Here is a 72,089-nt window from a genome sequence, read left to right on the forward strand (position 1 = left end):
CACAGTCCCTTTAAGACAGGTCTTCTTCAGTACCATGGCCCAAGAGTCACAGTTCTGTGGGTGAAATGCCCTTAGGACTTTGTTCGCCTGAGAGGATCTACAAGGCACCCCCTTGAGTCTTTCTGAAAACTCAATAGGTGGTTACAGATGCATGCTTAACTCTATTTTCACCCTAACATCACATCAGTGTTACTGGTTACCCTAGATTTGATCTATGCCCAGAAGCCCTTTCTTTTTTTTTTTTCTTCTTTTCTTTTCTTTTTTGAGACGGAGTCTTGCTCTGTCGCCCAGGCTGGCGTGCAGTGGTGCAATCTCGGCTCACTGCAAACTCCACCTCCCAGGATCAAGCAATTCTCCTGCCTCGGTTTTATGAGTAGGTGGGATTACAGGCACCCACCACCATGCCGGGATAATTTTTGTATTTTAGTCGAGACGGGGTTTCACCATGTTAGCTAGGCTGGTCTCGAACTCCTGACCTCAGGTGATCCGCCCACCTCAGCCTCCTGAAGTGTTGGGCTTACGGGCATGAGCCACTGTGCCTGGCCTGCCTTTTCTTGAGAAAATTTTACTCTCTGGAAACGGTTCAAAACTTAACAGTAACAGTACCCTCTCCCTCCCCCCACCTTTTTAAAAGTTCATCTCTCTCTAGCCATTACTTTAGCATATGAGGCTAAAAGAAAGAAGGTGGCACTTTCAGTATTCTATGTGGACCCCTCCTTAGCCAAACCCATTAGTTCATTTCTACTTCCCACATTTCTTCTGGCAACTTTGTTACCAGACTTTCTAACATTGTATAACAAGGATCTGCTTTTCTCCAGCTTCCACTGGTAATTCCTCACTGTCCCTCAGGCTGTCACTAACAGTCTCCTCAAGGCCCTTTTGCCCCTTGCCTGCTGCCTAGTCCCAAAGCCAATGCCACAAGTTTTAAGTCTTTATTACAGCAGCATCCCAGTTTCAATAACAATTTTTGTTGCATGCATCTAACACTGTGTAACCAATCAACCCAAACTTAGATGTTTAAGGCAACAATTTATTATTACCTCTCATAGTCCCAGAGACATCAAGTACAATGGATGGAATGAGGTGCCATATTGAGAAAAAGGCCACTCCAGTCCCTTTTTACCACTTACTCCAACCACTACCCCCGAGAATGATGCCTGCCCAGCAAGAAATTGGAGGCTTTCTGTATGGGGAAACTGGAAATCGATGAGTCTAAGAAAAAAGAGCTCTAGATTAACATTTGGTAATCTCACAATCTTATGCCTAGGTTCCTCTCAAATCCCCCTAGAGTAAAACCCAGCAGCTGATGAGCCCTGCTACTGTTGAAGTGCCTCCAGTCAGCACTCTTAAATATGATTAGCCAGTCACAAATCACAAGACATTTGTACAGTCTCCAGCATGAAAGGAGAGACTAAGTAAATCAAAAGAACTCAAAGAAAGCAGAGTCAACGTATTGCATGATACTGAGAAAAAACAAAGACTGTTAAAAAACCTATAGTTAACAAGCTTGAGGATAAAACAATATTTCAAGCAAGAAAAAAGAAAAAGTTGCTACCAACAAAGAATATCCAGGGGTAGAGTGGCCAACCATCCCCATTTGCCCAGAACTATCTCAATTTTAGCTGAGAGTCCCATATCCCAGGAAAACCCTTAGTCCCAGGCAAACCAGGAGAGCTGGTGACCCTGCTGAAAAGTGGGAATGCTTTAATAAATTAAGGACATGACTTAAGAAGAAATAAGAAGCCATTTGAAGGGTTGACAAATAAAGTTGAGGATAAAATGCAGAAATAGAATGAAAAGACAAAGAAAAAATAAAAGTGAAAAATATTTTTTGAAAACAGAGACTCTAGGAGGTAGATCATCTGGATAATAGGAGTTCTTGAAAGAGGAAATCGAATATAGAAGGGAAGAAGCTATCAAAGAACCAATACAAGGACATTTTCCAAACTGGAAGGACCTAAGTTTTCGGATGAAAAGGGCTCGCTGGAGGTCCAAACAGTGTTTGGGAAAAAGGAATGGCAATGGGGACTTTCCTCAAGAGTGTTAAGAGCTGTAGGAGTGAATAAACAATTATTAAAGTGGAGAAGGAGAGGAGGAGTGTAAATAGAAAGTGAACATATCAAATTCAAAGAATTTGAATGGAATCAGAAATCCAAATGGCATATTTACTCCACAGCAATGCTGCAGCTTTAATCAATAGAAGATCATGCCTTTAAAGTTCTGAAAGAAAATCATGTCCAACAGAGATGTCTATAGCCAGTGCACCATAATAAATGTACAAGGATGGTTTCTGCATCATTGTTTGTACAAGCAAAAACCCATATACAACCTAAATACCTAATGTTAGAGATGAAATTATAGCACATTTTATAACATTCAGATAATTTAAAATAATTTATTTACCAAACTTCATTGGAGAATGAAATCAATGTATATGTACTGACATGGAAAGAACTCCATCATATATTAGGTTTCTAGAAAAACAAGTTTCAAAATAGCAATGTACAGTATTAGATACATTTTATAAAAGAGCATAAACACACACACACACACACAAACAGTATAGATAAAATAAGTGGGAAGAGAAAAATCTCAATTATTAGTGACTATTTTTGGGACACAGAACTTAGAAGCCCAGCTGTTACTTTTTGTTTTATACAGTTCTACAGCAGTTGGATTTTTTTCCTTAGATGGCCAAATTGTTTTTAAAACAATGCACTTTTTATTTCTTTGTGATGACAGCACCATCTAGTGGTCTATGTTAACAACTTTTAGAATATTTCTGACTTCAATGTGATATTTAATAATATTTTCCTATTTAAAACAAAAGCAAGCAACTACAGCACAGAGAAAAACATTTTACTATGGCATTTGAAAGAACAAGCCCTCATAATTATTTATAGGCTTTATGTCTTAGAACGATCTCCAAGATGTATCAAACGCAAAAATCAAATACAAAAAAATGTGATAATCTACTATTTGTGCTAAAAAATATTCGGCTAAAAAAAGCAGAATATTTTCACATATTAGATTATACATGCATAAAGGTAAACACTGGCCACTCTAAGTCTGATATAGACGGAAACCCCCTGCCACAGAACCAGGGAAAAAGGAAGCGGGGCCAATCCCTGGCCCCAGTATCAAACGGGACACCTCAGACTAGGACCAGTGTTGCGTTTCCGCTTCAAGCGGTCCCAACGCAGCCCCCAGCACAAACAAATTTACCTACAGCCAACCCAGATGGGTCCCAGCCTCTTCTTCTCTCTCAGTACAATGCTTGTCCACCTCCACAGTAGGGGGCGGGGCGGTCGACCTCTGTATACCATTCCTCTAAATTTACTACCTAATTATTTGCCTTTAATTGTCCCCACGGGGGTCACTGGCCCTTTACCTCAAGGTTCGGTGGGCCTGATGTTTGGCAGGGCATCCACCTCCGCTAAAGGTATCATAGTTCATACTGGTCTCATTAATTCTGATTCCTCTGATGAGATTAAACTTACGGTGTCTGCCAAGATTCCTGTTTCCATTCCGGCCAGTAAGCTCAATTACTTTTACTACCTAATATTGTTTTAAACAAAGGAGATAAGACATGGGGCCCTGGGCTCCGGTGGCAAAAAAAAAAAGCCACTTATTGGATTAATGTAATTTCTAAACAATTGCCCACCTGCACCATACACATTCAAGGAAAAAAGTATGAGAGTCTAGTAGATACTGGGGCTGATGTTTCTATTATTTCCTCTAATTTATGGCCTTCCTCCTGGCTTAAACATCCCGCTAACATGGGACTAGTAGGGATTGGAAAAACTGATGAAGTTCACCGGAGCACATTTATCTTGCCTTGCACTGGCCCTGATGGTCGAAAGGGTACAATTCAGCCTTATATCACACCAATCCCCATTAATCTTTGGGGTAGAGATTTGCTGGCACAATGGGGGGCTGAAATTAATATTTCACATAACTCTTAAAACTCCCAAACCAATACCTGGGAACCTGGAACAATTATAATGTGGGGAAGAGGGTATGCTTGTGTTTCACCAGGAGATCATCAATCCCCTGTCTGGGTGCCCACTAGAAGACTGAAACTTCGTGTGAATGCTGACAATAAAAACCACAGAGAAAAGATGTCCACGTCAGAGACCACCCTCATACGTGGTGAGATCCTCAGAAACTGGCACGCCAAATCAAAATGGGTCTGGTCCAATCCTCCCTAATGGCAATGGAGACCCCTCTAACTAATCCCACTTCCCCTAATTACCTTTCTTTTTCTCCTTATGAACCTAAAAATCTCACCATTTCTATTAGCCTGAAAATAACATCCCCCTGTTCTTCTCTTCCTCCTTCAGCACTGGATCTCGCTCACAATAGGTTTTATTTAATAATTCTCCTCCTTATACTGTCTCGCCAGTTTCCCCTCAAACTGATTTACCTGCTACACAAAATTTTTCTTATTGGGCTTATGTGCCTTTTCCTCCACTTATTCGACCTCTCACCTGGATGGATGCTCCTGCAGAAATCTACACTAATGATAGTGTGTGGATGCCTGGAGCTACAGATGACTGTTGCCCTCTCATCCAGGAGAAGAAGGCACTGCATTTGATGTTACTATAGGTTATAAATACCCTCCTCTGTGCCTCAGACATGCACCTGGTTGTATCCATCTAGAAACTCAAGTCTAGGCTGCTTATCTTCCAGAGAGATTAGCCACAGGAGAACAGGGACACTTGGTCTCCAGCCTCTCCCTTTCTCCCTTAAGACAAATGAAAAGGGGAGTAATAGGAGATAACCCATACTTTCAATATAAACCTGTAGGAAAACCATGTCCTAAAAATTTTGAGGGCCCATCTAAAACTTTAATTTGGGAAGACTGTGTTAACTCACATGGAGCAGTATTAAAAAATGACTCATATGGTTTAGTAATAGACTGGGCACCAAAGGGCTATTTAAAAAACAATTGCTCCTCTGGCAGAAGCGAATGCCTGGAGGCTACTTATTTTATTTCTTATTGGGAGGACAAGGATCATCATCCTACTTTGCATAGAAGGTTCAGCTTGTTCTTTCACTTAAAATGGGAAGATAAGGGCATTACCCGCCCAAGGCCTCGTATGATATTCCCCATTCTGAGCCCAGAACACCCAGAGCTTCGGAAACTGGCTATTGCCATGTCTGGACTGCGAGTATGGGAAGGGGAAACTTTTCTGTCTGTTGTTCCCACTACCGCCCCTCGCAATCGTGATTCTGAACCCTATGATAAATCCCCTTTGAACCCTTTTCCTCTTTTTGAAGCAGATCCCCCTTTACGGGACTCCAATTGGCATTATGATAATTCTTCTCGACCCAGGTATGCCCCTCTACCTCTTCGGTCTTCCCGGGTACCTCGGATTGTTCCTTTACGGTGGAGAATATCGGGCATTGCCACTGCCGCTCCTCTCCCTCAGTATCAACGTAGATTCAAACATTCTGCTTTGTTAACCTCCAACCTGACTATTCCTATACAGAGTTGTGTTAAGCCTCCTTACATGCTGTTAGTGGGAAATATCAAAATTTGGACAAACAACCAAACTGTCCTATGCATTAATTATCATTTATACACTTGTGTTAACTCCCATTTTGACTTCAGGAAAAGTGTAATGTTGGTTCGAGCTCGAGAAGGAATCTGGATACTGGTAACTTTACCCAGACCTTGGGAATCTTCCCCCTCAGTACATTTAATTAATGAAGTGTTACAATGAATTCTCAGAAGATCTAAGAGATTTGTTTTCACTTTAATCACTGTGATCATGGGCCTAATTACAGTCACTGCACTGGCCACCACTGCCGGAATGCATTACACCAATCTATTCAAATGGCTCATTTTGTTAATGATTGGCAAGCCAATTCCACCCAAATGTGGAATTCTCAACAGGGCATTGATCAAAAATTAGCTAATCAAATTAATGATTTAAGACAGTCTGTTATTTGGCTTGGAGATCAACAAATGAGTCTTAAACTTTGCATGCAAATGCAGTGCGATTGGAATACTTCTGATTTCTGTATCACACCATATTCCTACAACAACACTGATCATTCATGGGAAATGGTCAAAGGACACCTGCTGGGTAGGGAAGATAATTTATCCTTGGACATAACTAAATTAAAGAAACAAATTTTTGAAGCCTCTCAAGCTCATTTATCCACTGTGCCTGGAGCTGAGGCATTAGATCAGGTGGCAGAAAGTCTTTCTGGACTAAACCCCATGACTTGGATTAAGTCTACTGGGGGCTCCACTATAGTAAATTTTGGAATCATGTTTCTCTGTTTAATAGGCTTGTTTTTAGTGTGCGGACCAGTCAAAGAATCCTGTGTCAAAACCGAGAGAACAAACAAGACTTCATCGCCATGGCACATTTATATAAAAAGAAAGGGAGAGATGTGTGAAGTCAGGGACCCCAAATGGAGGGACTGGCTGGACCTGCGGCAGAGGAACATAAATTGTGAAGATTTCATGGACATTTATCAGTTTCGAAATAATACTTTTATAATTTCTTATGCCTGTCTTTAGTTTCTTAATCCTGTTATCTTTGTAAGCTGAGGCTGTACATCACCTCAGGACCACTGTGATAATTATGTTAACTGTACAAATTGATTGTAAAACATCTATGTTTGAACAATATTAAATCAGTGCATCTTGAAAAACAACAGAATAACAGCAATTTTTAGGGAAAAGGGAAGACAACCATAAGGTCTGACTGCCTGCGGGGTTGGGCAAAAAGAGCCATATTTTTCTTCTTGCAGAGAGCCTATAAATGGATGTGCAAGTAGGAGAAATATCACTAAATTCTTTTCCTAGCAAGAAATATTAATATCAATACCCTGGGAAAGGAATGCATTCCTTGGGGGAGGTCTATAAATGGCTGCTCTGGGAATGTCTGTCTTATGCAGTTGAGATAAGGACTGAAACACGCCCTGGTCTCCTGCAGTACCCTCAGGCTTATTAGGGTGGGGAAAAACTCTGCCCTGGTAAATTTATGGTCAGGCCAGTTCTCTGTTCTCGAACCTTGTTTTCTGTTGTCTAAGATGTTTATCAAGACAATAGTGCATCACTGAACATAGACCCTTATCAGTAGTTCTGCTTTTGCCTTTTGTCCTGTTCCCTCAGAAGCATGTGATCTTTGTTCTGCTTTTTGCCCTTTGAAGCATGTGATCTTTTCACCTACTCTCTGTTCTCACATCCCCTCCCCTTTTGAAACCCTTGATAAAAACTTGCTGGTTTGAGGCTCAGGTGGGCATCATGGTCCTACCGATATGTGATGTCACCCCCAGTGGCCCAGCTGTAAAATTCCTCTCTTTGTACTCTTTCTCTTTATTTCTTAGCTGGCCAACACTTATGGAAAATAGAAAGAACCTACGTTGAAATATTGGGGGTGGGTTCCCCTGATACCACTACACTCCAGCCTGGGCAACAGAGTGAGAGTCTGTCTCAAAAAAAAAAAAAAAAGACAAAAGTTGGACATCAGTGCTGCAACAAGTGGTCAAGTGGTCCAAGTGGAATTCATCCTCAGCCTTCATCTTTACCATTACCGATAGTTCACTTCTTCCCTTTTTATTTTTCCCAGCTGAACTAAAAGTAGAAACTAAAAATAAAAATAATGAGTAAAAATAAGCAAAGAAATAAGATCTCCTTACTGTAAACAGCAAAAGGGACACTTAATAGGCAACAATAAAAACCAAGACAAGGCCAGGCACAGTGGCTCACACCTGTAATCCCAGCACTTTGGGAGGCTGAGGCGGGTGGATCATGAGGTCAGGAGGTTGAGACTGTCCTATCATGGTGAAACCCTGTCTCTGCTGAAAATACAAAAAATTAGCCAGGCATGGTGGCAGGCCCCTGTAGTCCCAGCTACTCAGGAGGCTGAGGCAGGAGAATGGTGTGAACCCGGGAGGTGGAGGTTGCAGTGAGCTGAGATCACGCCACTGCACTCCATCCTGGGTGACAGAGCGAGGGTCCATCTCAAAAAAAAAAAACGAAGACAAAAGCTGACAAGTAGCTGTGAAGTCCCAAGATAAACTGTGGTTGAAAAGTTAATTTTTTATCACACTCTCGTGTTCGGCTTGCCTGTTATCATTAAAGACATTAAAGCATACTATAGAAATTGACCTATGTTCAGACACGTCACTCCTATAAACCACCTGTTGAATTTCTTGACTGTCAGCCAAAGCACAATCTTTGTTTGCTCAGAACTGTGTATAGTAGTGGTATTTACAGATGGTTGGGTGACAGAAAAAGTAAATAACTACGTTTCATTACAGTTTCCTGTTTCCTTCTTGATCCTTCACAAGGGAAGATTTTCTTTTTTAGAGGTACAGATTCCTCTTAGTCAAGTCCTGATTAAAACTCCAGCTAAGACATTAGTAAGCCTTGGTTAGTGAAGTGGCATCAGGAAGTGCCTACATTTTCATGGCCTGGTAGCGTTCAGTGAAAATGTTCATTAACAGACACAGGCCATTCAGTCCCGAATCCCAAGACACTGAAGACTGTGTTTGAATCAGACTCACGGGTTCCTTCCTAGCCACTCTCAGGGACAGGAATGCTTCTGGTAAGTTTTTATAAATCACCTATTTTATTTACCTCAAAACTCTCTCTCTCTTTTTTTTTTTTTTTTACTAATTCATATGGACTAGAAATGTAATATTTAACTGCCACAGCTAAGAAATTTTACTTATTGTTCCTTCCTGGAGGTATTTTTTTTTTACGTTAAAAAAATGGCTAAAGAAGGAAGGAAAATTTTCTGTTTTGTAGAACAACTCCCCCTGAGAATATTTTTCTTCTCTTTTGCTATGTTTGGTTTATTTGTCCTAGTTTTGTTTTTTTCCAAAGCCAGAAAATACATATTTTTATTTAATTCAAAGGTAGAATTAACCAAATTAAATTAAATCATACGATTTCACTCAGTTCTTATACTTTTCTACTGCTGAAAATATGGTACCATATTTTGGTGAAAGCAAGAAATAATTTCAAAAGAAATATTTTTAAGGGATGTAGTTAAATAATTATTTATTTTAAGTTTAAGGCTAAAAGCAGATAAATGACAGTATTTCCTCCTGAGTATGATAGAAATATTTTTCTATCATCAGATATATGTTATTAAAAGCCTTTAGAAATACCCAGGAGGAAATACTGTCATTTATCTGCTTTTAGCCTTAAACTTAAAATAAATAATTATTTAACTACATCCCTTAAAAATATTTCCTTTGAAATTATTTCTTGCTTTCACCAAAATATGGTACCACATTTTCAGCAGTAGAAAAGTATAAGAACTGAGTGAAGTCATATGATTTACTTTAATTAGAAATATTTTTCTATCATCCACAGCCACAGCCGGGCGCGGTGGCTCATGCCTGTAATCCCAGTACTTTGGGAGGCCAAGGCAGGCAGATCACTTGAGGTCAGGAGTTTAAGACCAGCCTGGCCAAAACGGTGAAACCCTGTCTCTACTAAAAATGCAAAAATTAGCTGGACACGGTGGTGTGTGCCTGTAATCCCAGCTACTCGGGAGGCTGAGGCAGGAGAATCACTTGAGCCCAGGAGGCGGAGGTTGCCATGAACTGAGACCACGCCACTGCACTCCAGCCTGGGCTACAGAGGGAGACTCTGTCTCAAACAGAAAGGAAAGGAGAGGAAAGGAGAGGGGAGGAGAGGGGAAGGGAGGGAGAGGAGGGGAGGGGAGGGGAGGGGAGGGGAGGGGAGGGGAGGGAAATCTGTGGCCAGCATTGTGTTGTTCTAGATATTCAACCTGCAAATCTGAGCTGAAATATTATGGGATATGCCTTGAAAATTGAAATTGAATGAAACTGATGTTATTGATTTGCCTTTTGTCCCATGTGATAAAATATAAAAAACACACCCAGTCTCACACCAGTCTCTGGTGGGACAGAGACTAGAAATTACATCATCAACAATTTAAAAAATTCTTTGGAATGCAGTAGTAGCAAAGGCTTTTAGTTCCCAACACGTTGTTATGAAAATTGTTCAAACATAGAGAAAAATTGAAATACTTGTATCATGAACATCCAAATGCCTTCCATGTAGATTGTACAATTAGCATTTTTCTATATTGGCTTCTTTACATATTATCATCTCTCTGTACGTCCACTGATTCACCTTCTTTATTTTTATGATACCTTTTAAAGTTGAAGACCTCAGTAAACTTTACCCCCAAACATTTAGGAAAGTATATCACTAACTAGAAGTCAATACTTGTTTAACTATTTTCTTGAGATGAAATTCAATTAGAGTGAAATGCACCAATCGTTAGTGTTATGATTCAATGAATTTTAATGGATATGTACATCTATGTAATCCAAACCCCCGTCAAGATATAGAGAACATCTCTGCACATGTATCCCAGAACTTAAAGTAAAATTTCTTTAAAAAGGAAACTTTAAAAAGTAATAATAGGCCGGGCGCGGTGGCTCACGCCTGTAATCCCAGCACTTTGGGAGGCTGGGGCAGGCAGATCACAAGGTCAGGAGATCGAGACCATCCTGGCTAACATGGTGAAACACCGTCTCTTCTAAAAATACAAAAAAAATTAGCCAGGTGTGGTGGTGGGCGCCTGTAGTCCCAGCTACTCAGGAGGCTGAGGTAGGAGAATGGCATGAACCTGGGAGGCAGAGCTTGCAGTGAGGCGAGATCACGTCACTGCACTCGAGACTGGGGGACAGAGTGAGACTCTGTCTCAAAAAAAAAAAAATAATAATGTAAACAAATAAAAGGATATAGAGAACATCAATATGGCTCCAGATCTAGAATGCTCTTTCCTTCTACCTAATCAAGTTCTACCCCTGCCTCCAGATGTAAACAATCTTCCTCTCTACATAGTATGTATGTTCAATGTTTTCTTCAAATTCATTTGTCTTGTATGTATCACAAAATCGTTCTTTTTAATGTTGAGTAGGATTCCATTATATAAATATGTAATTTGTGTATCCATTCTCTTGTCAATGGACGCCTGAGTTTTGTCCAATTCTTGGCTAGTATGAATAAGCCTGCTATGGGAGATAAGTGTTTCTCTGAACATATGTTTTCAGTCTGTTGTGTAAATACCTAGAAGTGGAACTTCTAGGTCATACTGTAGTTATAGTTTATTTTATAAAAGACTTCCAGAGATTTTTTCAAAGGAATTGTATCATTTTAACACCCTAACATTGTATGAGCATTTCAGTTACTACACATCTTTGCCAATCTTAGGGTTTTGGCTTTGATTTTAGCTATGTTAGTGGTTAGGCAATGCTATCTTATTGTGATTTTATTTGCATGTATCTGATGATGAATGTTGTTAAGCATTTTCTCTTAGGTTTATTGGTCATTTGCATATGTTCCTTTGTGAAATGTCCATTCAAATATTTGGGCCATTTTTTTAAAACTTGGATTGTGTTTTTGTTATTGAGTTGGAGTTTTCGTAAGTATGTATTGCTGATACAAGTTCTTCGTCAAATATGCATTTTGTTAATATTCTCCCCAATCTGAGCCTTGCCTACTCATTTTGTTAATGATGCATTTTGATGAGCACTAGCTTTAAATTATGATGAAAAGTCTAATTACAAATTTTTGTTTGGCTATTAATTTTCATGTCCTATCTTAAAAAGTCTTTTTTTTTACCATTAAGTTGTAAAGACACTCCACTATGCTTTTTTTTAGAAGTCTTACTGTTTTAGCTTTTACATTCAGTTCTAAGACTATGTTGAATTTATTTTTCATATGTTGCTGAAGCAGAAACAGAAGTTCCTTTTTTTTTCTTATAAATGTCTCATTGTTCCACCACTGTTTTCAAAAAAACATTTTCTTTTCATTACTGAATTGCTTTGGAGCTTTGTAGGAAATCAAATGTCATAAAGGGTCGATCTTAACTTTGAACCCTTTATTTAGTGCTACTAATCTATTTGTCACCACTTACACAAATACTACACTCTTTTGATTACTAAAGTTTTATAGTAAGTCTTGAAGTCAGGTAGTATGAGTCCTCCTACTTTGTTCTTTCTCAAAAGTTTAGGTGCAGCCTTTGCATTTCCTTAGAAAATTTAGGATCAGCTTGTCAATTTCTACAAAAAAGCATGATAAGATTATGACTATAATTGCCTTGGATTTATAGGTTAATCTGGGAAGCTTAACAATATTGAGTCTTCCAATCCATAAAATATGGTATATCTCTCAATTTATTTAGATATTTTATTTCTCTCAGCAGTGTTTTGTAGTTTTAAGTGTATATATCTTCTCTATTTTTGTTAATTTATTTTTAAATTATTGAATTCTTTTAAAATATAATTGTTATGTTTTATTTTACAATTATTGAGGCCAATATATAGAAACGCAATTGGTTTTTCAATATTGACTTTGTATTCTAAGATGTTACTAAATTCTAGTAGTTACCTTGTAAAATTCTTAGGGTTTTTTACATAAACAATCATATCATCTAAAAATAGAGTTTGTTTTACTTATTAAGTTGTGATCTTTAGGCTTTTAAATTTTTATTTCTAACTTTATTGCATTGGCTAAAGCCTTCAGTATAAGTTGGATAGAAATGACTGAAGTAAATATTGTTGCTTAGGGGCAAAGGATTCAACAGTCCACCTTTAAGTATGGTGTTAGCTTTAAGTTTTTCATACATGTCCTTTATTAAATTGAGGAAGATCATTCCCAACTTTCTGGGCATTTTTATCATGAAGAGTGTTAATTTTTTTCAAATGCCTTGTCAGTATTTATGGAAATGACCATATATGTAGTTTTTCTATTTTTTTTTTTTTTTTTTTGAGACGGAGTCTCGCTCTGTCCCCCAGGCTAGACTGCAGTGACACGATCTCAGCTGACTGCAAGCTCCGCCTCCTGACACGATCTCAGCTGACTGCAAGCTCCGCCTCCCGGTTTCACGCCATTCTCCTGCCTCGGCCTCCAGCATAGCTGGGACTACAGGCTCCCGCCACCACGCCCAGCTAATTTTTTTTGTTTGTTTGTTTGTATTTTTAGTAGAGACTGGGTTTCACCGTGTTAGCCAGGATGGTCTCGATCTCCTGACCTCGTGATCTGCCCGCCTCAGCCTCCCAAAGTGCTAGGATTACAGGCATGAGCCACCCCGCCCTGCCTCATATATGTAGTTTTTCAGCTTTATTCTGTTAATAGAGAACATGACAGTGATTGAATTCCAAATGTTAAGCCGACCCTGGGATAAACCCTGCTTACTCATTATAGTATCCTTTTATGTACATTGCTGGATTTCATTTGCTATCATCTTATTAGGATTTTTGTGTTTATGAACATTAAGAATATTAGTCCACAATTTACTTTTGTTATTGTTTTTGTAATGCCTGCCAGTTTTGGATATCAGAAGTAATCCAGGCCTCATAAAATGATTAGGAATTATTTCCTCTGCCTCTATTTTCTGATTTTATGTAAACTTTTTTTTCCTTAAGTGTTTGATAGAATGCACTCATCTTGTGAGAGCTCCTCACAATCTTTCCATGGAAAAGGAGACTGCTAATAATAATAGCTATCATTTTGTGAGGTCCTACAATGTATCAGTTACTTTATTTGGTATGTTACATATGTTAACTAATTTAATCCTCACAACAACCCTGAGAATAGATATTATTCTTATGTCAAAAATACAAAAACTATATCTGTAAGTGCCAGGGGCTAGAGTCAGGTATGACTCGAACGGGTAAGCTTTTTCCATTTAACTAAACTCCCTATCAAATTTATTTTTATAGTGACCTAAAGATATCCCTATCAATGAGGTATCATTCCACCAGGCAAATCTGTATCCACTTCATTAGATCTTCATTCATTCATTCATTCACTGAATCATATTGGCAAATACTAATTGAGCTCCTCCTGGCTAAATATCTAGCCAGGTATTATTCCAAGCACTGTTCTAGGCTCAGCAAACAAAACACACAAAAATCCTTGCCCTCATGAGGCTTAAATTCTATTATACTAAACAATAAATATAATAAATAAGTAAAGATTAGAAGGTAATAATTGCTTTGCAAAAATATAACAAAGCAGGCTAAGGAGACTGGGGGGAGTTCCAACTTTTAATATGATGGTGAGAGTAGACCGCACTGAGAAAGTAACACGTCTGAGCAAAGGCTTGAAGGAGGTAAGAGGGTAAGCCATTCAGGTCTCCAGAGAAGCGCATTCCAGGTAAAGAGAATAGCCAGTACAAAGGCCCTCTGGTGGAAATATGCCTGGAGTGAAGGAGCAAAAGCCAGGAGGATAGTGCACCTAGAATGGAGCAAATAACGGGGAGGAAAGTAGGAGAGAAAGTCAGAGACAAAGCAGGACCAGATAATTTAGGGTCTTCCAACAGGACATTTGCAAGGATACTGGCTTTTAATCTGAGTGAAATAGGAGCCATAATAGAGTGTTGACCAGATAGGCAATGTAGTATGCCTTACAATCTTAAAATGCTGTCTTAAGGGTAGAAAGAAAAGCAAAGGGAGAAATTGAGAGATCAGTTAAGACCCTATTTCATTAAACCTTGTGAGTAGTAGTGCTTCAAATCAGGGTGGTTGCAATGGAAGTGGTGGGATTCTGAATGTATGATGAAGATAAAGCCAATAGGGGCCAGGCCTGGTGGCTCATGCTGGTAATCCCAGCACTTTGGGAGGCCAAGGTGGGTGGATCACTTGAGGTCAGGAGTTCAAGACCAGCCTGGCCAACATGGTGAAACCCCAACTCTACTAAAAAAAAAAAAATACAAACATGAGCCAGGTGTGGTGGTGGGTGCCTGTAATCCTAGCTATTCAGGAGGCTGAGGTGGGAGGATCACTGGAACCTGGAAAGTGGAGGTTGCAGTGAGCTGAGATAACGCCACTATGCTCCAGCCTGGACAGAAGAGTGAGACTCCACCTAAAAAAAAAAAAAAAAGATAAAGCCAATAGGATTTCTTGAAAGAAGAGGATATTAACTGTGAAAGAAAGATAGGAGTCAAGGATGACTTTGAGGATTTTATCCTGAACAACTAGAAACATGGAGCTACTGTCAATGAAAAGGGAAATAAAGGGGGTGAGACAAAGAAGGAATTCTGTTTTAAACACATTAAGTTTGAGAAATAGTATGTACAAGTCCAAGGATGCATGAGATCTTTGTCCAGTGAAATCTCTTAAGTTTCTTAAAGTTTAGAAATATTACATATTTTCTCAAAGCCAGTTGTCCATCTATGATAAATATTTTATTGCCATTCTAAGCCAAAGAATTAAATGCCTTGGTTATTCTTCCCATTTTGAAACCAACCGTATTTTCAAATATAGTAGTATTTGAGTGTGAATTTTTCATTTAAAAGAAAATCACAGGATTTACTAATAATTTATCTTTATGCCACAGCATAACTTTATCAGAGAAATAGTCTTTCTACTATGAAGAAGTAAATCAACAATTTAAGAGTTCTAGGAAACAAATAGAACAATTTTCTTGAATTGATTTTTATTCTTTACATAATCATCTTAACTCTGTTACTGAGTCATTCATCCTTATCTTAAAAAAATTCATAAATCACCTTTGAACCTTGGCGAGGTAGTTACAGTTTCTGCCCTTTGAAACCTAGCAAAATAGAAATTACAACACTGTTTCACATTATAAAAGAAGCCACAGTCAATTCCTCATGCCTACAGTAGAGTCTGTAGTTGCAAAGAGTTGGGTCAATTCTACTGTCCAGCAGCCCAGTGGCCCACCATCATAGTTATACCTGGATTGCAACAGGTAATCTCCACCCTGTTCATAAGACTCAGTTTAATAAGGTCTCTGGCTGGGCACTGTGGCTCACGCCTGTAATCCCAACACTTTGGGAGGCCAAAGAGGGTGTCTCACGAGGTCAGGAGTTCAAGACCAGCCTGGCCAAGATGGTGAAACCCCATCTCTACTAAAAATACAAAAAAAAAAAAAAATTAGCCAGGTGTGGTGGCTAGTGCCTGTAATCCCATCTACTCAGGAGGCTGAGGCAGAGAAGTGCTTGAACCCGGGAGGGGGAGGTTGAAGTGAGCCGAGATCCTGCCATTGCACTCTAGCCTGGGCGACAGAGCGAGACTCCACCTCAAAAAAATAAATAAATAAATAAAAAATCAGGTCTCTGATGCTTTGCGTTGCCTCCCACTTCCAGAGCTCCTGCTAGCTCAGCCAATGTCGGCAGGAGGGAGGAGAAATGTGAAAGAGTCACCTCACCTCTCCACATGCCACCACCCCCAAAGCTCACACAGAGCTCACTCTACAGGGTCTAGTGGTTGTGAAATGGGAAACTGCTTGCAACTTTAAATAGGAACTTTGGGGTGTGAAGCTTATGACTGAAAGGGGACTATAAATATATCTTCCTTTAAATGGATAACAAGCATGGGCAAAAACAGAATAATCTCTGCAAAATTTTAGGGATTCTAAAGACTGGAGATATACCTAACATCAATAGAAAGTCAAGGAATTGGGAATAAGGTATAATGTTCTAAGTAAAGCCTTCTTCTATTTTAACAAATATCTAATTCAACCAAGATGATCGAATAAATGTTTAATTCAATCAAATGATTGAAAGTATTCAATATCTGGCCAGGCGTGGTGGCTCACACCTATAATCCCAGCACTTCGGGAAGCCGAGGCAGGCAGATTACTTGAGGTCAAGAGTTTAAGACCAGCCTGGGCAACAGAGTGAAACCCCATCTCTACTAAAAATACTAAAATATATATATTTTTTGAACCCAGGAAGCAGAGGTTGAGGTGAACCAAGATCGCACCACTGCACTCCAGCCTGGGCAACAGAGTAAGACTCTGTCTCAAAAAAAAAAAAAGAAAAAGAAAAAGAAAAAAAAAGAAAGAACGTATTCAGTATCTAATCAGAGCCCACAATGCTGCTATAAAACAATGTATAGAACATTTGCTTATATTCAGTGCACACTTCATCTATCAGATTGAAAGCATCGGAGCTACACAGTTGTGGGTGAGTTTACATGATTCCACTCTGCCTAGAAGAATGAAACGCTTTGAAGAACATGCAAAGGGGAAAACCTAAAGATACCTGAATTCATGCTCTCCTTGGGCAAAAATAAAGCTCTAATGACCTCAAGTTAAAGTGACTTTGGAGATCTGATATTTTTCAAGCACAAAAGAATTCTAATTGTTTTGCTTAGGGGATGAATATCTAGTTAAAGACAAAAGGCGTAAAGAAAAAAATGAAAGTTATTCACAACATTATATACAGTGTATATACCCTTATGAAGGGGAAAAGAACTTTAGTAAACCTATACCTTAGAGACTTGCAAATTTGGCAATGCTTCTTTCAACCTTATAAATGCCCATTGCCTCAATAATTCAATTCATTAAATGAGAATATCAAAATAAAAATACAAACCCTTCCATGATTTTATTTCCTATTTCCTATTCTCTTTAGTTTCCAAAATTCTTCCGTATGTTATATTATCTATAATCACAAAAAATTAATAACTGGAATTTTTAAATCATCCTTTAGAAACTCAGAAAGTGTTATTAACTAAATTGAAAACTAAAGTGTACATCAGGAAGGATGAGAATGTCTTTTAAAAGACATTTTACATCTCGGAATTTTTAAAAATGAACCAAATAGAAATTCAGGCTAAAATTAAAGAAAAAAACTTTTTAAAGAATAAATCTGCAATAGTGAATTAAACTTCAGAATTTCTAGTGACACAGAAAGGGGGATGAATCTCAATGACTGTATGATTGAGCATTCACCAAATGCCAGACACTGTTCAAAGTTCTTTATTTCACATGTGATCCTCCCTAAAACTCTAAATATCAGTCTCCTAAGCTTACAGGTTAAGCAAATTCAACAATCACAGTACATTTAGCTTGTTCTTATGGAAAAGATAACCTTGTTTCAGGCAATGTTTTTGCCAAAGATTTAAAAGAAGGCATAGAACACCTGCTTATTAACCTAGTGGGTGTGTGTATATATGAAAAAATCAAGTTGTACACCCTAACTGTATACAATTTTTATTTGCCAATTATACCTCAATAAAATTGGGGGGAAAAAACCTTGTGGTTGACGTAAAGCCAAAGGAATCTTCAAACATTCTGTGAGATAAGAAAAATAATGGTAGATAGGAAGTGCTATATCTATCTTTAGTTTCCAAAATTCTTCAACATATTATTTATAATCGTATATTTATAATCACAAAAATTAATAACTGTAATTTTTAAATCATCCTTTAGAAACTCAGAAAGTGATATTAAATAAATTGAAAACTAACAATTGTTGAATTTTCCCTAAGCTGTTTTGGTCAAATAGCTGTCCAGCCTGAATTCCTCTAGTGATGAGGAACTCACTATCATTGGAGGCATGGATTGCCCTATATGTTTTTTTAAATGAGGCCTGACTGGCAACCAGACCATTGGCAGACCATTGAGTTAAAATGTGGTGGGTGTGGCAGAGCACAGTAGCTCACACCTGTAATCTCAGCACTTTGGGAGGCCGAGGCGGGCAGATCATGAGGTCAAGAGATCAAGACCATCCTGGCCAACATGGTGAAATTCTGTCTCTACTAAAAATACAAAAATTAGCTGAGCGTAGTGGTGTGTGCCTGTAGTCCCAGCTACTTGGGAGGCTGAGGCAGGAGAATTGCTTGAACCCGGGAGGCGGAGGTTGCAGTGAGCCAAGATCGCGCCACTGCACTACAGCCTGGCAACAGAGCGAGACTCCATCTCAAAAAAAAAAAAAGAAAAAAATGTGGTGGGTGCTGTTGTTACCTTACTGGAATCCAGTCAACCTAATTCAAAATATTGCCTTCAGCTTGGTTACTCCACTTTAGAGGGATTTGGAAGTAAAGGAGAGAAATCAAAAGGGACAAAGGACACAGAATTATGTCATATGAAGAATATTTGTCTAGACAAAGGAAAGAAAGCCCAGGCAACATGACAAATTCCTGGTCTTCAAATATTTGAGGACCCCTCTCATAAAAGGAGAACTTTTTAGTTCTGTATTTAGGAATCACATGGTAATAGTTAAAAGGAACAGAATTTTAGCTGATATAGAGTTTTCTAAAGAGCAGGGTTATCCAGAGATTAAACAGATTGCCTCCAGTGATAGTGAGTTCCTCATCACTAGAGGAATTCAGGCTGGCCATCTATTTCACCAAAACAGTTTAGGGAAAATTCAGTCATTGTATGGTGTCTGGACAAGGTGATTTTTGATTTTCTTTCCAAACCTGAAACTTTATTTGGAGGAAAGTTCTCAAGGACAAGATGGCTTTTTGTTCAGAGTTTGACCAGAAGAAGACTTGAAACATGGAGTTGCCCGAAGAAACAGAGGAAGGCAACATGATAGAGGATCCATCCAAAAAGAAAGATTGAGAAAATCAAAGAGACATGTAGCAGGTTGAAATGTCAAGTAGGAACAGCATTGACAGGAGCTGGAACACATCATTTGTCATTCAGCAAGCGTGATTTGCCAAGTACTTGGTGTCAGGGAGTAAATAAGAAAAACAGTTTTCTGCCTGTATGAGCCTTCAAGGTGAATACATAATTCAGAAACCATATGCAGAGACTAATGAGCATTGTTGGCATTTCACAGATGGACGGGATAATTCAAGGCTTTGTTTAGTAGACAGGACTTACACCATGACAGAACCACCCTCCTACAGATAAAACAGAAAAAAGTGCCATTGGTTTCAGATTATTTAAATTAGATAAGCATTCAATGCAGCAGGTGAGTCTTGTTCAGAATTTTTAAAGAAGGAAGGGATACTTTGTCTCAGGAAAAAAAAAAAAAAAAAAAAGGCAGATAAATCCAGGAAGCAACAGAAGTGGCATGCACGTTGGTTAGTAGCCTTTAGACTTTTTCCACAAGGCCTTTGAAGGCAAGGGGGGAGTGGGCACTGCAGTATCTCACAGATTTTTTTCAGCCCATAATTTTCTAATGTAGCAGGCTGTAAGAATTCAAAACACTAAATTCCCACTGCCCAGAAAAGTGCATTTACTTCCTGTAAATAAGCCCTTTATTTTTACTTCCTGTAAATAAGCCCTTTATTTTTACTCTGGCAGATTTTTCTTTAGATGAAGGCAGTCATTTTACCTAGTCCCTTTGGCCCTTGATTCATGCACACAGCATCTACAATAGGAAGGAGACCCAATAAGAAGAGCATGTTCCATGCTGTCCCCAAGCAATCATAACAGCACTCAAGGGAGCCGCAAGAGAATGAATGGATGGTGCACAAAGAGAGCAGTGAGCTCGGTCAGCAGCCATGAGACAGAAAAATAAAGTAACAAAGGAAAAGAAACACATCTCCCCCGTGAGGGCAATAACAGCAGCAAAAGAAACCATCAATCCCAACCATGCTGCCTGTTTTATGGAAACCTTAAAGCCATTTTCAAAATATACTTCTTGTCCTCTAGGTGGGATTTTCTCAAGTAATAGAGTGCTTGATGCCGCTGAGATTTCCAAATACATCTTCAATCCAGAGTTTCCATTCACAGCTGTGAAATTCAGATTTTTGCATCAACTTGCCTTCTTCAGTGCTGCTTGCATCCACTCGTTTATGGTCACTCAATTAATACTTATGGGAAAATGTACTATATGCCCGTCATTTTTCTAAGCCCTATAGGTACGGAGATAAACAAAGCAGACTGCTTTCATAGAACTTTAATGGGGAAAGACAGACAAACAATAACAAAAAAATGTAGCCAGGCACGGTGGCTCACGTCTGTAATCCCAGCACTTTGGGAGGCTGAGGCAGGCGGATCACGAGGTCAGGAGATTGAGATCATCCTGGCCAACATTGTGAAACCCCATCTCTACTAAAAATACAAAAAATTAGTCAGGCGTGGTGGCACACACCTGTAGTCCCAGCTACTCGGGAGGCTGAGGCAGGAGAATCGCTTGAACCCGGGAAGCGGAGGTTGTAGAGAGCTGAGATCGTGCCACTGCACTCCAGCCTGGTGACAGAGTGAGTCTCCATCTCAAAAAAAAAAAAGAAGAAAAATGCAATGGAGAATAGCTGTGATGAAAATAAAACTGCTGAGAACCTGGCTTAGATTAGAAGTCAAGAAATGCCTCTGTGGGGAGGTGGTGCTTGAACTGAAGAGAAGACACAGAGAAAGTAGACAAATGAGAATGTAGAGGAGATTCTCAGGCAGGAGGAAGACAGGATGAGCTTAGCAGGGCAAGGAACACAAGCAAGGTCAGTGCAGGAGCATGCAAACTGTCACACATGCTACCAACAGACGGGATATGGGGTAGGTGATGGGGGCCTAGTAGGGAAGAACTGGGAGTCTGAATTTTATTCCAAGGGAAGCCATTGGCTAGTTAAGTAGAAGAGGAGTGGATCTGATTTACATTTATAAAGATCATTCCCTTCGCGATGCTAAAGGATAGTAGCAATACAGAATGTTAGGGTCGGGATAGTCTAATGACCATCTGAATTTAATCTGTTTCCTAAATTATCTAAGAAATAATGACATATCAAGGTAACCATGCTTTAGTCACTAGTAAATGATTTAACTTAACTAAGCTTAGATAAGCTTAAATGTGATAGAATATATGATAAAAGGAGTTACATTAATTTTTTTCATACAAAAATAATATGATTTACCTACTATCTGTTACTAGATAATAATTTCAGTTGGTCCTAACCCTTAGAGAAGCTGTGGGGAACAAGTGATACATTTTTGCACCAAGTAAGCTAAGATGGAGAAAATGTCCAGAGAACAGACTACAGATACACAACCCAGGAAGAAATGCAGGCTGTACAACCAGCTGTTCTTCAGATGCTCCATCAAGGATACGCAAGAATGGGAACAGTGTAGGCACCAGAAGCATCATCTTTGCATTTAGAAAATAACTCTTGGCTGGTTTATTTATGCAGAAATCACCTCTTCTTGAATTTAGGGCATAGTTGTGGAGAGCTCCTGGTCAAGGGCTCTGTGCCCTGAGCATTTGACAAGAAGGTAGTCAGGTTCCAAGTTCCATAATCATAGATGTCTGACAATATCTATTATCCCACTGTGTCTTTTCCCCCAGCTTTCAATTTCTACTGACAATTCAAAGACCATTATTTTGCGTTTATTTGCCTAGAATGACAGCATCTAGGGTAGTGAGCTAGAAATAACTCATCACAGGGCCAGATGCGGTAGCTATGCCTGTAATCTCAGCACTTTGGGAGGCAAGGTGGGTGATTGCTTGAACCCAGGAGTTTGAGACCAGCCTGAGCAACATAATGAGACCTTGTCTCTACAAAAAAAAATCAAAAAATTCGCTGGGCGTAACAGTGCATGCCTGTAGCCCCCAGCTATTCTGGAGGCTGAAATGAGAGAATTGCTTGAGCCTAAAAGGCCGAGGCTGCAGTGAACTGTTATCATGCCATTGCTCTCCAGCCTGGGCAACAGAGCAAGACTTTGTCACAAAAAAAAAAAAAAAGAAAAGAAAAGAGAAAGAAGAGAAAGAAAGAGAGGGAAAGAGAGAGAGAGAGGAAGGAAGGAGCTACTCAGGAAGCTGAGGCAGAGAACTGCTTGAACCCGTGAGGCAGAGGTTGCAGTGAGCCGAAATCACACCATTGCACTCCAGCCTGGGCGACAGAGCAACAGTCCATCTCAAAAAAAAAAAAAAAAAAAAGAGTGAGGATTCTGTAACCAGGTTGCCAGAGGAAGGGAAGGAGGCAGGAACTCACCACACATGAGCTATGTGTCCAGAAAACATTAACAGCTGCCTCCTCTCAAAGACAACTACCTTAAAATCTGTTGATATTCTAGGCGTAGCACAAAACTGGAAAATAGGAGAAACCATTTTGCATGAGCACAGGGTACTACATATGTATAATGAAACATCTTTAGAGAGTGTGGGCAATTCATCCTTCTTTCTCCGACCTATAGCACTTAAAAACCACTAGATGGCACAAATTTTTCTGTTTTTATTTTTATTTTTTCTTCAGGAAAGAGTCCTCACAGAAAACTGAAGGTAAAAATAACCGTATTCTCTGAGCTGCTTTAGCAGAGTTAATAGTCTTCATATTCTCTGAAGAAGCAGAAGCTTGATCAATTCATTTTCCAAATATTGATGAATGGCCGAATATGTGAGAGTGCATCAGCATCTCTACTAACCACAATGAAGTTTGAGGAATTAATATTCTCTACCACCGATTTCACACATGATTCTGGGGGCCTCTTTTTCCCAGTGATCTTTGTCTCCCTTCTTTCTCCCTGAACTTCATTTTAATGTTGGGGCACCCTCTGCACCCCATATGGCCAACAAGCTACCAAGATCCTTCTGCCCTTCCATCAAATCGGCTCTGAGTTTTATCCCTTCCTCTCTATCCTTCCTGCTAAAATCCTGACACAGAGCTAAAACTCACTCTGAGTTTTTTCCAGTTACCATTCTCTTCCTTCATTCTCTCCTGTACATGGAGATGCCATTAATATTCGCAAAATACTGCTTCATCATGTCTCCATACTACTAAGGACCTTATATTCATCTTCTAATATCATTTGCAAAAAGACTAAGCTCTCATCTTGACGTTAAATTCTTTCTATTATCCTTTGCTTAACCCATTGTATCTTCTACCACCTAACATAAAAACTCCTCTCCCATAAAAAATGATGAGTTCATGTCCTTTGTAGGGACATGGATGAAGCTGGAAACCATCATTCTCAGCAAACTATCGCAAGAGCAAAAAACCAAACACCGCATGTTCTCACCCATAGGTGGGAACTGAACAATGAGAACACATGGACACAGGAAGGGGAACATCACACACCGGGGCCTGTTGTGGGGTGGGGGGAGGGGGGAGGTATAGCATTAGGAGATATACCTAATGTTAAATGATGAGTTAACGGGTGCAGCACACCAACATGGCACATGTATACATATGTAACAAACCTGCACGTTGTGCACATGTACCCTAAAACTTAAATTATAAAAAAAAAAAACTCCTCTCCAATCAATCCACATAATGCTTTTGCAAAACATGATCGTAACCATTATGGTGGGTTTGGGATTGATTGGCTGGTTGGTTGGTTGGTTGGTTAGTTGGTTAGTCGAGTGTCAGTATAGTATATTGATTAAGAGTGAGGATTCTGTAACCAGATTGCCAGAGTTGGCATTTCACCTCTGCCATATACTAGATTTATAACTTAAGGTAAGTTACATCTTAGTGCTTCAGTTCCTTCATTTATGAAATGGAGACAATACTGGTACCTCACTTACAGCGTTATTATGAGGATTAAAGGAGGTAATAGCTCAAGCTTTTTCAAGTGCCTGGCCCCGTTTAAGTGCTCATTGCATGTCAGCATACCTTGTCTTTATTCCCAGAGTTGTGTCAAAAAACTCACAAAGCTGTGTAAAGGTAAATTGACTCTACCATTCACATTTCTAGGCTCTCTTCCAATCTACACAGTGAAATTGTATGCCAAATTTCAAAACAACAAGAGCACAGTCCATTCTTGCCACTGCCAAATACATTGTTTCAGGTACACAGAAGTATTTTAACAAGCTTTAGCAAATCTCACACATGTTGAATTCTAAAATAAATCATTGCTGAGCAAGCTGTCTCTGGATTAGAGTATGCTGAGCCCATGTTTTATTCCTATTGTAGGTGAAGAAGTTTTCGATGGTGGTTCATGGAGCTTCCCTACACCAACTTGGAAATGGCATTCATTTTATTGGCTTTTGTTATCTTTTCCTTATTTACCCTGGCTTCCATCTACACTACTCCGGATGACAGTAATGAAGGTAAAAGAAGACAAAAAGAAAAAAGCTCTTTGTGGCTACTGTGTCCTTTTCCCTGCCTATCATCTTGCCGTGTGTTGGGATTTGGTTTGGTTTCTATCCTGTGTGTGAGGATAACTTTGTTTTTGTTTTGTGGCATGTATGTGTGTTCATTCAACTATACATAGAAAGGAAAAGGATTAGAATTTTTTAATGAGTTCTTGGTAAAGCCCAAACATTTAAAAAAATTATGTAGAAGTCTTTTAAAAACCCAGTACCACATTTTTTTCCTCATTGCCAGTGAAAACAATTGTTAATAAGAGAAATATATAATTTAAAGGATTGTGCCCACCACACGCTTACCACATGGTAACTATGGGCCCATAGTTCAGGGCCCACCACATTTCAGACAAAATTGATAACTGGGGAAATGATACATTTGGGAACCAAAAATTTATATTTATTTGTGTATAAGTGTGTATAAATATACGATTAGGAAATTATGGATATTCATAGAAAATAAGATAAAATCATAAAAAGCAAATTGCATTTGTGCTTCCTAGCTTATCCCCAATCCCATCAATTCTTGACTATAAAATAAGCGCTGTCTATGAATTAAAAGACTATTCTATCTTATAGACATACAACACTATCATAACTAGGAAACAAAAAGCCGCAGTAAATAGACATTCCAGTTCATGCTGACTTGCAGATTGCGAAACATAATTGGAATCCATAAAATCTTTTTCCTGCTCACAATTGTTTCCACTGTGTTAGTTTAAAATGGGTTTGGCTAAAAGAAAGAGTAAAACCAAAATAGCAGTTACTTTAACTACATAATAATGTATTTCCCTCACCAGGACAGGAAGCCCGGAGGTAGTGAGTTCAAGGCTGACGTGGCACTTAATAAAATCTTGGAACCCAGGTTACTTCTACCTTGGTTCTTTCCATCTTCGACATAAATTTTAAAGAATCCACTTGCTGGGCGCAGTGACTCAAGCCTATAATCCCAGCACTTTGGGAGGCCGAGGCAGGCGGATCACGAGGTCAGGAGATCAAGACCATCCTGGCTAACACAGTGAAACCCTGTCTCTACTAAAAATACAAAAAAAAAAAAATTAGCTGGGCTTGGTAGCACGCACCTGTAGCTCCAGCCACTCAGGAGGCTGAGGCAGGAGAATCACTTGAACACGGGAGGCGGAGGTTGCAGTAATCTGAGATTGCGCCACTGCACTCCAGCCTGGGTGACAGAGAAAGACTCTGTCCCAAAAAACAAAAATTAAAAATTAAAAAAGAATCCACTCAACCTGGAAAAATGGTTGTCTCATTTTGGTGCCTTAAAAATTGATTAAAATGAAATTACTTAGCTATAGTGGAAATTAGAATGAAGCAGGGCTGATTTTCCCAGTTTAGTACACTGTTTACTGACTATCTTGTTTGCCTGTAAGCATAAAAAATAATGGAAATTTTTATCAGGAGCTATATTAATTCATTCTTGCACTGCTATAAAGAAATACCTGAGACTGGGTAATTTATAAAGAAAAGAATTTTAATTTGTTTATAGTTCTGCAGGCTGTATAGGAAGCCTAGTGGCTTCTGCTTCTGTGAAAGCCTCAGAAAGCCTCCAATCATGGTGGAAGGGAAAGGGGTAGTGAGGCATCTCACACGGCCAAAGCAGCAGGAAGAGGGAGAAGGGGGAGGGGAGGTGCTACACACTTTTAAACAACCAGATCTCATGAGAACTCACTGCCATGACGATAGCACCAAGGGGCATGGTGTTAAATCATGAGAAACTGCCCCCACGATCCAATCACCTCTCACCAGGCCCCACCTTCAACACTGGGTATTACATTTCAACCTGAGATTCGGGAGGGAGCACGGATCCAAACCGTATCAGGAGCCTTCCATGAAAAGGGCAGAACGCGAAGCACTTTAGAGGCATTATTGTGTTTAATCTTAAAACAATCCCATGAGATGAGTAATAATAACATCACTATTTCACAAGCAAGGACACTGAAGTTTTAAACTTTACCATGGATCACTCAGCTAATACGACAGAGAGCCAGAAGTTAATCTCCAGCTTATAGGACTCCAGAATCTGGAGTGTGCATAACCAGCACACTTTCTCTTCAGATAACCTTGAAAAAGACACTTGGCTTTAAAAAAAAAAAAAAAAAAAAAAAAAAAAAAAAAAAAGCATATATACTTCTCTTTCTTTCTGCAAAGGGCTTAAATTGACTAAAAAGATATAACAAGATACAACTTAATTTTTAATAAGTAGATAAGGACATCCAGGCAAAAGGAAAAATTAGGGTAGGAAAAAATGGGTGAACTTGGTAGGGAGAAGGAGGCTGGCATACTATTTCAGCACAGAGCACAGATTTGTGATTAGTCACTTCTGGATTCATGTCCTGGCTCTGCCATTGGGTAATTCTGCCTTTCAAAAAATCATACAACTTCTCAAAGCCTCTGTGTTAGTCTGTTCTCATGCTGCTAATAAGGACATACCCAAAACTGGGTAATTTATAAAGGAAAGAGGTCTAATTGACTCACAGTTCAGCATGGCTGGGGAGGCCTCAGGAAACTTACAATCGTGGTGGAAGGGGAAGCAAATACGTCCTTCTTCATTTAGTGGCCAGAAGAAGACGAATGAGCGAAATTGGGGGAAAGACCCTTATAAAACCATCAGATCTTGTGAGAACTCACTCACTATCAGGTGAAAAGCATGGAGGTAACTGCCCCCATGATTCTATTACCTCCACCTTGTCCCTCCCACAACATGTGGGGATTATGAGCACTGTAATTCAAGATGAGATTTGGGTGGGTGGGGACACAGCCAAACCTTATCAGCCTCCATTCCCTCATCCATGTTTTGGGGATAATAATAGTACCTTTCCTGCAGAGTTGAAGTGAGAATTAAATAAAATAAATCATATAAAATGCCAAAGGGTGACTGTTAGTGGAGTCTTCTTCTTGGGAGTCTTCGTGATTAGAAATTTAGATAGAGCAATAAGGTTCATCATCTGGCTGGGCGCGGTGGCTCACGCCTGTAATCCCAGCACTTTGGGAGGCCGAGGCGGGCGGATCACAAGGTCAGGAGATCGAGACCATCCTGGCTAACACGGTGAAACCCCGTCTCTACTAAAAACACAAAAAATTAGCCAGGCGTGGTGGCAGGCCCCTGCAGTCCCAGCTACTTGGGAGGCTGAGGCAGGAGAATGGCATGAATCCAGGAGGTGGAGCATGCCGTGAGCTGAGATTGTGCCACTGCACTCCAGCCTGGGCAACAGAGCGAGACTCTGTCTCAAGAAAAAAAAAAAAAAAAAAGGTTCATCATCATGAAAAATATTTATTACAAAACCAATACAACTTGTATTCACTTAATCCATACACTGGGTCAATGTCTTTGTTTTAAATATCTAGCAATACAATACATTCCACACAAATCAATTGCAAGGTGACATCACACATGTCACAAAAGATAAAAATCTGATGTAAGGGAAGGTAAAGTTAGGGCCACTGGAATCCCTCAGGCAAAGCCACTGACAAATGAGTGCTTAATAGAATTAGACCACCTATCCAATAAAGAAGAGATGGGTACATAAGCACCCCAAAATAGTGTGAAGTGAATGCCAAAGAAGTGAAAGACATCTCAGAAAATTAATGATGCTTTGAATATTTTTTGCTAATGTTATCCTCTATAGAATTGTGCTATGAAAATCACAAGTAACAAGGAGAGTATTGTATGGAGCTATGATGCAAATGTGTCAGAAAAGTGATGCTCCCCAACCCACCCACATCAACATCTCATCCATTATTTGTCTAAAATTAACTTTGAGTTGCAATTACAAACTGTATTTTATTAAATGAGTAACATAATTTTATTTTCATTATTTTTAGTTTCAAGTTTCAATATAAAGTTTCATTCAAAGTTGTTTTTTGTTTTTGTTTTGCTATTTTATATTAAATTTTGCCCTGGCTCAAGTAAATTCTCTTTAATTGATCCATTCCAGTACCATTTATTCTCAGATTAAAAAGAAATTACCTGTTACAGAATGATATCCTCAACAGTGTTAGCCAACATCAGTTATCATCCAAGGAACTAGCTGGAGGCATGCTCTTAAATCTACTTACTTGTAGGAAATGGGCCAGACATTTGGGTCTTTTCTTTCTTTAAAGCCAGCCCAGAGGAGAAAACTGACAACACCGAACTTTATCTGAGCTCTGTGCTTCTGGAAAGGAGGTATAGTCCAGAAATTCCACCAACCTTTTATTTTCTGAAATCTCCCCACTCTTATTTTCCAGGAAATGGCTTAAGGAAAAGAACTACCTTTCCCCTTATGACATAGATAAGACTCACTGTCCACTCTTTCTCCTGACTTCCCTAAGACCCATGAAGACTCCCTTGTTTACCTGAGCCTTAGACAAATACAGACCTTTCCTCTTTTGCCTGAAGCTGCAGACAAGAACAGACACAGACCTTTCAACTCCTTGTTCTTTGTCTCATGAATGATTTAGCTGAGATTTGAACTGTTTGTCCTTCTGAAACTAGCCAGATAGATAGAGCTAAACATTTGCATTACAGCTATTTGAGACTTCTCCTGATAGCAAAACAATCCCAACTATAAATCATCTTACCTGTAACTTTTCTACTCCTGCCTATAAAATTCTGCAGTAAAACTACCCTGCCAAGCTACTTTGATCTCTGGATTTGAGGTGCTCTCCCTATAGTAATAGCTTGAATAAAATCAACCTGCTTACTTGTGCGCACACATTTGTGTGTGTGTCTTTGACAAAACACAATCTGGTCCCTATATATGACAAACTGGTGTGGATATGATAAAAAGTAATATAGTTGCTTAGTAGGATTACAACTATTTCTGGCATGGAGAAAAGAGATAATGGCTCACTAGAAAAGAATCTCATTAGGGGCTCTAGCTCAGGGATGTTGGAACTTTTTTCAGTAAAACCCTTTTCCAGATCTGCTCCCTCACCTACAACACATTTACCCACGTGTGTGCAGTTGAAATGAAAGGTTCATAAACTCAGCCTCTCTATAGGTGATATACTCCAATACTTTGCATTCTGTTTTGTTCTTTTTTGCAAGGCTGGTGGCAATTCACCTAAACTACATGTCAATCTCCCAGGCAGAAACCTTCACTAATTGGCCATTGCCTGCAGAATAAAATGAAAATTTCCAAGGCTTTTGATCATTCTTATTGTTCCAAGTAGAAAATGTCCACCTGTCCACCAATAATCCCCTCCTCCCCCTCTACTTGAATCTTACGTATTCTTCAAATAAGTCATTTTCTCTCTTCTTTAATCAGTCTAACCCAAAATGAACTCCCTCTCTGTGGAACTTTCATAGAGCATTTTAATATTTCACTAATTTGGTGCTTATCTTCATCACCTTGTACTATTGGTTATGTTTATATGAGTAGGAAAATAGACTATAAAATAAGGAACTAGAGTTCCATGATTTGTTACTTGACTTGGTTGACCATTCAGCAAGTATACTATTTTACATGCTGTTTGCAAGAAGGCACTGTAGAGGCATGGGCACAGATGAAAAATTAGCCAATTACCAGTCTTGCCCTTAAAGTTTAGAGTCTCAGAGGAGAGGTAATACAGGTAGGAAAGTACAGGATGGTAATTCCTATTCACATAAAAATACAATTCTTCATCCCTGTGTAAAGCCTTTCCTTGAATGGCTGAAAATAAAATAGCAAACTAACAAAAGCATGTTTTAAAGATAATAAGAAATCACTCTTTGCATGTCATCTAGAATGTAAGCTCCATAATGCAGATTTGGTCTGTTTAACCACTGCTCATCCCAGCACCTAGAACACTATTTGGGAAATAGGCGGTTTTCAGTAACTCATTACTGGATAAATTAATAAATACCTAGAGCTTATTTCTTTAGAGAAGCTCGACATACGAGTTTCACATTTCATGAGCATTATACATCATCTTACTCATTCTATAGCTCTTCCTACCACTTTTTACCTAATAATAGTTCATGTTGCTTTATCTATATTAATAACTTAATCCTAAGATTAGGCCTATGAGGCAGGTATTGTTATAATGCTACACTAAATCTAAAATCCTCAGAAATACTCATTAGGATCTCATGGACTTGTATATGAGCAGAATCACAGGCTGATTTACACACAAAGATAATATATGGAATATTCATAAACCTCCTTCTTGAAAACTCAGTGACATGAAGCACAAATTAATTCAGAATAACGCAAATCAATGTAGACAGGCTTTTCATGATGGTCTTCAATGTATATTTGATCAACTTTCTGTAATGTTCAGGTTTGATATATTCATGAATTGAAAACGGATTTTAATGTCTGTCAAACAAAACATGACCAGGATAGGCATACCCTCGGGGCAGAAGTAATTATATTCTGCATGCCAAAGTCAAATATAAATGGCGTGGTGTATTTCCATTTTTTGTGTTACCCAGACCACTGCTTCCTTGTATTTTCTTAAATTATATAGAATCATTTTGCACCTATTTCGTTGTTCTTTAGATTTTAAATTTACCATTGTGAAGCTGTAGTATCAGTTTAGAAGAGATTAGTATAACAGTCTCTTTATATCTCTAGAGGTAGCACATAGTGACGCGGCAGTAGCTGCTCTTTCCTGACTGAATCATATTGCTGTCCACCTGCACACTAGGCCCTGTCTTTGAAAGTTGTCTGGTGTAATGACCAGTAGGAAGTGATAAAATGTAAGTGACCCATCAGGGAATTATAAGGATGTTCTGGGAAGGTAATGATCCTTCATCAAAGGTGTGTCCAGCCTCTTGACAAACAGTAGCTATCCAGCATCCCCATGCCAGACACTCCCTTCCAGAATAGCTGTAACTGCCAGGTGAACAGTCTTGGTGACTTTGTCCATGATGCACAGAGCTTTAGAGAAAGTAAGCCCAAGGCTGGCAGATCCCCAGTCCAGATTAGAATCAACTTTATAATTTTAGAAAGTCTTAGGTTTTAAAACTTGATGTCTGTTAAGAATTCATTTAGATATTACATATATTGCTGTTGTCCAACTGTGTCAATGTGGCCAAAGGCCCTACAGCACTACAGCACAGAAAGATATCTGTTCATAAAGAAAAATTGCCACTGCTGTGATTCTATATTAATCAGACAGCAATAAGCATGTTTGTTGTTTAAGAAGATCCCTACCATTTTTTCAAAGCTGGCCTCACAAACCAGAGTCAAAGTCATAAACCTGGCCACATGCAGTGGCTTACGCCTGTGATCCCAGCAGTTTGGGAGGCCAAGGCAGGAGGATGGCTTGAGCCCAGAAGTTTGAGATCAGCCTGGGTAACATAGTGAGACCTCATCTCTATTTAAAAATAAATAAATAAATAAACATAAACCTTTCAGCACTCAAGAGTAGTGAGGCAAAATCAAGTAGGGAAGCTACAAATTGTACCCAGGTAAATAGATTTAAAAAAAAATTTTTTTTTGCAATGCCACCTCATTCTTCTCCAAAATCAACATTAAGCACAAAACAAAAGTTTAATATACACCTCTAATAATATACAAAATGATTTGATAGTACCAGCACACATTTAGGGAGTTATATGTGATGACTCGATGAAAAATTTATTCCCTTGGCACACAATTTGGGTTGTCTGCAAAAATAAGAACTGATGATATCTATAGCACAAAAATAATATTTTGAGTGTTCACTGTATGCCAAGCACTTAACATATTTAAGCCTCCTTTCATCCCTGTGACCACATTGTAAAGCAGGGAAGTAATGCTATGTCTACTTTGGAGATAAGGAAAATGAAATTCCCAGAAGCAATGTGCCCAAGGAGAGGAAGAGGCAGGAAGAGCTCGGTGAGCATGATCATGGCTCAGGTTCTCCATCCACATGCCTGAGACAGGGGTGAGTGTGAAAATGGGAACTGACTCAGAATTAACTATGTGATCGTGGGCAAGTTGCCAAGTTAACCCTCATATCTAAATTCAGGCATCCTTGAACAAACATAGACAGATACTGATGATCCACCATGTTTACTATAACCATAAACTCTTTGTGAATAAAAAATGGCCTCTCAACCTGGAAAAAATGTAAAATAATATTGAGAATGGAATCCACTAAACAGGAAAAAAAAAAAAAAAAAACTCCAGCGCATCAGCTACATCATTTTCAACTGAGGGTTTCTTTAACTACCTTAAAGTTGTGTTTGTAATTAACTAGGTTTGATTGAACATAAATTAAATGTCTTTTGGTCGCAGAGAAGTTCAACATTCGGGTATGTATGCCTAAAACAGTGTAGTCTTAGAGAATGTCATGAAGACTGTGTTCATTTCTAATTCTTCAGTAATTAGAGATGGGTTTACATTTTGGTCACCCCAGCTATTTCCGTAGCGTGTGGCTAAACTATTGGGCATGCTGAGCTAATACTTCACAACATAGTTCTGCGGGTGCCAAAAGCCACAGGCACCAAGGTTTCCAGTTAAATTGTTAGGAAAAAAATGCCAAAATGTCTGGATCCTGAATTGGAAGCTTCTGCTTCTGCTTCGTAAAAGTGAGGAAAGCCCCTATTAGCAAAAGACCAAACTGAGATTAGTGGCCAATCTGTAGACTTTCTATTATTTCACATAGTTTTAAAGTTATTTTTCTGCAAATTTTTGTCATGAAAAAAGTCAACAATTTTTTTTGCAATTTTTCTGTTATCTCTGAATACAATGACTCTTCTGCCTTTATAAACCAAATTGTCCAAAATTAAGAAGACATGGCCATAAGTGAGACTGAGGTCTTCCTATTTATCTCAACTGAAAGCCACAAATTTGCATGGAATGAGACTGTTCATTATTTACTAGGGCAAATTTCAGGCTTGTTTTAAATGAAATCAAAATATCCTCTCTGCATCAATGTTCCTGACACACATATTTAGGGATATAGAGGAATCAATAAAGTTATGCTTTAAAAGAAGGATTATTAATCTATTTAATATGGATTGTTAAAGGTGGAGACACCAAATTTTGAGAGCAGGCAACAAACTGGTTTTTTGGCATGTCTTAGAAGTAATTGCAGCAACCAGCCAGTAGACGGCAATGTTTGACAAACACCCGAATCCAAGAAAAATAATTTTGCTCTGTCGTGTTCCGGTGCTGCCTGTGTAAAACTAATTTCACACCAGCCACCATGCTAAACACTGGGAATGCCAAAGCTTTGTCTTTTTCCCCAGTGAACTGTGAGCAATGCATGCAACTCTTCCAGATAATCCCTTAATCATATTTAAAAATAGGAATAGTGGCCGGGCGCGGCGGCTCACACCTATAATCCCAGCACTTTGGGAGGCCGAGACGGGTGGATCACAAGGTCAGGAGATCAAGACCAGCCTGGCCAACATGGTGAAACCCTGTCTCTACTAAAAATACAAAAAATTAGCCAGGCGTGGTGGCGCATGCCTGTAGTCCCAGCTACTCGGGAGGCTGAGGCAGGAGAACTGCTTGAACCCGGGAGGTGGAGGTTGGAGTGAGCCGAGATTGCGCAACTGCACTCCGGCCTGGGTGACAGAGCGAGACTCCATCTCAAAAAACAAACAAACAAACAAAAAACGAATAGCTTCTTCTCTTTTTCTCAAAATCCATGTAGTAGGCAGGGGCCTAGGCCAGGTGTGTCCTGAAGGCCTTTGTAGATCAATGAATCCTAATACTGGTAAACTGGATTATCTTAAAATAGAAGCTGTAAAAGGATCAGTAGCTCTACAATAAGGAAGAACAGAATGAATGCCTACAAAGGCATTAATAACTGTGTATTATCAAACACTCTGTTTTTATAATACTATTTTTGAAATCTCAGAAAATGTGCATTAAATTCTAAAATTCTAAAAATTAGCCAAAACCAGACAAACCTAAAACCATAATGGGATACTACTACACATCTATTAGAATGACTAAAATTTAAATACATATACTACTTTTTTTAATTTTTATTTTTCTTAAAGACAGTGACTTGCTGTGTCACCCAGGCTAGGTAAAGTGGCACAATCATAGCTCACTGAAGCCTCAAACTCCTGGGCTAAAGCAGTCCTCTTATTTCTGCCTACTAGTAGCTAGGACTAGAGGCACATGCAACCACACCTGGCTATTTTTTAATTTTGGTACAGACAGGGGTCTTGCTATGTTGCCCAGGCAGGTCGCAAACTCCTGGCCTCAAGCAATCGTCCCACCTCCACCTCTCAAAGTGCTGGGATTACAGGTGTGAGCCGCCATTCCTGGCCCTACATATACTACATTTACACACACACAATACCAAGTACTGCTGAAGATGTCTCAGCCTCCCGAATAGCTGGGACTGCAGGCGCCCGCCACCATGCCCGGTTAATTTTTTGTATTTTTTTAGTAGAAACGGGGTTTCACCGTGTTGGCCAGGCTTGTCTTGATCTCCTGACCTCGTGATCCCCCCACCTCAGCCTCCCAAAGTGCTGGGATTACAGGCGTGAGCCACTGTGCCCTGCCCCAACACTACTTTATCTCTTAAGTGATATAAATATCATAGGAGAGATTCCTAAACTTAAAAAGAATACTACTTAATTCAGCATTGAATAACAAAGTTCTGAATTTTCACATCAAATATCAAATAAATTAATATAGAAATGATGATAAAATATGTAAACAGTACTGCAAGGTTTAACTAAAGTTCTCTATGAATAACTGTGGATATCTGTACATACAGGATAGTTTTTAAAGACTTTATAATAGTTTACTTATAGTAACTATTTCAATAAAATGAATTTATTGGATCTCTTAAATTAATTTCTAAATAAAAATGGAATTTTTGGGCCGGGCACAGTGGCTCACGGCAGTAATCTCAGCACGTTGGGAGGCCGAGGTGGGCAGATCACCTGAGGTCAGGAGCTCGAGACCAGCCTGGCCAACACAGTGAAACCCTGTCTCTACTAAAAATACAAAAATTAGCCAGGCATGGTGGCACACCCCTGTAGTCCCAGCTACTCGGGAGGCTGAGGCAGGAGAATTGCTTGAACCCGGGAGGCGGAGGTTGCGGTGAGCCGAGATCAGGCCACTGCCCTCCAACCTGGGCAACATAGCGAGACTCTGTCTCAAAAAAAAGGAATTTCCGGCTGGATCACACCTGTAATCCCAGCACTTTGGGAGGCTGAGGAGGGTGAATCACTTAAGGTCAGGAATTCGAGACCAGCCTGGCCAACATGGTGAAACCCCATCTCTACCAAAAACACAAAAATTTGCCAGGCATGGTGGCAGGCGCCTGTAAACCCAGCTTCTCAGGAGGCTGAGGTAGGAGAATCACTTGAACATAGGAAGCGAAGGTTGCAGTGAGCCCCTGTTGAGCCATTGCACTTCAGCCTGGGTGCCAGAGCAAGACTCCATCTCAAAAAAAAAAAAAAAAAAAAAACAAAAAACAAACAAACAAAAAAAAAGACAAGGAATTTCCATTCCATTTCTAAATGGAAATGAAATTTCTAAACATCTGCCAATATACAAAACAGTGTTTTCTTCATGTTTCTTGGAAAAACATGTGATCCATAAACTGGGTGTAATGGATCATACCTGTAATCCCAGCTACTTAGCAGGCTAAGGTGGGAAGATTACTTGAGACCAGGAGTTCGAGACCAGCCTAAGCAACACAGCGAGACTGCATCCCCCACCTCCATCTCTGAAAAAATAAATACATACACACATAAAAAGAAAAATATGTGATATATCTTGCTAAAATAAAATAATTAATTTTTTGCCTGTACTGACATTTTCACTTTATTTATATGAATTTTCCTGTAACTACTTATACAGAAAAACCTCAGAAAATGTGAAAAAAAAGCAGTTTTCTTTATGACATAAAACTTTAAAAATTAATTCTCAAAGTACTGCTTTAGTAACTTGGAAATGACAAGAATTCCAGGCATTATTTTCCCTCACCAGAGCATAATAAATTCCCCTGCTCACACATCATTGGCTGGAAGAATGGTGGCCCTAAAAATAAAAATTAAAAGTACAACTAACGATGAAGAAAGTTGGGGGCGAGGGCCCAGCTGGGAGTTAAGACCAGTACTGTGGGAGTGGTAACTTCACATCAAGACTTTCTCACCACTCCCCAGGGAGATGTAAAATATATGATTAAGGGGACAAAAGACGTTCCAAGCTTGACTCCCAAGACTGCTCGCCTTTGAGTTATTATAGACTAATGACTGCAGTTTGGCTAGCTCTCTAACTGAACCCTGAAACAAACAGGAGTTTTATTTGTGGTGGGTAAATGTAACTGCTAGACGCCATTGGTTCTTGATAGTATTATATGTCACGTTTTGGATAAAGTATTTTTCCTAATACAGAAAAAGTCATTTGATGAGTATAAGAAAACTTTTTTAAAAGACGGCAGAACAACCACAAACAGGTAGAATCAGATAGTATATAATGAATTTTGTATGAAAGGAAATTCAGCACTAAGCCAGTAAATTGAAGAATATGGCTTGTTGATTCCTGTTGAAGGGACTACAAAGATGCTGGGAGAAATAAGATTTACTAACAGTTTGCTTCCTACAGTGCTGAAATGGAAATAAGAAAGGCCTAGGTTTGGGAATCCTGAGTCCTACTTATGAGCCTGAGAATCACAAGAATCAATACAGAATCATCTCAAGGAGTTGTACCACAGCTCGGCTCATTGGACTAATTATATAAATAGGATGCTTTTGGAGTGCTGTGTTTGGAAAAGAAGAAATTAGTAGCCATACACAAAATCAAATGATCTTTGCTATCATCAGCCGCTCCCCAAGGTTTTGTTTGTTTATTTGTTTGGGTTTTTTTTTTTTTTTTTAATTCCGTGAGTTGTAAAAATAATCTTGTAAGGCTGGGCGCGGTGGCTCACGCCTGTAATCCCAGCACTTTGGGAGGCCGAGGCGGGCGGATTGCCTGAGCTCAGGAGTTCGAAACCAGCTTAGGCAACATGGCGAAACCTTGTCTCTACTAAAAATACAAAAAAATTAGCCGGGTGTGGTGGCACACACCTGTAATCCCAGCTACTCAGGAGGCTGAGGCAGGAGAATCACTTGAACCCAGGAGGCGGAGGTTGCGGTAAGCAGAGATCATGTCACTGCACTCCAGCCTGGCGACAGAGCAAGGCTATCTCAAAAAAATAAATAAATAAAAAATTAAAAAAAATCTCATAACATTTACTAAAAGAAGAATGATTTCTTTATGACAAGAGCAATTAAAAACACTCCAAAATGGGTTTCTTTAACTATTTTTTGCTTGTTTGTTTACACTTTGTTTTTCAAAATTTTATTAACTAACTCCAAAGTTCAAACTCCATCATCAAACATTAGTAAGATTCAATCTCCTGCTCTATATAATGGAGATAACACCACGTACCAAGGTTTTTGTGAGAATCAAATGGTATGGAAACTATAAAATAGTAACCATATTTAAGGAATTATTTATGTAGGTACCAAATATATTTTCTTTGTTATTGAAATGAATTTGAGACACAGATCCAATGTTCAGCTATGCAATGCATATGTTTACATAATCTTTAAACTTATTGTGTGTATGTGTATATATATATATATATCTTTAACCTTAATCTTATTCAGTGTTCAGCTATGCAATGCATATATTTACATAATCTTTAAGCTTCTTGTGCGTGTATGCACATATATATATATATACACATATATACATATATCTTTAACAAAAGGAAACCTATCTTTTGAGAATTTTTAAGAATCAGTTTCTTATAATGGAAGAAGTAGAATATCATTTGGAATAGGTTATTAAATGTCATGGCTACAAATAGCCCAGATCCTAGGAGCTCCCTAAATCCCATCCCAAACTTCAATTTGTAGCTAGTAAAAATCACATATTATGAGGGATAGTGGTTGTCCCTAAAGACCACATAAACTATGGTTTCCTATCAGAAATGACCAAGACTTCCAGCACTTTTAAGAAAGCATGTGAAATAAACCATTATCAAATTTAAATCTAAATATTATAACCCTAAGGAAAAATTAACTTCACAGATTTTAGAAAAATAATAAAACTTATTTTTGTGACACAATTTCCCAGGAACTTAATCTTGGTTGAAGGATGTTTGCTAAGGATGGATGTTTGTTATACTATTTGCTCAGTAAAACAATTCCCACCAGCCAGCAGTTACAGCCTTTGTGGCTCCAGTTTTATGTAACGAGTTATATTTAAACTACCCTAGCAGCTACTGAAAATGCCATTCAGGAGCTACCTGAAAGCTGTTCCCAGGGCCTAGTCTGTGTTCCAGCTGAAAGAGTACATCAAAGACATCTTTCCAGCAATGATGATAACTACATTTCCTTAGGGATAGTTAAAATTCTGCTATGGATAATCTGAATTACTGCCAGAAACCCTAGGATTTATGGATAACAAAAATAAAAAAAAGAGAGATTAATATTTGATCACTTTTGAAAACATATTTTAGCTTTTATGTATATTTTGTGCTGGAATTCTAGTGCTTTTTTCTACCATTATTGATTCAGAAACTAGTTATCCAGAAAATTTATTCACACTTCAGCTACTAAAATCCCTCTTTTTTGTGTGCCTAAATGCCTAAATGCTAGTGGCAAGGCTTTATAGGTATAGATCCAAGCCAATAAAGCCAGATTAAATTTTCCCTTATCCCAAAGGACGTTGTCACTGCCTTGTTTGAACATTTGGACACTTTACATTGGGTCAAAAGGCTTACAGCCTGCTTGATTTCATCCAGATGGACCATTTTAAACATAAATGGGTAGGTATAGGACGCAAAAACATTTAATTAAAAAATTGTTTGAGCTTAGATAAGCACACATAAACCAATAGGAATCATAGCTTCCTATTCTTGGAATTGCTAATAGAACCATGAGGCTACAGGTGGCACCAGTAATTCTTTGCACAAACTAAAGAACATTTCACAGAAATGTTTAAGGACAGCAACTTAAGGGAGAGAAGTGACATTAAGTCCTACCCTCAGGGATAGATAGTTGTATGTTAATAATTTTCAATCTCCTTTTTTATATCTCTGAGTTTTTATTAAATAATTCTTAAAACTAATTAACAATGGGATATTGACATTTGTGGTAAATTGGGATTAGTTACTACTTTCTGGACAGCATTTGGAGAGATACTAAATGGTGTGCCAAGATTTTTTTAAACTACTATAAGATGTTTAGAGAAAGAAATGGTGTTCGCTTTGGCAACACATGCACTAAAATTGGAACGACGCAGAGAAGATTAGCATTGTCCCTGTGCAAGGATGACATGCAAATTCATGAAGTGTTCAATTAAAAAAAGAAAAAAGAAAAAAAGAAATGTGTAGTTTCCAGAGGACAAACACAGTGTTGCTCTTATATTTTAATTTATTTCCTTCTTTTCTCTCTCCTTTTTTTCCTTCTTTTCTCTATTCTTTTTTTTCAAAGTTAAAAATAAGCATTTGGGCTTTTTTTTTTTTTTTAAAGCTAAAATTAGTGGATACAGTCAGAGTAGGGCCACTGTTCTCTGTCTTCTCTCTTCCATGACAGTTGAATCTCAAATGTCATGAACTAGAACTCACTTTACTTGGATAATGGAAATTCTAGATCTTTTAATCCCGGCCTCCAAATCCCTACCTCTTTGAAAAAAATGTGTTTTATATAAACATATACACACTCTCATGTGCCCAAGGATATAGGCCTATTTTTCATCCTGTTCTCTTCAAGCCTTTTTAGTGCTTTACGTCAGCCATTTAAGAGAAAGTCTTTGAACATAGTGTCACTTTCTGATTTAGACACGTATTTGTTCTTTTAACATCTTTGGCAATCTACTTATATATAGATGTACTAATACGTTGGGACACATATTATCGTCAATTTTTCAGAATTATAATACCATTTCCTGCCTAGGTTCTACACTCAGCTCTTCGGTTCAGTACTTTTCAAAGATTCTCCCCACCATCCTCAGTTTTACACAATATATATTAGGAAGACTGCAGAAACGTTTCTCAGATGTATTTTCAATAACTTGCTTTTATTGGAAAATAAATATCGTCAGCAATCCACTGGTCCCTGTTTGGAAGAATGTTTTTAATGCTATGTAATAATTACGTTTCAGAAAAGTAGAGAGCTGAGGATAATTGCTCCCTCTAACTCTTGAGACTCGCTAGTGCCAATTCTTCTGATCAATAACACTATTTACAGGGATATATGCACTTTGTTGTCCTGTGTGGTAAAACTGTGAGAGATATTAGAATTTTCATTTTATAAAAGGGGAAACAGAATCACCAAACTTAATGCCCTGGGGTAGTACTGATGGAAAAATATTTCAAATAAACTAACTACTCGTGGCCAATCCGAATCTATAAAATTTCTTTTCTTCTAATTTTTCTTTTTTTTTTTTTTTTTTTGAGACGGAGTTTCACTCTGGTTGCCCAGACTGGAGTGCAATGGCGCAATCTCGGCTCACAGCAACCTCCGCCTCCCAGGTTCAAGCAATTCTCCTGCCTCAGCCTCCCGAGTAGCTGGGATTACAGGCATGCACCACCACGCCCGGCTAATTTTGTATTTTTAGTAGAGACAGGGTTTCTCCATGTTGAGGCTGGTATCGAACTCCTGACCTCAGGTGATCCGCCCGCCTCGGCCTCTCAAAGTGCTGGGATTACAGGCGTGAGCCACCACGCCCGGCCCTTTTCTTCTAATTTTTTAAGAGCACTTTTTGAGCTAGATTTAAAAACATGTGCTATATTTTATATCTCCTTTAGAAATTTTAAACACTTTCAAATGGCAATCTTTGGTATTCTATATGCTATTTCAGTATATAATTTATCAGTCCCGAAAGAAAAATGTGTTGATTTTATGTTTTAACTGGAAAATTGAGTTCTGAGACATTAATGGAACTTTAGATTTAAGAAGCAATAAAAACAAGATACTGATTTGTGTGCAAGGCTAATGCTTACTTGAAAATTGTTTGTGATCTGGAAAAAAAAATCTCAAAAGTGACTATTGTTGGATATTTTTCCTTACACACATAACAAGGTTTAAAGAATAATTATTGTATGGAGTTTTTCAGCTTCAAGGCTAGCCTCTGAATGTTTACGGATTCCACAGATCTGCAAATAATTAGCTGACAATGCTGTAATGCAGAAACAGGTCTGTCAGCAGCATTGGTGTCAAGCACTGAGGGAGAATCAAAGGCCAGCAGAGGTACAAATGAACTCACTCAGGCAAAGACCTCAGTCTCTCCTTTATCTACACTCCATAGGTAATGTCAAAAAAGTTTCTCAAATATCCAAATATGGACTGAATTAAGGAATAACTTAAGAATCTTGTACTTACATAAAAGTCATCTTGTCATTTAACCTGAACATTTTAAATGATTGCATTTTCATGACTACCAAAATATTTGTCCACTCTAAGAGAAAATTCACTGGGTAGAGGCAGAATATTCTCAATGCGTAATTTTTAGTAATTTAGCTTTTGGAATCTTGCTCCTACCTATATAGAAGATTTATAAGTGGAAAAGAGTAAAATTCAAATGAATTTTACCCCATAGTCATTACAGAGATGTAAGGGTTTAACTAAATTTTATTAATCCGACGCTTTGTCACAAATGTGTTTGCATTACCACAGTGCATTTCTGCAACTCAAGAGATAAGTAATGTTGGAAGATGGTACTTATTCTTGAGAATAAGTTCTGTTTCATTCTTTATCCTTCTCTGACAAAAACTGAAGTTAATGTTTCTCTCTCTGAGTCCCTGTTCTCTTAGATCTCTTAGTTATTTCCAGGATACGTCAAACAAGCCTAAAACTGTTATGTAGAATGTCTGTTTTTATGTAACAAAGGACTAGAAATCTAGTTATACGTAGAAGAGGACTTGAGACCCTAAAATACACATTTATTCATTTGGAGACTTCATTCAGCTTTCCTTTCTTCAGGTTATGCCTACTTCTGTCTCACGATACATTCAAGGGAACCAGATAAGCAATGAACACATGATTCCCTAGTTTTTAATAGGCCACACACAGCATCAGAATTCTTCTAGGCACATTTTACTTTCTAGGCACATTTTACTAAGCAAAATCCTAACTTTAAAAACTATACATGAAATGCTATGATGACTAAAACACCTAAACAGGAAATTGGAAAACTTATAAGCTAAATAATTACTTCACCTGCTGTCACTGATTTGAATGATACTGTATTTTTTAAAAAATCCTTTTAAATGAATTAGTATTCAAGTATTAAAACAAGCTCTGAAAACTAAATTATTTACATATGTTACAGATTGCAAAATCGCTAATAAGGTTATCTAATAAATTTCAACATGCAAGTAATTCACTTTAAGTGATATCACGTGACACTTATAAATTCCATTTTTTATTAGTCCAGTGAAGCAGTGGGAGTGGGAATAAATTCTTTTTTTTTTTTTTTTTTTTTTTTTTTTTTTTTTTTTTTTGAGACGGAGTCTGGCTCTGTCGCCCAGGCTGGAGTGCAGTGGCGCAATCTCAGCTCACTGCAAGCTCCGCCTCCCGGATTCATGCCATTCTCCTGCCTCAGCCTCCCGAGTAGCTGGGACTACAGGCGCCCGCCACCACGCCCGGCTAATTTTTTGTATTTTTAGTAGAGACGGGGTTTCACCATGTTAGCCAGGATGGTCTCGATCTCCTGACCTCGTGATCCGCCCGCCTCGGCCTCCCAAAGTGCTGGGATTACAGGCGTGAGCCACCGCGCCCGGCCGGGAATAAATTCTTATGAATATAAATAAATTAGCCTTAGTTTTGATTCTCATGTTTCCAGTAACAAAGGCTTCTGAAAAATAAAACACAGAAAACCTCAAAGTGACTAAATTTTGACAAAAAAAAATAAAGTTTTGTATTTTTACTTTACCAGACCTTTACAATATTTAAGGTTAATATTTTTCAGTCAAATAATAAATACTTTTCATTAGTAAAAAGTATACTTTTTGGGTATATTCATCTGTTGATCTAGCTTCACCTCTAGATTTTATGGTGAAAAGAATGTGTAAGTATAGAACTTTAATGTAAGAAACAAATGCTCCAGAGGTTATCTTAAGAAATCAAAATAAAAGACCTTAACAATTTTTAGAAAAATATATATTCAAAGAAAAATACGTATGGTCAAGCAACAAATAGATTATAGACCTGTTTCTGCATTCCAGCATTGTCAGCTAATTATTTGCAGATCTGTGGAATCTGCAAACATTCAGAGGCTAGCACTGAAGCTGAAAAACTCCATATAATAATTAAATTATTCTTTAATCCTTGTTATGTGTATAAGGAAAAATATCCAAGAATAGTCACTTTCAAGATTTTTTTTCCAGATCACAGATATAACTTCTATCCTCTTTTGTTGTTAATTTATAGCTACTTCTAATGTTATCTTGGACTGTGTTTTTCTTATTCTCAATAAATGTATTACATTGAGTAGATTAATGTTTTCTTAATTATCACTAAAATATTTAAATCTGTTAGACATACAAATTTATTTGCCTGCTATGAAAGAAGACATGATGTATCACTGTTTTAAAAATTATAATACATTTGGTAGTTTTAGTCATTTTTTAGTTTTTGAGACAGGGTCTGGCTCTGTTGCCTAGGCTGGACTGCAGTGGTGCGATCTCAGCTTACTGCAACTTCTGCCTTTCAAGCTCAAGCCATCCTCCCACCTCAGCATCCTGAGTAGCTGGGACTACTGGCACACACCACCACACCCAGCTAATTTTTGTAATTTTTAGGTGGAGATGGGGTTTTCACTACCTTGCCCAGGCTGGTGTCAAACTCCTAGGCTCAAGCAATCCACTTGCCTTGGTCTTCCAAAAGTTTACTCATTTCTAACAAAGTAGTTATAATGTCTACAGTAATCATCTATAGCAATGGTTCTCAGACATTTTGTTGTCAATATTATTACTATTATTATTATTTAATTTTATTTCAATAGATTTAAGGTACAAGTGGTTTTTAGTTACTTGGTGTGGTGAAGTCTGGGCTTTAAGTGTACCCATTACCTTAATGGTGTACGTGGTACCCAACAGGTAATTTTTCATCCTTCACCCCCTCCCACACTCCCCACTTCTGAGTCTCCAATGTCTGTTTATACCACTTCGTATGCCTTTGCGTATCTACAGCTCAGCTCGCACTTATAGGTGAGAACATGTGGTATTTGGTTTTCTATTCAATATTATTGTCAGCTGCACAAGATTTTCTGGGCAAGCTGATGCTTTAGATCCTTGCTACACAAAGTTCCATTGAATTAGCTATTCATTAATCAGTGCTTCTCAAAACTTTAAGGTGCATTTGATTCCCTTGAAGATCTTGTTAAAATGCAACTTCTAATTTAGTAGATCTGAGATTCTGCATTGTTTCAGAATGCTCTCAAGTGATGTCATGGTGCTAGGCCACAGACTACACTTTAAGTAGCAACATTTTAGATTATCATTAACCTTTTTCAAAGCAGTTTCTTGAAAGCTGTCTAAAAGGGGGGAGATAATTGAAAATATATTTTTTAAAGATGTGTAGGAACTCATTGACAAAAGGAGTGTTCTGAAGTAATATAATATCTAGGCAATATTTTGGCAAATTTCTCCACCCTTTGGGAAACTTAGTTTGTCTTGATGTAAATTTTGCCAATAAATCATTAGCAATAATTTTTTTTCACAGTTTATTTAATTAAGGTTTTCTACATGAGATTTGAGGAAAGGAACAACATGAAGATGCAGTCTATAATTCCTAAAAGAGAAATTTGCCAAAATTTGTCTAAATTTTATAGCATTTCAAAGTACTGAATTTGTTTCAAAAGGTTTTGTCTTTTTAATTTTTCGCTTAACATTATTAATTGGTGAATTCAGCATCTGAACTGTGATTACTACTATGGAAGACCACTTCAGTACACATAAAAATCCAAATACTATTCAAAGTTTTCTACAGATTCAACAAAGTTGCTACCAAAATTCAATAACTTTTTTTGCAGAAATAAAAAAATTTATCATAAAATTCATATAGAATCTCAAGGGACCCTAGTCAAAACAATTTTGAAAAATAAGAGCAAAGTTGGAAGATTCATACTTCCTGATTTCAAAACATTACAAAGCCACAGTAATCAATACAGTGTAGCACTGGCATAAAAACAGAAAAAAACATACCAATGGATTAGAATAAAGAGCTCATTCAATTTCAAAAGGGCCTCCTCTTCAACAACAGGTGTTGAGAAAACTGAATACCATGGAATACTATGCAGCCATAAAAAAAGAACAAAATCATGTTCTTTGCAGCAATATGGCTGACACTGGAGGTCATTACATTAAGCAAATATACACAGGAACAGGAAATAAAATTCCATTATGTTGTCTCTTATAAGCTGAAGCTAAATATTGGGTACTCATGAATATAAACATGGACGACAATAGATACTGGAGACTAACGGAGTGAGGAGGGAGAAAAGAAAGGTTGAAAAGCTAATGATTGAGCACGAGGCTCACTATCTGGGTGACAGGATCATTTGTATTCCAAACCTCGGTATCCCACAATAACTCAGGTAACAAACCTGTGTTTGTACCCCCTGAATCTAAAATAAAAGTTGAAATTATAAAACAAAAAAACTAGATATCCACATACAAAAGAATGAAGTTGGACCTTCATCTTACACCAGGTATTAGTCTGCCATAATAAAATACCTTAGACTGGATGGCTTATACAATAAAAATTTATTTTTTACAGTTCTGGAGGCTGGGAAGTCCAAGATCAAGGTACTGGTCAAGTAGGTTTTATTCTGAGGCTGCTTCTCTTGGCTTGTAGGCAGCCACTATATCGCTGTTTGCTTACATGATTTCTTCTTTGTGTGAATGCAGGGAGAAAGAGCAAGATCTCTGGTGTCTCACCTTATAAGGATACTAATTCTATTAGACCTGAGGCCCATCCTTATGACCTCATTGAACCTCAATGACTTCCTTACAGGTTCCATCTCGAAACACACACACTAGGGGTTAGGGCTTCAGCATCTGAATTTGGGGCTAAGTGGGACAGAAACATTCGGTCTATAACACATCATATACATAAATTAACTCAAAATGGGTTAAAGATCTAAATGTAAGACTCAGAAATATAAAACATCTGGAATAAAACATAAGAAAAGCATCGTAGCATTTGACTTGGCAATGATTTCTTGGCTATGACACCAAAAGCATATGCAACCAAAAGTAAGAACAAACAAAAGTAAATATAAATACCTATAAATAAATGACATAAACTACATCAAACTTAAAGACTTGTGCATCGAAAGCCACAATCAACAGGTTGAAAAGGCAACCTGCCAGGCACAGTGGCTCACGTCTGTAATCCCAGCATTTTGGGAGGCCAAGGCAGGTGGATCATTTGAGCCCAGGAGTTCCAGACCAGCCTGGGCAACATAAGGAAACCCCATCTCTACAAAAAATTTTAAAAATTTAGTTGGTAGCAGTGGTGCACACCTGTAGTTCCAGCTATTTGGGAGGCTGAAGTGGGAGGATCACTTCAGCCCAGGAGGTTGAGGCTGCAGTGAGCCATGAATGATTGTGCCACTGCACTGCAGTCTGGGTGACAGAGTGAGACCCTGTCTCAAAAAAAAAAAAAAAGAAAAAGAGGAAGAAAAGTAGATGTATATGTGGGGAAATTTCCACAATCTTTACTGTAAAAAAGCAACATATAGAACAATATGTTTAGTATAATCACATTTTTGTTTAAAAACTAAAATAGGGCCAGACGCAGTGGCTCACACCTGTAATCTCAGCACTTTGGGAGGCCGAGGCGGGTGGATCACAAGGTCAAGAGATCAAGACCATCCTGGCCAACATGGTGAAACCCCGTCTCTACTAAAAATACAAAAATTAGCTGGGCGTGGTGGTGTGCGCCTGTAGTCCCAGCTACTCAGGAGGCTGAGGCAGGAGAGTGGCTTGAACCCAGGAAGTGGAGGTTGCAGTGAGCTGAGATCAGGCCACTGCACTCCAGCCTGGCAACAGAGCAAGACTCCGTCTCAAAAAATAATAATAATAATAATAATAATAATAATAATAATAATTTTAAAAAACTAAAATAAATGAATATATCTTGTAGAGATACACAGAGAGGAAGAGAAAGTATAAAAATATTTTTTAAAAAAACTATTTTTTTAAATCTGGAAATATATATATAATGAACTATTGCCTCTTAACATGAACTCTAATGAGTGGAATTAGAAAAGAATAACTTTCACTTCTTACTTTACATACTTTGCAATGAGAAAATAAAATTGTACTCTCAGTCAATACTAATAAATCTCTATTTTTACACTGCAAGTTCTAAATTTGGCTACATAATTGTACAAAATTTAATTTTAATGAAGGCAACATTGTATCATGACTTTGAATCAGAAAGTTCTGCATTCAAATCTCAAATTTGCTTCTGACTCCTTGGATAAATTAGCTTAATATCACTGAGACTCAGTTTTGTCCACCTATAACAAAGGGTTAATAAGAGCTACTTCGCAGGAGCCAGTCGCCATGGCTCACACCTGTAATCCCAGCACTTTGGGAGGCCAAGGCTGGTGGATCACCTGAGTTCAGGAGTTCGAGGCCAGCCTGGCCAACATGGCAAAACCCTGTGTCTATTAAAAATACAAAAATTAGCCAGGTGTGGTGGTGGTCGCCTGTAATCCCAGCTACTCTGGAGGCTGAGGCAGGAGAATCACTTGAACCTGGGAGGCGGAGAGGTTGCAGTGAGGCGAGATCATGCCACTGCACTCCAGCCTGGTGACAGAGAGATACTCCATCTCAAAAAAAAAAAAAAAAAAAAAGAAGAAGAATCCTAATTTGTTAGAGTAAGATAATTGAATATAAGCAAATATAAGATAATTGAATATAACCCTACTTCACAGAGTTGTTGGGAAGAGCAAATGTTTAATAAATAAATAAAGATTGTATTTTTTGGTCATTTTCATATTTCCAAGGCCTGCCACGTTGTAAGAAATCAAGTATTAATTATAATCAGTTAATAATGCATTTAATAACTGTTTACTAATTGCTTACAATATGCCGAGGCTGCATAGTATAAAGGTGACTAAAGCACAACCTCTGCCCTCCAAGAAAGCACAGTCTAGTGAGGTGCAATATCTCAGTTCCCTCCATTCGGCTTCTGATCACAGGTCACCAGACACTACAGAGAAACCCCCACCTTCACTCCTTGCTGACATCCTCCAAAGACTCTGAGAGGGTGGCAACTCTGTTATCATAAATTTACAGAAGTATCCAGCTTATGGGCTAATTCTCAGTGGGCTTAGAACTACTTAATGCTTGAATTTGCTTACCCAAAATATAAGCGAACTTGAATCATTTCCTCTGAAAAATCTTCAACTAGCCCATCAGGAGATGCACTATTTCTATTGGCCAGGTGGTGTTCAAGCCACCATGTGTAAAATAAATTCTGCAGCATCACTTCTCATTCTGTTCTTTTTCTTCAGTTTGCAAACTTAATTTATTCACAACTGCGGAAAATGTTACTGCGGTGATGATTTTAAATCTGAATTCCTTCAATAATGAGAAATGAGTAGATATACACCTCTTGGTTCCCCCTCTACCTCCCCTATCAGTCCTTGTGTGCCTCCTTTGTAGGTTCCCCCTAATGCTGGAGCGCCTGGGACTCAGTCATTCCACCTCCTCTCTAACTGTACACATTCCCTTGGGGATCGCTTTTACCTTGTTACTTTGGCTTTAAACAACATCTGTAAACTGATGAGTCACAAATTTGTATCTCTAGCCTAGACCTCTTTTCTGCTCAGCATGCCTACTTCAAAGTCAAATCCAAACTTAATTCCTGATCTTGCTTCCAAAACCTCATCCACCCACCACCTTCCCTTCGAAGTTGTTGGCAACTCCATCTTTCCAGTGGCTCAAGACAAACCTCTTTCTCTCATAACCCATATCCAAACTGTCAGCAAATCTTGTTGGCTGTAGCTTCAAAATACACCCAGAATTTGATTACATTCCTTAAACTTCCACTGCCACCACCCTGATCCAAGCCACCATCATGTCTCACCCCAGAGTATGGCAATAATTGATCATATCATTCATTGGCTCAAAATCTTGTAATGACGCTATTTCATTCAGACCAATAGCCAAAATTCCTACAATGACTAACAGAGCCAAACGTCTTTCACCCAGCCTCTTGATCTTCTTTTCCGTATCTGTCTCTAAGACCCTTGACTACACCGTTCTTCCAGCTGTTTCTGAAATACACAGAGGGGTTCCTGCTTTAGGTTGTTCTACTGGCTGCTGTCATTGCTTGGACGACTCTTTTAGTTAATAATATTCACATACATCACTGCTCATCTCCCTCAAGTACTTACTCAATGTCGCCTTCTTAATAAGCTTTACGCTCACCACATCATTTAAATTTCAATCTCCTCTTGACCTCAGTATTCCTGATCCTCCTTGCAAAGTTTCATTTTTTTATATCGTGCATGCTAACATGCCATACATTTTCTTCTTTATTATATTTTGTTATTTACTGTCTATCTCTGTCTGCAAGAAGGTAAACTTGGGGATATGGGAAGAAAGAGTATACCAGTCAAGGTTTACAGAAACACAGACCAATAGAATATAGATATAAACACAGATACAAAAGGACATGTATATATATATATGTATATGTATGTATGTATTTAGAGAGTAAAGTGCAGATTTCTTTTCTTTTTTTTTTTTTTTTTTTTTTGAGACAGAGTCTCACTCTGTCAGCCAGGCTGGAGTGCAGTGGCGTGATCTTGGCTCACTGAAACATCAGTCTCCCAGGTTCAAGCGATTCTCCTGCCTCAGCCTCTGGAGTGGCTGGAACTACAGGTGCATGACACCATGCCCGGCCAATTTTTGTATTTTTAGTAGAGATGAGGTCTCACCATTTTGGCCAGGCTAGTCTTGAACTCCTGACCTCAGGTGATCAGCCCGCCTAGGCCCCCAAAGTGCTGGGATTACAGGTGTGAGCCACCGTGCCTGGCCTCAAGTGCAAATTTCTTACATGCATATACTGCACAGTGGTGAAATCTGGGCTTTTAGTGTACCCATTACCCAAACAGTCAACATTATACCCAATAGGTAATTTTCAACCCTCACTACTCTCCCACCCTCCCACCTTTTGTTGTCCCTAATGTCTATTACTCCACTCCGAATGTTCATTTGTACCTATTGATTATCTCTCACCTATAAGTGAGAACACACAGTATTTGTCTTTCTGTTTGTCAGTTAGTTCACCTAGGATAATGGCCTCCAGTTCCATCCATGTTGCTGCAAAAGACATGATTTCATTCTTTTTTATGGGCTAAGTAGTCCATGGTGTATACATACCACATTTTCTTTATCCAATTATCCATTGATGGACACTTAGGTTTAATTCCATATCTTTGCTATTGTGATCATTGTTGCGATAAACATATGAGTATAGGTATCTTTTTGATATAATGATTTTTATTTTATTTATTTATTTATTTATTTTTGAGACGGAGTCTCGCTCTGTCGCCCAGTCTGGAGTGCAATGGCTCGATCTCAGCTCACTGCAAGCTCCGCCTCCCGGGTTCACGCCATTCTCCTGCCTCAGCCTCCTGAGTAGCTAGGACTACAGGCGCCCACCACCATGCCCAGTTAATATTTTGTATTTTTTTTTTTTTAGTAGAGACGGGGTTTCACCATGTTAACCAGGATGGTCTTGATCTCCTGACCTCGTGATCCACCCACCTCGGCCTCCCAAAGTGCTGGGATTACAGGCATGAGCCACCACGCCTGGCCTGATATAATGATTTTTAAAGGAGACTTACTATGAGAAATTGACTTAGGGGATTATGGAGACTGAGAAATTCCATGATCTACTGTCTGCAAGCTGGAGATCCACAAAAGCTGATGGTATAATTCCATTCAAGTCCGAAGACCTGAGAACCAGGAGAGTCAGTGATGTAAACTGCAGTCTGAGGGCATGATATTGTTTGGATGTTGTCCCCTCTAAATCTCATGTTGAATTGTAATCCCCATTGTTGAAGGTGGGGCCTGGTGGGGGGGGGGGGGGGTGATTGGATCATGGGGGTGAATTTCTCATGAATGGTTTAGCACCATCCCCTTGGTGCTGTCCTTGTGATAGGGAGTAGGTTCTCATGAAGTCCGACTGTTTAAAGTGTGTGGCATCTTCTCCCTCACTCTCTTGTTCCTGCTTTCACCATGTGAAGTGTCTGCTCCCATTTCACCTTCTGCCATGAGTAAAAGCTCCCTGAGGCCTCCCTGGAAGCTGAGCAGATGCTGGTGCCATGCTTGGGCAGCCTGCAGAAGCATGAGCTACTTAAACCTCTTTTCTTTATAAATTACCCAGTCTCTGGGCATGGTGGCTCACATCTATAATCCCAGAACTTTAGGAGGCCAAGGAGGGTGGATCCCTTGAGCTCGGGAGTTCAAGACCAGCCTGGGCAACATAACAAATCCCCATCCCTCCAAAACTACAAAAATTAGCTGGGTATGGTGGCACATACCTGTAATCCCAGCTACTTAAGAGGCTGAGGTGAGAGGATCGCTTGAGCCCAGGAGTTCAAGGCTGCAGTGAGCCAAGATCACGCCACTGCACTCCAGCCTGGGCAACAGAGAAAGCCCCTGTCTCAAAAAAATAATAAATAAATAAATAAAATAAACATAAACATAAATTAGCCAGTCTGAGGGATTTTTTTTTAACAGCAATGGAAAGAACAGCCTAATACAGGGCAGAAGAATATCTGAGATGAGATCCCCAGCTCAAGTAGTGAGGCAGGAAAAACAGGAGGAATTCCTCCTTCCTTAACCTTTTGTTCTATTCAGGCCCTCAACAGGTTGAATGATACCCATTCACATGGGGAAGGCCATCTGCTTTACTGAGTCCACCAATTCAAATGCTAATCTCACCCAGAAACACCCTGACAGATACACCCAGAAACAATGTTTAATCTGGGCACCCATGGCCCACTCAAGTTGACACAAAAAATTAACCATCACAAAAGGCAGTGATCTTTGTTAGTTTTATTCACTGATGTATCCCAAGCATTTAAAACACAGTCTGAAGCATGGTGTGTGCTCAGTAAGAATTGCTGAATGAATGAGTGAATGAATGATTGAAGATAAGTGGTGCTAATTGACATCAGGACTAATAATATAAATGGACAGTATGTGCAATCAAAGTAGATAGAAGTAAAATTTCAAAGCCAAAAGGTGCTTTAAGGCTCACCCAACACAACCCCTTTAAAACATTTAGAAAACAGAACCAGAGAAATCAAATGTTTATGAGAGATCATTCTGCAAACTAGTGGCAAAAAGTAAAGAAAATCTGAGCCTTTTAGTTTAGTAGTTTTCCTCAGCTCTTCACTACTTCTCTTGCCTAGGGAATGCTTTAGCCTAGATTTCTTGAGGTTCCAGAGGACAGTCATAATTACATTTAAAGGGTGTTTAACTTATTTTTTTCTTTTTCTTTTTTTTTTTTTTTTGACAAAGTCTCTCTCTGTCGAGGCTGGAGTACAGTGGTGCTATCTAAGCCCTTTGCAATCTCCACCTCCCAGTTTCAAGCAATTATCCTGCCTCAGCCCCCTGAGTAGCTGGTATTACAGACGCGCCACCGTGCCTGACTAATTTTTTAATTTTTAGTAGAGATGGGATTTCGCCCTGTTGGCCGGGCTGGTTTTGAACTCCTGGGTTCAAGTAATTTGCCCACCTCAGCCTCCCAAAGTGCTGGAATTACAGGCATGATCCATCGCACCTGGCCTGTTTAACATATTTATTTCAGGAAATATTAACTAGTGCCTAAGAAATGGTATCTTGATATCTCACACACTAGGTCCAGGGATCCCAGAACAGACTGAGATGGGTTACCAGACCAAGTGACAATGCCCCTCAGGCTTATGGATCCTAGTCTGTGGACAGTGGGCTCCCAAAATCTATCACAAGTTGTCTTGAGCACCCAGCCCTCTACAGCTTTCTCTGTCTTTATATGTGACATGTTTCTCACATGCCATTAATTTTAACATCAATCTTAGTGCTCTTTCTGCTCATCATCTTAATGCCTCTTAGTTCAGAGGCAGTTCACACCTTACAAAAGATGTCATTAGCCTTTGCGATACTGAACCAAAACATTACCTAGGAAGAAACGAGTGTTCACTAGTCTCTTCTCAGTGGGCAAATGTCCTCTCATCCTTGCTCTGTCTCCTTTCGCTAGGTGTAATCCCTTTCCTAGCCAACAGGAAAAGTTACATTAGTGAGCACCCAAGTCTTCTTATAACCGAAGTTAATTTCTACTTTTTCCAAATGGTGTATTTACATTCTTTTTCCTAAATTCTTTTTTATTGCAGAGGAAGAACATGAAAAAAAGGGAAGGGAAAAGAAAAGGAAAAAGTCTGAAAAGAAGAAAAATTGCTCAGAGGAAGAGCATAGAATTGAAGCTGTTGAGCTATGATCTCATAGCCACTGATATTTCTCGCTAAGAAGACAGAGGAAGCAATCCATGGGAACTACTTATCCACAGTAAACAAGAGGAGGGGATAATGAAGAAAGTTAAAATCACTTACTGATTAAACGCAATGATAATAACCATTAATGAACTCAATACTCGGGAAAGGCTTCACAACATTTCTGGGACTCAGCATTATCCAAAATATCTATTAAGAGCCATACACCATTCTAGCTGCAATTGATTATACAAAAAAAAAAGGCCAAAGTGGTTACAATAATAAAATAGAACACAGAGAAAGAAGAAAACTACATGTGTTACAATTTGGTAAGATAAACACACAAACAAAAAATTTAATCACTTTTTTTGGTCCTGCGACACACATGATAATTTTTGTCTTAATTCTCCTAACAAATGATAATGAAAAGCTATAAGTAACTCTGTTATTGCTTCCGTATCTGAAATAGGTGAAAGAGGGAAAAAACACTATATATTTTTTCAGCTTTACAGAAGAAATTTTGAAAGGTTTACATTCAGTGGAAATATTAGCATTGCCTCAGTAGGCTTTAAAACACAAATGTCTACGTTTTCTGAAGCAATGTGGTTTACAGAGACATGAGTGTTTGTAAATCTCTCGTCCCAGTACTATGTAAATCCTTAATGTGTAAGCATCCAGGAAAAATTGTCATTCTGTGTCCTTTATTCATCCTAAAAGTTGAAAGTTTTCTGTTATTTATAATTTTTTTTTTAATTTGAGAGAGAGGCTGGGTGCAGTGGCTCACGCCTGTAATCCCAGCACTTTGAGAAGCCGAGGTGGGCAGATCACGAGGTCAGGAGATTGAGACCATCCTGGCTAACACGGTGAAACCCCGTCTCTACTAAAAATACAAAAAATTAGCCAAGCGTGGTGGCGGGCGCCTGTAGTCCCATCTTCTCGGGAAGCTGAGGCAGGAGAATGGTGTGAACCCGGGAGGTGGAGGTTGCAATGAGCTGAGATCATGCCACTGCACTCCAGCCTGGGCGACAGAGCAAGACTCTGTCTCAAAAGAAAAAAAAAAGAGAGAGAGAGAGGGTCTCGCTTTGTCACCGAGGCTGGAGTGCAGTGGTGTAATCATAGCTCACTGCAACCTTGAGTTCCTGGGCTCAGGTGATCCTCTTGCTTCAGCGTCCCAAGTACCTGTGATTACAAGCATGTGTCATCACAGCCAGCTAATTTTTGTAATTGTTTGTAGAACCAAGGCTTCTCTATGTTGCCTAGGCTGGTCTCCAAATCCTGGACTCAAGCGATCCTCTGCCTTAGCCTCCCAAAGCACTGGGATTACACGCATGAGCCACCATGCCTGGCCTGTTATTTATAACTCTTACAGACATTAAGCCATCACAATCAATGCTGGCAGGATTATCGTGGCAGGAAGGAATCCACGATACAACCAAAGATACCTACCTGCATCTCATAAGAATCATAGCTCAGGTCTCCATTGCCACAGAGTTTCAGTCATGTGAGAGACTCGCTTTATCTTTACTTACCCCTTACTGCTCACTTTCAAGAAAGATTCAATGAAGATGGCTTTCTGCCATACAGAGATAGGCATACTAGTGTAAACAGAATGCTTACAGAGTTAACCAAGTAGTCACCCAGGTCAGAGTACTAAACATTTAAAAGGGCTCACTAAGTTAGACAGGACAGAGAATGGGCTTTGGAGATGAGCAGATCTGGGTTTGAGTCTGCTCCAGCCTTTCCTTATTATATGACCTTGGGCAAATTACTTAATTTCTCTGAGCCTTGGTGTTCTCTCTGAAAAAATGAGCATTTTAAAAAATCTTTGCTGGGTTGACAAATGGATGAGAGATAGTATAAGTAAAATGTGTAACTCAGTGCCTAGGATCGTTGCTGAATAACGCTACCTATTATTATTGGAAAGCATTTTGGGACATTTGGACTTTGAAGTTTACTGATACGTTTTTTCAGAAAAGCAGAAAAATCAACAACATGGTTTCAAATACTTGGATGAGGCTCCATTCACTCCCTTAGCCCATCTTACGTATATTACTGCATTGACTGGAAATGGGAGGCACTTCACAATTAGGAATATTGTCAGGTCAGCCAGGCGCCATGGGCATGCTTATAGTCCAAGCTACTCACAAGGCTGAGGCAGGAGGATCGCTTGAGCCTGGGAGTTTGAGGCTGCAGTGAGCTCCAGCCTGGGTGAAAGAGAAGACCCTATCTCAAAAAATAAAAAATTTTAAAAATCTGTCAAGTTAGATGTTAAAGAGGACATGTAAAATAAAATTTCCCTAACATGTTTATGAAATAGCTGCAAAAGGCTGAGCATGGTGGCTCACGTCTGAAATCCCAGCACTTTGTGAAGCCGAGGTGGGTGGGTCACCTGAGGTCTAGAGTTAGAGACCAGCCTGGCCAAGATGGTGAAACCTCCTCTCTACTAAAAATACAAAAATTAGCCAGGCGTGGTGGTCCATGCCTGTAATCCTAGCTACTCAGGAGGCTGAGGCAGGAGAATCACTTGAACCTGGGAGGCAGAGGTTGTAGTGAGCCAAGATTGCGCCATTGCTCTCCAGCCTGGGGAGCTAATGCAAAACTCCATTTCAAAAAAAAGAAAAGAAAAGAAATAACTGCCAAAACCCCAGGCTATTATTTTGTTACACAAAGCATAACCAATCTACCAAAGCCATCCAAAATGCTTCAGAAGGCCGGGGCGCAGTGACTCACACCTATAATCCCAGCACTTAGGGAGGCCGAGTCAGGTGGGTGACTTGAGGCCAGGAATTCAAGACTAGCCTGGCCAACATGGTGAAACTCTGTCTCTAAAAATACAAAAATTAGCTGGGTGTAGTAGCCCGTGCCTGTAGTCCCAGCTACTTGGATGACTGAGGCACAAGAATTGCTTGAAGCCAGGAGGCAGAGCTTGCAGTGAGCAGACATTGTGCCACTGTACTCCAGCCTGGGCAACACAGCGAGACTCTGTCTAAAAAAAAAAAGAAGTGCTTCAAAAGCAACCGTATATCAGAGACATACTGAACACAGGACTTCTGCCATTCATGTCTGCCTATAAGGATAAACAAACTAACTCAGATAAGTAACTGAGATATTTATTCAATGGTATTCCCATCCAGCAGAAAATACTTTTTTCAATGTAGTAACAAACTTACCATCTTTTACTTTAAGTGTTCTATTATTTTTGATTTGCAATCAGAGCAATAGTAAATTGAGTGAGAAAGTTCTGAGTTTTACAGAAACTAGAAGGTGTAGGAATTTTCTTAAGAAATCCTGTTCTCATAGCAACCCATCCCATTTCTTGATGAAGGAGTTCGGATAAGTATATGAAGTTTGGAGTGTTTATTACAACTCTCAGACCTTTTGAAATTTACCCATCACAAATACCTTCTGTTTTTATGTGTGCAGTTAATATAGATTTAAATATATACTTGCCTTCTGAATTTTATTATAGATATACAGATATAGACACCTTATGTTTCTTTCAATAGAAGTATCTAAGAAATAAACATTTTCTTTGAACTCTAATCACACTTAACAAAAAAGTTCTCTGGATCTAATAGCAACTTTCAAGCAACCACATGCTAAACAAAGAAACCCAGCATCTCTCCGTAGCTTTTCCTTGCCCATCTCCCAGAAAATCAGCTGTTCTTATTCAAAAGGGGTTTCCATTTTGTGAAGTATTTAAAAGGCAGTAAAGGAGAGTTAATAATTGGAGAAATATGATGGATAAGAATTGCACTTCAAACTTCTACTCTTGACACAGTCAGAGTCCAACGCTGGAGCTAATGGATCGCTATGCTGTTCACTGAGAGACTGAGTCAAACAAACAAACAAAAAGTTTGCTCAGATAAGAGAAAGAGTCCATCAAGGAAAATAAGAAGATAGGAGAGAGAGGCTAAAAAAAGGTATAGTGTTTCCAACAGTAAACATTTTATTTTGTCTTACAATAGGCAGGAAAACAGTCTATTCTTTGTTATTTTCTATCTGTTAGTATTTTAACTGATAAAAGACTGAAGTACTTTATTTCTCTTTGCTCTGATTTGGGAAGAAAGGACGGGACTTCAGAAGCACTTATTCTTGAGAAGACCTTTGTATTTCAGGCACTCATAACAGTGATGAAACACACAGATGGGTTCAAAATGTTACCTCTGCATTTATCAATCCAAATAAAATGATTATTATCTAATGACTGGAAAATAGATGTAAATTTTTCTAAAAGTAAAACCAACGATCTGTTATCTGTGCTACCTGGAAGTACAGAAAGAATAACTAAGGTTCACAAATAATACAAAAGCTGACTTCATTCAGTGGTTTCAAGCTTCTCTCAAGCTTAATCTATTATTTGAAGAGTTAACCAGAAACTAAACCAATCAGCTGAAGTTTTAACTTTTTCTTCTTTCAGCTCTAAGTCCTTGTGGAAAAAGATATTAAAGTACAAGGAAAAGACCATAAGTCTTGCAGGAAGTAAAAACATGAAGAGAAAAATGTGGAGAGACAAGTAAACTGCGTTTTTCCACAGTCTCAGAACTTATCCGGCTCTGTGTAACCCAGAAGTGACTGTGAAGGCGCAACCTGTGTATGTAGCCTGGACCCCACATGCTCTGCTACTGAGCTTCAGTCATTAATCTTCTGGCCACCGATTTTTCTCTCAAAAATTACATGAGCTTCCTCCATCAATAAATATCTTTAGTGCTCTATCCATTAATTTCCCATCCACTGAATAAAGGTTACAACAACTATTCATGAGGTTAGGTTTGTTTAAAAATACAGTTTACATCAATTAAGTGGGGTACATTAGGGAATTAGAAGGAGAACAGAGAAGGCAGCAGTGAGTGCTTCCAACCCAACTTCAGGGGCTGGGACAAGGTGAAATTACAGAGATCACAAACTGAAGATACTTAACAGGAATGAAAGGGGCTGGTCGCACATGTATCACAGCCTACCATTTGCAGAGACACAGCTCTCAGGTTCCAAAGGGACTAGTTGACGTCAATTGCAAGATGGTTTTCTAGATCCCACAGCCTTTCTCAACAACAGTTTACAAGAGAATTAGCCATACAAAAAATTATTTGAGTGACTGTTTTTTCAATTTTCTGAAGGGTTGTGCATAACTAGTACTATTCTAATTGCACAGGAGAGAAATTAACTCATAACATTAATGCCTTAGGGTAGGTGTTGACAAACTAAGAACACAGCTGCCCACCCGTTTTTGTAAATTGTTTTTTTGTATTTTTATTTGTTTATTTATTTTATTTTGAGTGGAGTCTCGCTCTTTTGCCCAGGATGGAGTGCGGTGGCACAATCTTGGCTCACTGCAACCTCTGCCTCATGGGTTCAAGCAATCCTCTCACCTCAGCCTCCCAAGTAGCTGGGATTGCAAGCGTGCACCACCACACGTGGCTAGTTTTTGTATTTTTTGTAGAGATGAAGTTTCACCATGTTGGCCAGGCTGGTCTTGAACACCTGACCTCAAGTAATCCACCCACCTCGGCCTCCCAAAGTGCTGGGATTACAGGTGTGAGCCACCGCACCCGGCCCCATTTTTGTAAATATGGTTTTTTGGTAACGCAGTCATGCTCATTCATTTTTTGTATTGACTATGACTGTTTTGAAGCTATAATGGTAGAACTGAGTAGATACAGATATGTCATTGCTTACAATTGCATATAAACCTTGGAAGAGTAAACAAGAAATTGGTAGCATTATTTGTTCCTAATGAGGAGAACTAAGGGTCTGCGAACAATTGCGGGAAGGAGACTTTTCCATATACAGCCTTTGGGCATAAGCAACCATGCCCAACCCCAAGTCTCTTCATAAAGGAAAATATTAATACTTTGTCTTGGTTGAATGTATGTTAAATGGAACAAAATTGATTCCTTTAAAAAATTATAGCTGGGAGCAGTGACTCACGACCATGGGCCCAGCACTTGGGAGGCCCAGACGGGTGGATCGCTTGAGTCCAGGAGACCGGCCTGGGCAGCCTGTAGAAACTCTATGAAAAATAAAAAAGTTAGCCGGTGATGTGCACCTGTGGTCCCGGCTGCTAGTAGGGAGGTGGGGGGCAGTGCTGAGGTGGGAGGATTGCTTGAGCTCAGAAGGTGGAGGTTGCAGTGAGCCATGATCTTGCTCCACTGCACTCCAGCCTGGGTGACCGAGCGAGACCCTTCTCAAAAAATAAAATAAAATAAAATAAAAATTATAAACAAGGAAAAGTCTTAGTTCATAGATGAAATGATTAGACCTTCTTCTCTGGAGTAATAGAAATCGGTCCTTTCTGGATGAGAACCAGCATCTTTGCAGCCTTAAGCCACCTGAAGCTTAGTTGGCATGAGAACGTAGTTAGAAAACTCCTCTTTATTACTGAGAAGCAAATTCCAGAGGTTCATCTGCCAGGACTAACTTGGATCTGAGGGGTAGATACCTTTGCTCAAAAATGCAAATCTTCAGAGCTCGCGGAAGTGGAAGAATAACTACATAGGCAAAGAAAATGCCATCTCTGTCTCCGCAAGCTTCCTCTAGCAGGCCGGGATTTTTCATGGTCAGCCTGTTTGAAGCTCTACAGGAGCGTTCAGCCTGAGAGGTTTGTGTGCTTGGACAAAGCCCAGCGTGGACGCCACACACTTGAGGACGAAGGCATTCCTTTCATGTTAGCGGACTTTGGAATTTCCCTCCCTGGGATTTGTATTGTTTTCTCTTCGTGTTGGGATCAGTCCTATCGGTTTTTTTTTTTTTTTTTTTTTTTTTTTTTTTGCTTTTTTGTTTTTTGTTTTGCTAGAATTCCTTAGATCTTACCCTGAGCCTCTTATTCCCTAAGCAGATGTCTTTGGTTAGATTTTTGAAATGCCACCATTACCTTCATTTGATACTGGAAGAACTACATTGGCATCCTGTCTTTGCATTTGGGTAGATTTTACTCCTAAGTATTTATTGTGAGCAAGACTAAGTGCTTGCCTTACCTGGCCTCATGGAGTTCTGCCACGATGTCATCCTCCCGAAGACTCCATAGCTGCCTCTGCTTCACAGTTAAGGAAACTGGGGCATAGAGTGTTTAAGGAATTTCCCCAGTGTCTTGGTACCTCACTTTGGCATTTCTTGGAATACTGATTCATTAAATCTGTTTTATGTATGTAAAAAATATATAGAGATAGAGCTGGGCGCAGCGGCTTACGCCTGTAATCTCAGCACTTTGGGAGGCCCAGGCGGGTGGATTACCTGATTTCAGGAGTTCAAGACCAGCCTGACCAACTTGGTGAAACCCTGTCTCTACTAAAAATACAAAAATTAGCCGGATGCGGTCGCGGGCGACTGTAATCCCAGCTACTTGGTAGGCTGAGGCAGGGGAATCGCTTGAACCCGGAAGGCGGAGGTTGCAGTGAGCTGAGATTGCGACACTGCACTCCAGCCTGGGCAACAAGAGTGAAACTCCATCTCAAAACAAAACAAAACAAAACAAAAAATATACAGATAGATAGATAGATAGAGAGATAGATATATACATAGATATACATATATAGTATCTTTTGAACTTCAAACCATGTGATATAATATATAATTCAACAAATTAATTTTAATTAAATTAAATCCTTAAAATTTTAAAAAGTAAAATATGCTGTATGATTTGTATGAATTACGTATCCATTAACTAGCCGTTTTAAAATAATTAAAGGAAAAAATGGACAAAAAATTTGATTAACTCCCAAAAAGTGTCTGTTGGTAGTTCTTTTTTTCAAGTTCATCCCCTTCTAATATAAAAGAAATCCAATTTCAGTTATCGAATATAAACTTTTACTCCCTTGGAATTTGCCACTTGCTTTCTCTTGTAAGTTTCTTCAAATCTTTGGCAGTTTTAAGTCTATTTTTGTATATTTTATCTTTTCTTTTAACTACTTACAATTTTCACTTAACATTCTGTAAGTCACAAATTTCTCAACAACACATGGAAAATAAAGTATACAGCCAATTTTATAAGGATTAATAAAGATGTTAAAGTTTGAGAAGATATTATTCCAACCTGAGAGTGTTTCAGAGTATATGAAAATGCTGAGCAATGTGAGGACAAAACCTGCTTATCCTTAGCACACAGGCTGAAGTGGGAATTAGTCAGGGGAAGCTATGCTATACTGTTTTTACAAAAATTTAAAAAGGGGAGAAAAAGAAAAATCTCAGCATCTGAGAGCATATATTATTTCTCATGTTGAATATGGTTGACAATTTGGTTTTGTGGTCGGGTTACTTACGTCCAAGTGGGAACTTAGAGACCAAGACTACTTCCATTGTGATGTTGTCACTTCAACACGTCATCCATAAGAAAGGGAGAGAAGTGTAAGTGAGAGATTTTTATGAACCAGATCTGAAAATACATACATCGTTGCCACCAATATCCCACTGGCCAGAATTAGTGATATGATATCCTACCTAGCTGCAAGAAAACTGGGAAATGCATCTTCCAATGTGCTCAGGACAAAAATAAAATGGTTTGATGAACACATAGCATTGTCTTTGTCCGGTTGAGAAATCAAGAAAACACACAACTTAAATACATTTCAATAATGGATTTTACTTAACACTGCCAAATTCAAAATGATCTTCCATAGATTATTATTGTCATCAGAATACTCACATGATCTTACTGGAAATTAATGCAGATAAGAAATTTTAACTCACAGCGTTCACTAAGTTTTTTTGTTTGTTTTGTTTTTTTGTTGTTGTTTTTTTTGTTGTTTTTTTTTAAGATAGAGTTTCACTCTTGTTGCCCAGGCTGGAGTGCAATAGCACCATCTCGGTTTACAACAACCTCCACCTCCCAGGTTCAACTGATTCTCCTGCCTCAGTCTCCCGAGTAGCTGGGATTACAGGCATGCACCACCATGCCCTGTTAATTTTGTATTTTTAGTAGAGATGTGGTTTCTCCATGTTGGTCAGGCTGGTCTAGAACTCTCGACCTCAGGTGATCCGCCCGCCTCAGCCTCCCAAAGTGCTGGGATTACAGGCGTGAGCCACCGCACGTGGCCAAGAATTTGCTTTTTTTAAAGAAACATTTAACTTGTATGGATTCTCAAATACCTCTCAGGTTGATTCCTGAGCTTACCTTTTTACATTTATAGCGGACAAATATGGACTCAAGAAATAGATAAGCAAGTATAAACTGTTTTAAAATTTAGTAACATTTGTATCAATTTGTTAATGTGTAATTATAAAAAAAGTGCATAATGTTCATTCATATGCAAACCTTCATATATTATTCTGAGTTAACTTTGTGTAAGTGTGCCTTATTTTTTAAATGAAATTGTGAGTGTCTTGCAAAAAACATAATGTTTGCTTTTATCCTCCAATAGTTCTTTGTATAGTATCAGTGTTGCTAGGATTAACTAAGATAGAACTTTTCTTCCTCAAGAGACCTTAGGTTGCACTTCAATATTTATTTTTAGCACATAAATTATGAGGGAAATTAAATTACATTTGTTTCAGTTACATATTGATTTAGTAAACAAATATTTATTGTAATAAATGTGTGTGATATCAACAGTATTGTGAATCTGGAAATACCTAGAAGAGGATATAAAAGGAAGAGGCCAGGCATGGTGGTTGATGCCTATAATCCCAGCACTTTGAGAGGTCAAGGCAGGAGGATCACTTGAGTCTAGGAGTTCAAGACTAGCTTGGGCAACATGGTGAAAACCTGTCTCTACTAAAAATACAAAAAATTAGCTGGGTGTGGTGGCACATGCCTGTAGTCCCAGCTACTCAGGAGTCTGAGGTGGGAGAGTCATCTGAGCCTGGAAAGTTGAGGCTACAGTGAGCAGTGATGTGTCACTGCACTACTGCCTGGGCAATGGGAGTGAAAGCCTGTGTAAAAAAGAAGGAAGGAGGGAAGGAAGGAAGGAAGGAAGGAAGAAGAAGAAGAAGAAGAGGAAGAAGAAGAAGTGGAGGAGGGGGGAGGGGGAGGGGGAGGGAGAGGGAGAGGGAGAAGGAGATCCTGCAAAAGTTTTGCTTGAAATAATTAACAACGTCCTACCACATGATATTGGGTTGAATTAGGTCTCAGGCCATTATCATTACAAAGCCTATCCCATTTCTTTTCAAGGAACCTAACATCATATGCAAGAGATATATTTACTCTTCGCCAGGTGCTGTGGCTCACGCCTGTAATCCCAGCACTTTGGGAGGCCAATGCAGGCAAATTACCTGAGGTCAGGAGTTCAAGACCAGCCTGGCCAACTTGGTGAAACCCTGTCTCCACTAAAAATACAAAAATTAGCAAGGTGTGGTAGCAGGTGCCTGTAATCCCAGCTACTTGGGAGGCTGAGGCAGGAGAATCACTTGAACGGAGGTGGAGGTTGCAGTGAGCCAAGATCGCACCACTGCACTCCAGCCTGGGCGACTCTGTCTCAAAAAAAAAAAAGAAAAAAAGAAATACGTTTAGTCTTCTCTCACCTTCTAGCAAGACTGTAGACTCTGCTGACAAAATGAGTACTTTTGTATATACCCATTATTTGTTTGTAGCTTGTGATATGTTTTTTGTTGTTCAGCTTAATCAAGAATTGGACTACTATATTCATTTTAAATCCAGTAATCAATGAACCTTAATACTAGGAACTTTATATAGTTATGCCTTCAATATGTGACTGTCTGAATTATCAAAGCACATTTAATCATTTAAGCTTATATGGTGAATCATTAAAAATAGATTTGCAAATGTAAGGTCAAAATGAGTTTTGGGCTAGGTGCAGTAGCTCATGCCTGTAATCCCAGCACTTTGGGAGGCCAAGGTGGGTGGATCATTTGAGATCAGGAGTTCAAGACTAGCCTGGCCAACATGGTGAAACCCTGTCCTATTAAAAAATACAAAAATTAGCTGGGTGTGGTGACGCGCACCTGTAGTCCCAACTACTCAGGAGGCTGAGGCAGGAGGATTGCTTGAACCCGGAAGGTGGAGGTTGCAGTGAGCCAAGATCGCACCACTGCAGTCCAGCCTGAGTAACAAAGTGAGACTCTGTCTCAAAAAAAAAAAAAGAGTTTTGACCTTATAGGCTTCCATGCATGTTTTTAAAATATTTAATCCCATCGTGTCATAACTAAATGCCTGAGAACTGAATATCAGGAATAGATTTAATTTCTGGTGGTTAGGTTTTTTAAACTTTTATTAAAATTAACACGGTGGCCACCACCAAAATGAAAATCTGTATTTGCCCTGTCATACGACCTTTCCTAATGGCAAAAGACCTCCTAAAATTGTTTCACATCCAAATACAGAGGTCTTCTAAGTAAATTAACTCTGTCCAAGAAAATGCTTAGAGAGCTCTTAAAGGCAATCTGTAAATGAGTCGATGGTTACATCAGAATCACTTGGGAAGCCTTTATAAAACATAAACTCTAGAGTCTTGCTCCCCAGTGGTATGATTTAGTAGGTCTGAAGCAGAACCTGGAAATTTATATTTCTGAGAAGTCCAGGAGGTTGCCACGCTGCCAAATTTAGGAAGCACTGCTTTATACTACTCGCCCTCCTTGAAACATCAATGCAAGACAACATTTGTAGGAGCACAACATTGCTCATACGAGACTTCAAAAAGGAGAAGCGAGTTAGAGCTCAGATTACATAAGATTTTAAAAATTACATTCAGAAATCAAACATTTAAAAAATTGACCTTTATAGGTAAAGTAATCAAACCATTCAGGTTGAAGTAAGAAAAACCTTTCTACCCACATCTAAGATTTCAAATTACCTCTCAGTGAGAAGAAAGGCATTCTCCAAAAAGAGAGATAGAAACAGGCTCAGAAAATCATAAATAAGATAAATTTATAGGTGTGGATTTCAGTCCGTAGATCTCAGACCACAAATTTGTGTTTATAAGAGAGGCATTGAAAATTTTAACCTCAGGGGTTTAGCCTTGGGGATTTTCTGCCTCCTCCTCACTTCACTGGAAATGTTCCATGAGTGATTTTAGGACCTTATGCAGTTGCAAAGTTTTTTGAGGAGTCTGGGAACTTGAATGAGTATCTCATAATAATATCCAGGCTCAATGAAAGAATTAACAACTCATCTAACATATGGCACAAGAGATAAAAATTACTCCTTGGGGGTCACAGGCAAAGGTGGGGCCCCTGTACATAGAGGCCCCAGGGTGGCTGCTGTGAAGAATAAAACAACATCTTTTTTAAAAAAGGACTCAAGATTGCTCCTGTCATTTGCCTTACAGGTCCTCAGACTTGTGTGATTTTCTACAAAAAACAGGGAGAGAAGAGGGAATAAAATTATGTGCATTCCAGGCCAGGTACAGTGGCTCACTCCTATAATCCCATCGCTTTGGGAGGCTGAGGCCTGAGGATTGCTGGAGCCCAGAAATTCAAGACCAGCCTGGGCAACAGGGTGAAACCCCATCTCTATATTAAAAAAAAAAAAAAGAAAAGAAAAGAAAAGATTACATTTTGAACAGATATATTTTAAATAAAAGCCTGGAAAAGACAGAATGACCTTGGAGTTTTCTGGAAAGAAAGAGAACATGTTTACTTGTCCCTTTGTCAGTCTAAGTCCTGGAATTAGTTCTGTGTAGGAAACTCAAAGCTCTTCTTAGAAACACAATGCCTATACTGAAAGAGTTGCCGGCCACAGCAAACATTTTTTATCAAGAAAAAAAATCCTTTGCACTTAGGAAAAAATACAAAAACAAAAGTACTTTGCTGTCATTGCACTCTTGTTGCAGTTTAAATAATATAACTCTAAATAGTTTAGACCATATGGAGAACACATTTCAGAAACCTGTAGATCAAATTATACAGGCTTCTCAGCTTTGAGCTTTCATTAGTTCTATGGGTCAACTAGGAGTAATTTCACCAATTACATCATAGCATCATCATGTAAGGAAAGAATTCAGGGGAAAAAAATCTGTAATTTTGATTAGGTATCCAATCAAGTCTCTTGCTATACATACCAAAATATATCTTCCCTGGCCTAATCACTTAAGAAACTTAAAATTAAATGTCTAAAAAGAAAGTCTTCATTCATCTTCATTTTGCAGTATATGTTGTTGGATATTAAATGATTTCAGTTGGATTTTTTTTTCAGTTTTCCTAAAACGAATTATAACATTTTACCCTGTGTACATTAGAGATGAGAAACAGTATTAAAAACTGGGCTTCATTCCATATACCAAAAGAAAGCATCAATATTCCCACTTTATCTTCAGTATTTCCTCCATTACTCATCAAATTACTTTCCTTTGTCTTTTCTTTTTTTTTTTTTTTTTTTTGAGATGGTGTCTTGCTCTGTGGCCCAGGCTGGAGTGCAGTGGCACAATCTCAGCTCACTGCAACATCCACCTCCCGGGTTCAAGCGATTCTTCTGTGTCAGACTCCTTAGTAGCTGGGATTACAGGCAGACACCACCACACCTGGCTAATTTTTGTATTTTTAGTGGAGACAGGGTTTCACCATATTGGTCAAGCTGGTCTTGAACTCCTGACCTCAGGTGATCCACCCGCCTTGGCCTCCCAAAGTGCTGAGATTACAGACGTGAGCCACTGCGCCTGGCCATCCTTTGTCTTTTCATGAAACTGTATACAAAGAACCTTGGAGACCTGAAGCATCTGTGTTTCTTCCCTGTACCACCACCACCTGAGCCCCGGCGACAATAATCACTCACTAACATGTGGGAAGCAGCCTCCCAGTCTCACTGGCTCTCCTCCACGTGTTCTCCACCATGGAGCTAGTGTACTGTTCAAAAATTCGCTCATTACTCACAGGACTCCCAGTCATCCCATCTACCTCCCAACCTTCCCTATCCCACAACAGACACACCCTAAAACTCTCCAGTCTTTCCACTGTAGTTATGATGAAGTTAAAACTCCTTAATTTCTCCAGACAGCTGTGCAAAATCTGGTGTCTGTGAGGGCTCCTGCCCGCATCTCAGACTGTGCCCGCCTTCACTCCCAATCTTGGTCCCATTGATCATCTTTATTAAGTTCCTGGCATTCTCTAGGCTCTTTCACCTTTCTGCCTACACTTCTTTGTGCCTAAAATGCTCTTTCCTCCCTCTGTCAGGCTGACTTATCTTTTGTGGCACTTTTCCACAGATGTCAATGCTCTGTGTTTTGAATAAATCTCTAGTGGATGCTATTGGGATGTCTTCTTGATTGGTTTGTCTTAATGAACACTTCACTTCTGTTCCACTAACTGTAATGGTACTTTCATGTTGGTATGAAACACGATTGCATTCAAAATACTTTTTTTTAATTCTGATTTTGAAGAAATGAGATGAGACTCCCTCTGGATAAAAGTAAAAGTAAAGCTAGTGTTCACATGCAATATGTTTTTAACCTGTAATACACCTGAACCTCTGTGTTCCATAAAGGAGCAGAAACATGAATGCAAAGTGAGACTCAGATGGGGAAAAAATCTGCCATTCATATGCTGGAATAAAGAAATGTGGATAACCTGCAAGTGTGTGAAGGCTTATCTGAGCAGTCTTGTGAAATCTGTCATTTCCCTTCACCACAGTTAAATGGACCCCAATTAGGAAATTGGCCCAATTAGGAAATGGATCTCACACTATTTAATCTCTTGAATTGGAAGTACATGTAAAGAAAGCGAGTCCACCATTAACCTGAATCTTGAAAGTCAGGTGTGCTCATCGACATCAAGGTGGAAGAAGTTCTTTCTCTTCTACCAAATCTGAGGAATGAGGTCCTGAAGCTTTTCCAAGAGCGATCACATTCCTAAAAGGCCCTCTGATGACTTATCAGTGTTTACTTGTCTTTGTTAGTTAATGATGGTGGCAGGGGACAGTAGTTAGATAAACTCCATATCATTGTTTTAGTGTCTCTTAAGTGAGTGGCAAAGGGTCTGGGAATGTAGATCAATAGAATCTACATTTTTCCTCAGTGATTTAAGAAAGACCGTTTAAAGTATCTATAGAGACCAGAAGTAAATTGATGGGTAAATATATTGAGTACTTCTGGGTACTGTTTTGGGATCATATCTTGAAATAGATCAAATCATGAAACTGGTAGTGACATTTTCACATTCATTTGTTTGATTTGTATGGAAGAATGGTGATGATTTATTTCTTCTTTGAAAGCATAATGATAAATATAACTTAAAATATTAAAAGCTGGGTTTATCTGGACCTAGGAACACATTCTGTTTTAACTTTAGCACAAAATCAAAGGTTTATTCTGTCAGGATCAGACAATGCACGATAAACGTCACCAGATTATACACATAATCTAATAACACACGAAGCTAGAATATCAGGTAGCTTACTCAGAAAAATCTAAATTTCTTTTTAATTTCCAGGCTTTGATGATTTACCAAATAAACCATTGTGCTCTCTTTTAATATGAAAAATTTTCATTTTAAAGTAGATTTGTACAAATGTATGAACAAAAATAAAAGGTTGTAAAGTTAAGTTTGATAAATGATACCCAAATAACTAAAATCGACAACCCCTGGAATAAAATATCGCACAGTTAATGAAAATAATAGCATAGCATTCAGACATAACAGATGAAACCACACATGCAATTAGGTCTTAAACTGAGCTACATATAGCTCGGCTCAGCTTGCAACCATTTGCGGTTTTTTTTTTTTTATTTTTTTTGAGACAGAATCTCACTCTGTTGCCTAGGCTGGAGTGCAGTAGTGTGATCTTGGCTCGCTCCAATCTCTGCCTTCTGGGTTCAAGCAATTCTCCTGCCTCAGCCTCCCAAGTAGTTGGGATTATAGACACGTGCCTCCACACTAGCTACTGTTTTATTTTTAGTAGAGATGGGGGCTTCACCATGTTGACCAGGCTGGTCTCAAACTCCTGACCTCAAGTGATCCACCTGCCTCGGCCTCCCAAAGTTCTGGGATTACAGGCGTGAGCCACTGCACCTGGCCTGAGTTTTCAGTAACATAAAGGAAAGATCTATTAAAATGTGGCTGTTACTATTATGCACCGCAATTACCAAGTAATTCCAAAGACATTTTTTATAATGACTTTGAGATACACACAAATTAAAAATGTTTCTAATATCAACAAATTAATCATTTCTAATAAGTCCAGGATTAACTATTTTACCTACCATTTCAGGCTACTACATGCTAAACCATACTGTCATTTTACTATTTCATTTTGCAAGGCCTTAAAGTGACAGACAGGAAAACATCTTTTTCTTTTCCTCTTTTTTTTTCTTTTTGAGATGGAGTCTCGCTCTGTCGCCCAGGCTGGAGTGCAGTGGCGCGATCTCGGCTCACTGCAACCTCCGTCTCCCGGGTTCATGCCATTCTCCTGCCTCAGCCTCCCGAGTAGCTGGGACTACAGGCGCCCGCCACCACGCCTGGCTAATTTCTTATATTTTTAATAGAGACGGGGTTTCACCATGTTAGCCAGGATGGTCTCGATCTCCTGACCTTGTGATCTGCCCGCCTCGGCCTCCCAGAGTGCTGGGATTACAGGCGTGAGCCACCGCGCCCAACCAGGAAAACATCTTATATGTGATGTGGAATTGTGTCATGGCTCAGTGAAGGGAGAAGACTTCATATTATTTATATATGATGCCTTTTGGGAAAAAGTAAAAAATTAAAATATTCTCTATACTTTATTTGGCTGTGTAGTAATTTTTATTAAATAAAAACATAATTTTTAAAAGATATTAATCATAAAATAGTAGATGATACATACATACATGTAACTTAACCTGTATGTCAATTGCCAAAATATTTTCCGGTTTGGTACTTTAAAAACTTCTATTGGCTGAGTAGAGTGTCTCCCACCTATAATCCCAATACTTTGGGAGGCCAAAGTGAAATGATTGCTTGAGCCCAGGAGTTCGAGGCTGCAGTGAGCTATGTTCATGCCATTTGCACTAAATCCTGGGCAACAGAGCAAGACCCTGTCTCTAAGAAATAAATAAATAAAATAACATAAACATTATTTTTATTTATTCAATAAAGTGTAAATGAACACATATAAACATCAACCAGGAAGAGTTTTGTCCATAAGCAATATACAAACAAACCATAATTCCTGGTTCCCAGTGTTTTTGTTTTTTGTTTTTGCTTTTTGTTTTGAGACGGTCTCACTCTGCTGCCCAGGCTGGAGTGCAGTGGTGTGATCTCAGCTCACTGCAGCCTCTGCCTCCTGGGTTCAAGCAATTCTGCCTCAGTCTGTCAAGTAACTGGGATTACAGAAGCACGCCACCACATCCGGCTAATTTTTGTATTTTTAGTAGAGACAGGGTTTTGCCATGTTGGCCAGGCTGGTCTTGAACTCCTGACCTTAAGTGATCTGCTCGCCTTAGCCTCCCAAAGTGCTGGGATTACAGGCGTGAGCCACCGCGCTCGGCTCCAGTGTGTTCTAGTAGAGCTAATCACTTTCCAGTCATTTTATTCTGTCTCATGATAGATGCCTAATATCAGGTAACCACTGCATATATCATCTCATATTGTGCTTTAAGCTCATAAAGAACATGGTTCATACTTGAAACCTATATAGCAACAATTCTGACATTAATTCAGTGCACATTCATGAAAAAAAGTTAAAAATCTGCAATTTCCCAATATTTGTACAGGCTCCATAAAATGTACTAAAAGACCTCTCAGTTTTTCTCTGCTATTTCTCCAGTGTATCAGTAAATCTGTTTGAGTTAGGTTTGGGGAGAGGAGTTACATTAGTGATATACCAAATCTAGTACAAGTAACTAAAGGGATAAGGTAAAATTTCCCAATTTAAATTTAAATTAAGCTGAATGTTTCAAAAGAGGAAATACTGTTTTTGAGGCAGAATTGGCTCTAGAGTAGAGTTAAAATGGATTCCAGAAGATGATGTACTGATTAATATATATGAAACCTCAAACTGTCCCCTCAAAAAGTGAGAAAATAAGAAATAACCTGATGCATTTAACAGCTTTATTTTCTATCAAGGAAAGACTTCTATAGATGATGAACTACAGATATAAAA

General features: G+C 38.9%; 1 protein-coding gene and 1 non-coding gene across 2 annotated transcripts; both read left to right on the forward strand.

Moving 5' to 3' along the window:
- Positions 1 to 8,292: 8,292 nt before the first annotated feature.
- Positions 8,293 to 54,275, forward strand: SMIM31 (small integral membrane protein 31). The gene is made up of 3 exons (XM_031010375.3): positions 8,293 to 8,573; positions 24,571 to 24,707; positions 54,038 to 54,275. The coding sequence occupies exons 2-3, from the start codon at positions 24,596 to 24,598 to the stop codon at positions 54,139 to 54,141; spliced, it is 216 nt and encodes a 71-aa protein (XP_030866235.2). The 5' UTR covers positions 8,293 to 8,573; positions 24,571 to 24,595; the 3' UTR covers positions 54,142 to 54,275.
- On the forward strand, positions 39,885 to 39,991 carry LOC115934396 (U6 spliceosomal RNA). Its single transcript, XR_004070205.1, has one exon. It is a non-coding gene; the product is annotated as a U6 spliceosomal RNA (small nuclear RNA).
- Positions 54,276 to 72,089: the final 17,814 nt, after the last annotated feature.

This window comes from Gorilla gorilla, chromosome 3, assembly GCF_029281585.2.
Source record: "Gorilla gorilla gorilla isolate KB3781 chromosome 3, NHGRI_mGorGor1-v2.1_pri, whole genome shotgun sequence".
In the NCBI taxonomy this organism is placed as follows: domain Eukaryota; kingdom Metazoa; phylum Chordata; class Mammalia; order Primates; family Hominidae; genus Gorilla; species Gorilla gorilla.

What these genes read in the sequence shown, in the direction of transcription:
- SMIM31 (XM_031010375.3), top strand. Translation starts at nt 24,596, where the DNA reads ATGGAGCTTCCCTACACCAACTTGGAAATGGCATTCATTTTATTGGCT. An exon ending in TCCGGATGACAGTAATGAAG is followed by an intron (nt 24,708 to 54,037) that starts GTAAAAGAAGAC and finishes TTTTTATTGCAG; the next exon opens with AGGAAGAACATGAAAAAAAG.